The 72,089-nt window shown below is 45.3% G+C and overlaps 1 protein-coding gene across 1 annotated transcript; it reads left to right on the forward strand.

Annotated features, from left to right (window-relative positions):
• The first annotated feature begins 37,033 nt into the window (after positions 1 to 37,033).
• On the forward strand, positions 37,034 to 45,014 carry LOC128773797 (uncharacterized). Its single transcript, XM_053891389.1, has 5 exons — positions 37,034 to 37,604; positions 38,457 to 38,554; positions 43,300 to 43,542; positions 44,616 to 44,719; positions 44,960 to 45,014. The coding sequence occupies exons 1-5, from the start codon at positions 37,034 to 37,036 to the stop codon at positions 45,012 to 45,014; spliced, it is 1,071 nt and encodes a 356-aa protein (XP_053747364.1).
• Positions 45,015 to 72,089: the final 27,075 nt, after the last annotated feature.

A 72,089-nucleotide genomic window follows, 5' to 3' on the forward strand; every position in this document is an offset into this window, starting at 1 on the left:
AGGCTCTTAGGAAATTACTGGACATAGACAGAGCATTTGACTAGAAAGCAAAGTCTAGGTTCTGGACTCATGCAGAGATTTGAGTTTCAAGAGGCAGACAATGGATGGTGCCTTTCAAGCCGATGAAGTCACATCCTTGAAAATATAACTCTAAGCCTTGCGTAAACAACAATGAAATTCATGGGCGAGTAACTACCATCCCTACCAGTACTTTAGCCTCATGCCAATTCTTCCCTGAGTGCCCGTCACATCCCTCATGACACTCAGTGGTTAAGAAATGGTGAAGAAATGAAATAAGACTCTTCAAAACATGTCCCCAAAATGTTCAGGTGGAGTTTTTCAAAGAATGGTCTGCAAAAGACCTGCATCAGAATCACGTGGGGAGCTTATCACAAATGCAGATTCTTCAGGTCTCATTAAACAACAACAACAACAACAACAACAACAACAACAACAACAACATTATTCTGACACTTGTTAGAGATTGTGAGGAAGACTTTATGCGGTGTATGGGAGGGAGAGTGGCTACTACGATAGGGAATTTGCAATGAGGGGCAGAGATCAGGTTCAACTCTGAAATTCAATAAGAATTTCAACAATAAGAAAAAATGAGAGTTTACATCTAAGGAGCAAAACAGGGGGAGGGGGAACCTGGAAATGGAAAATTACAAAAGGTAGGGTAATTCTTTGCTATAGTGTCCTAACAGGATTCTTGTTTAAGGCAGGCCACCACGATAAGATATAAGGGGTAGGGGGTGAGGAATTTTATTAGATATCAAGGATGATCAGACCAAGGGTGGTTTTTTTTGTTTGTTTTGTTTTGTTGTTGTTGTTGTTGTTGCTGAACCGACTCAGTGGGATGTTTGCTATTGGAATAAAAGGGCCAGGACAGAACCCGAAGTCAGGGACTAATCATAAATCAGCCTCAGAGGAGCTTGACTCAAGTTTGGTCAATGAGGAAAGTCTTTGTCACTCTTCAGTAATCAGCAGGCTATAAAAGCTCCTATGGGGATCTGATGTGCTAAAGGTGGAGGATCACTGTGGGCTCTGTAGTCCTGGGTTAGTGAGTCCTAGCCTTGCCTCTTACCAGCCATGTCACCTGGATTGGTTAGAGTTGCCCAAGTGGAAGGCCTGGTAGCTGTCCTTGGTGCTGCTCTGGGCTTTGGAATTTCATTCTAAAAGTTGATTTTTCCCATCATCACTCATGACCTCTCTTCGTGTAGTAAACCATGTTCTGTCCCTTTACTGGTGTCTTGTCTCCTGTGCATTGCCTCATGCTAGGAAAACATTCTCTGAAACTCCTGTATACATTTATACCCTTCTCTTCAGGCTTATGGAGCTCTCTCCTACTTATCCCACCAGTCTGGCTAAACTTGTCCTCACACCTTTTGGTTCAGTATTTAGAAGGTGTATTTATTTCAACAGCACTTCAATGCCTCCATCAAGAGAAGAGAGAAGAGACCTGGATAGGAGTCTAATCATAAGATAGACATATAAATTGATGGAAGTGACCTTTTTGGCTACACTTTTTTTTTCTTTTATCATATTCACAGAGATAAATCAGGTCTTGACTAGGATAGTAAACCTTCAATAAATGTTCAAAAAATGGAGGAAAGATGGACAGATTTAATAAATGACAGATAAGATAAGCATGGTGACAATGACAAATATGATGATGATGGGGATAGTGAGGATGATGATGACTCCATTTTGCCACAAGTCCAAAAAAAATATTTATTCACTTATGTCACTGGCTCCTGAAGACATTTGTGTTTGAGACCTTGGTTTATTAGCTGGGTGAAGAAATGGATGGATGGAAGGAAGGAAGGAAGGAAGGAAGGAAGGAAGGAAGGAAGGAAGGAAGGAAGGAAGGAAGGAAGGAAGGAAGGATGGATGGTTGGTTGGAAGGATGAATGGATGGTTGGTTGGAAGGATGGATGGTTTCTTGGAAGGATGGATGGATGAATTGTTGGAAGGATGGAGGGATGGATGGAAGGATGGAAAGATGGATGGTTGGTTGTTTGGAAGGATGGATGGATGGATGGATGGATGGATGGATGGATGGATGGATGGAAAGAAGGAGAAAAGGAGAGATGGAGGATAAGAAAAAAGAAAATGAGATACACAAAAAAAGAAAAGAAATATAGTGAGGACTAGAGAAAGAAAAGGAAAGAAAATTGAGGAGAGGAGGGAGACTATAAATTCTATTGTGCTGTAAACACTCATCAAGCAAGGCTAAGAGAAAATGAAGTAAATTCTTCCAATACATCATGGAATATTACTGCACTTCATTTACTTTCCCTCCAATTAGGCAAAAAGCCTATTCTATTAACAGCTACCCTTGCAGATCCAGACAAAATTAACTCCTGGTGCCTCATCCTGGCAGCAGGGCAATTGATTCTCCCCCTAAGCCATTTATTTCATTAGTGATACATTTATCTGGTACATGTATTTTGCCATGCTGCAGCCATGGAATGGCCCTGAAAGGTGTGGGGCATGGGGGAGCGCCTGCAATATTAACCAAATCGCTATTACTGCCATGGCAGTGCTTGGAGATCATATGTAAATCAAATGTCAGGGGAGAAAATTGTAGCATGGGCTGTCAGGAAACAATTTAGCAGTGGTTAAAGGGACAGCAGCTCATGGCTGTGTGAATTGTGAACTTTGCAAATGGAAAACCAAGCCAGCTTCCACTGGGGGAGCTGAGAAGACCCACAGGAAAAAGAGTGGAAAGGCTGAGGAAGTGTTGGATATTGGTACCCCACAAAAAGGAAGACAAACAAAAACACATTCACTTTTAAATGTTCACAGCCGGTGCTATGGTGAGTTCCCAATGAATGTGAATTTGGTCTGTTAAAGAATTTTGCCACTATTTCTGCCATGTTCATCTAGAAAGAGGGTTCAATTACACAGGAAAAGCAATTGTTTAACAAAAGGCAGAGTGGACTCTCTATTCCCGGCCTTCTAGATATTGGGTTCCATATTGCAAAACAGAGGATGGTGCTGGTGATGATGATTTATTCTCACATGCCTCAAGAATATGTGACCTGAAATGCTTTTCTTGGGAATTTATCCCTGTGAGTTGGACATCTATGTACATGTACATGTGTGTGCACGTGTGTGCACACAATGAATGACAGGGTATTTTGTCAAGGTTCGGTCACTGCTCAAGGCATTTCAAGCAGGAAGGGATTTAATACAGGAAGTTAGCAGCTTCTGTAATTGATGGAAAAGACGGAGGGAACAAAGCTGAGAAAATCTTCCCAAGACCCCAGAAGCACAGGAATCATGGGCAATGTTAGCTGCACACATCCTGGGAGTGGGAAATTCCCAAAGTGAACATACAAGTCACCCAGAGAACCCATGCCTTCTCACTGCCAACTCGCTGCACCCACTTGCAGCTACCCTCTGGGTACCCTGGCTTCTCCTACTTTTTGCCCTTTAAGAGTTCATGAAAGGTCTTCCTTCTCTCTCTTCCAGGCACCCTCCCCCCACCTGCCACCTCTATAAGTTGCATTTCATGGAAAGCAGTTGAGTTTGGAACACACATCCATACTCCAGCATCTGAAATGAGACCTTGGGAAGGATTGGTTCACTATTCCGAGCCTCAGATTGCCAGTTCTAAAATAAGCTAAATAATGCCTGGTCATAACTGACATGTTGCCAAGGTGAAGCATACAATATCTACGTATGTGGCATGTAGTAGGTGCCCAATCATTGTTGATGGCTTTTTGTTATCCTCCTTTTACCCTCATGTCTCCCTGGGGGGTTCATTTGAAGCCAATTTCCTCCATAGAGATATTTCCAGGGCACAGGGAGAAAATTTCCAGGGTTCCTGGATCCCCAGGGAAAAGTCCTGCTTTCAAGTAAGCCATTAAGGATTAACTTCTTATCATCTTCCATTCCAACTAGCCAGAGTGTTATGAATAATATCCTATTAGCTGGAAACATTCAAACAATCACCCGTTAACATGTTCTTATGGCGAAATGATGAATCATCCTCTGAAATCACAGTGCTTATCTGCGGCCCACTCAACAGGCACTCCATCACGCCCACCAACGACACTTCTTGTATTGCTGCCTTGGATTCCAACTAATCACTACTGGGTAGTGGGCGGCCAGAGAGCTGGGAGCCTCCCTTGTCGGCAGGCTCTTGGGGCAAGGCCAAGCGTTCATCCTGGCCTTCCCCCCTGATGCAGGGCAAAGTGCCTAATCCAGACGTGGGTTGGAGCCGCTTCTTGAGACATGACCATTCAATAAATCCCAAACACGTAGGGATTTTGCAATAGGGAGGCCACATCGGTAGAGCCCCAATCACAAAATGCATCAAGCCAAGAATGGGCAAGAAGAGAGAGGATTACGGACAGAGTTATTTAAAGGAAAAAATAAAATTGAGACATCAACTTTCATGATGGGGTAAAGCCCCCTAGAGATTGGTTACTGTGGTTTTTATCCCCCTGACTTCCTGCTGAAATATGTGTCCCATAGAGGCTTAAGCCCAGCAAAGCATTCTCTGGCTGTGAAGTTGAGGAAGCACTGAGTACTGAGCAACTGGAGTTCAGTTTGCTGCTTCAAAGTGCAAGTCACATGTTCAGGGCCCCGACTCACCCTGCAGGAAAGACGCCCATTTAACTTGAGCGGTATAAGTCTTGCCAAACCTATTTAACCACACAACCCTTCTTTTTTCCCTGCATCTGCCAAAAATATTCCTTGGCAGTGATGAGGCTTTCCACGAGACAGTAAGCATAACTTTTCTCGGCCCACACTCCTATTTTTATCCTGGTTTGAGAGCATGTACAAGTGTGATGCGTATTTCACAAGCTGGCTCCCTCTGAGAACTTTGGATGTGATAAAGACCCCACTGAGCTCTACTGTAGGGAAAAAGAGAACAGACACTAAGTCTGTGTTCCTACTGTGTGTTAAGTCCTTCAGAAGTGCAATTTCACTAACCCTCACGATAATCCTATGAAGTGTATACCATTGTTTCCCCCCTTTACAGATGAGAAAACTGAGGCAAGCATGCCTGGCTGAAGAACCCAATCTCCCTGAGCCAGTGTTAGCCCATGTCCAGAATCTGGGCCCAGAGTACCTATACCTGTGACACCATGCTCCTTATTCTTTTGTTATATCGGGACCCTCTTGAACAATGATGAGTCTGGGTGTTCAATTGCAGAGGATTTGTGGACCCACTAAGGTCCAGGATTAAGGCTACCTATGATTCTGCACTGCTGAGACCAGGGGCAGGTGAAGGAGTCTACCATCTACCTGATGTGCTGTGAGAAGACAAAAAAACCCCCATCAAAACAGGTGAGACCCAATCTTCCAGACTTTGGTGTAGCAGTTCAAAATATTCCATTAATCCCCACAGGCAAGGTACAAATCCTTACTAATATTGTATCCACTTTGCCAATGAGCAAAATGAGGCTTGGGAGTGTTACTTAACTTGCCAAGAAGTGAAGTCATTGAGAGTTGAGGAGAGAGGAAAAGAAATATCTTGGGAAGAAGGGAAACTCTAAGAAGGACAAATGGTCATTTCTGAGCACCTTCTGTGTGGCCTTCCAGGCCAGAGCTCCTTGGTCAGTCCCCGCAGACAATAGAACCCAGCAGGCAAACAGCCTCCCATTTTACACATGTTAATACTGAGGGCAGAGATTTCAAGTTCATCCCCTCGCACATCACAGCAAGGGGCAGATCTGGATGCCCTGCTGTCCCCAGGCCTGGGCTGTCCTCTTTCCTCTTCCCTTCTCTCCTCTCTCTCAGGAATTCTTGTGACTTGTCCTTGGTGCTATGGATACAGAGGCAACAAGGGATCCGGGGCCTGGCAGTTGGCAGGTCGGAGAGAGGGTTGCTCATGGAAGGATGCTATTTAGGGGAACTTCCATGCTTAAGTGCTTGCCTTCCGGTTCTCTCTGACCTTGGGTGGCTGCCACTGCCTTAAGCGCAAGGTAATACACTGTCTGTCACTGTTCCATCCCCAGGGGAATGGTTAAGGCCCTCCACTGGAGTGAATATTTTTATGCAGGCTACAATTTCTTTTAAGACCTTCACAACATTACCGCAGCCTCCACGGTGTCCCTCCTCTGGAGAGCACGCGGCAGAAAGAAAAGCCCCTTTCTAAGGAGGAAAGCAGTGAGCTTCAGGCAGAGGCGCCCAGGCTGAGCCACCCCGGGGCTGAGGATGAGGGTTGCTTTCTTACTGTCTTCTGTTTTGCCCCCTAAAATCAACCTCAGTAATAGTAATTATGGCCAACATTTATAGAGCGCTTACTATGTGTCGGGCCTCCTGGAGAGACCAACACTTATTATCTCATGTAATTTTCTTCACAACCTGGATAGGCTGGAACCCCATTTTACAGATGAGTGCCTGAAGCACAGAGAGGGCAAGGGCTGTGTGACCTGCTATGAAAGGGGAAGTCGGACTAGAAGCCTAGGGAGTCTGGCTTCTATATAGAATACTTTTCAGCAACCAGGAAGACCATTGCAAAGAACAAATCCACTTATGTCACTCTCCAGCTCAAAACCCTCTAGGGGCTCACTGCTGTCTTTGTGCAGGAGATAAAAACCTTCCCTGTTGTGTCTCCTGGCCCTGCCTATTTCTCCGTTCTCTTTTTGCCTCCCACTCTCTTGCCTATCAGCACATTGCCACACTGACCTCTTGTGTTCCTAGAGCCCCCCAACCCTCTGGAACTTGCCACAAGGCCTTTGCACCCAGTATTTCTTCTGCCTACAACACCTGTAACCACCCACCTTAATCCACTGCCACCTGCTTAACTGCATCTCATCCAAACACCACCTCCTCTGGGAAGCCTGCTCTGGTTGCCATTCGGTCAACATTCTCATTATTTCCTTTGGCTGGAAAGGCCACATCACTACTTGTATGTTTGTTATGTGATGATTTGACTCCAATTAGATGCTCTGTGCCAGGAAGTCATAACCATGATTATCTTACTCACTGCTATTTTGTTGGCTCATGGAATCATGGTCATCTAAAGTATTTGCAGAATGACTGAATGAACAAATAAATGAATGAACGTGGGAATGAATGACTAGACATAAAGAAAGAACAAATAGTCCAAGTTGGCAGAGTGAGTCCGTAGGGCTGAGACTGGGATATATGTGTGAGGCACTCACCCACTGCACAAAATTTAGGGGGCACTAAAAAACTCAGTAATCAAGATGAACGTTCCAATGTAGGATCTTAAAAATTCTAATTGAAAGCAAACAAAAATCCGCAGTGAACAAAGTCCAACATTTTTTAAATGCCACGCAGAATCCCATTGGAGCCTGAGGCAAAAGAGAAAAATCCATGATACTGATGGTGTCTTTGTTTAAAATTTTGTTTGTTCATCAGAGATTTGCTTGCATCGACTTTCATTTAAAAAAAAAAAATCTTTCATGGAAGTGTTTTTTTCACCTCAACCACTGGGTTTGCTTTGGTTTGGTTTCATTTGGTTTGTTTTTTCTCCCTCCCTTAAATTTTGTGTCCAAAGCCCACCTCATTCTAGTCCTGGCTTTTTTCACCCTTTGCCATCAGACAGCTCTGCAACCTCAAGCCAGTCATGTGGTCACTCTGGTCCTCGGCTCCCTCGTAAGTTAAGATGGAGTGATCGACGTGAGGTGGTCCATGATTGGTGGTGCCTTCATCTTTGGGATGGTGGCCATGAGCACCAAGCATGGCACCACAGGGCCTTTGCACTTGCAGTTTCCTTCATCTGAAATACCCAATGAACCCATAGATGGTGGCTGCGCAATTAGTAGCATCATTTATATTTCATGGGTGAGGAAAGTGAAGTTTGGGGGAATGAGTTGCTTCCAGTCACAGATTCTGTAAGCCATGGCTCTGGGTTTTGGATCCTAAATCTTGTGTTCTCTACCATCTCAGCAAGCCTGACTGCTCTCACTGAGCAGAAGTGGAGCCTGAGAACAGAGCAGGGAGGAGCTGACAGCAAGTAAGGGGCAGGAGACAGGACTGACAACCAGGTCTCACAGTTTCCAGCTCAGACACTGTCCTCAACCCCATTGTGCATTTGGGGTTTGTTAAGACCTTTGAAGGCTTTCCATAGTGCCAAACCCAGGTGACCATGTAGCTCAGTAATGGGGGCACTTGAGACACTGTCCAATGGCCAGCCACTGAAGGGCTCCTACCTTCATGGTGGTAGCCCAGCTCAGGCAGCCCAGAATTCTCTCTTATCTGACCTCATCTAGCTACCCATGCCCTTCTAGAAGCATGGAACAGTGAAAAGGGGCCACTCAGGGGAACAGAGTTTCTCCCCAGAAGATGCTCTTTGGGGAAATCCTCGAAAGACAATCTCCTCCCCAGCTACTCAATTCACTGTGTTATCAGCAGAAGGAAAGTATTGTGCAAACAGCACAAGTGGTGCAGTTGGGCAGAGGTGGACCTGAACCCAGTTGGAAAGGTCACTCCGCCTCTGTGACACCATTTCATTGTCAAACGTAAAAGAGGATGTCATAAGAGTGACAAAGGGCCATGGATTCATTTATGCACCTACACATGTGTTTTCATTTTTTGTATAAAGAGAATCATTTTCTGTGCACTCTTCTGCAAAGAGATGATAGATGATAGATAGATAGATAGATAGATAGATAGATAGATAGATAGATAGATAGATGATAGATAGATGATAGATAGATGATAGATAGATAGATGATAGATAGATAGATAGATAGATAGATAGATAGATAGATAGATAGATAGATAGATAGATAGATAGATAGATAGATGATAGATAGATATCACTTATTGGGTCTTGGGAATCTTAGTATTGGGGCTTAAGAATACAGGCTTTAGGCGCAGCTGGGTGGCTCAGTTGGGTAAGCGTCTGACTCTTGATTTTGGCTCAGGTCATGATCTCACAGTTTGTGGATTCAAGCCCCATGATGGGCTCTGAGCTGACAGCATGGAGCCTGCTTTGGATTCTCTCCCTCTCTCTTCCCTTCCCCTGCTCGTTCTCTCTCTCTCTCTCTCTCTCTCTCTCTCTCTCTCTCTCTCCCTCTCTCTCTCTTTCTCTCTCAAAATAAATAAACTGGAAAAAAAAAGAATGCAGGCTTTAAGGATACATCACCTGGTCTGAATGTCAAATCTGCAACATGCTGGCTGGATAAACATTCAAATGTCACTTTTCCTCAATGGCCATGTCTGTAAAGTGGGAGTGTTGTTAATGCACATGGTATAGCTGAGAAGATTAACAGATGAGTTTCAGGGAGCATGCCCAACTCCTGGTTAAGGGCTCAGGAGACACTGGCTAATATTATTCCAAAAACCAATGTTGCTTCTTTTTGGCTTTTGCATAGTATTCCAGAATGTGCTTAACCTTTATCCTGTTGATGGGCAACTGGGCTCTTTTCTGTATCTGCTCTCAAGCTGCATGTCAAAATGGGAGGATGCGAGTTCCACCTGCCATGGTTTCACAGACATTACTGCTAAGAAATTGAGTGGTTACAAGGCAGAAAACATTAAGCGGAAGGTTTGTTTTCTCAGTATCATGTTGATGTTCTACAATGAGAATGTGGCCACATACTGCTTGTAAAAAAGAAAGACAACAAAAAGTAGAGAAAGAAAGAAAAAAGGAAGAAAGGAGGAAGAAGGAAGAGGCAGAGAGGCTGGTAAATGCTGTGTCAATACCAGTCGTGAGATCTGGAATATACCAGGTGCTCCCAAAATGGTAGCAGTTACACTCTATCATCCATGCCACCGGGATCTTCATGATCCCAGAATTGTTTGGGGTCTGATCAGTCCAACACAGTGAAAAGAACCTTTGAGATTCAACCATTTGTGGAGTCAAAAGACTGGCAATGTGTGTGCAGGTGTGTCCCTGAGTGTAAATGTGTGTGAATGCATTCGTATGTGTATATAGATGTGTCTGTGTGTGTGCACATCTGAATATGTGTGTGTACGTGTCTGTGTGTACATCTGGTTGTGTAAGAGTGTGTGTCCTTACGTATGGGTGCACACCCAAGTGTGTGTGTTGGGGGTATGTATATGTGTGTGTGTTTCCTCTTTGGTAGCCAAGATGCCCAATAAAGGAGGTGATGAATAATGAATGTGAGATAGTTCTGAGCACTGCCCGTCCTTGTACATGCACAGTAAGAGAGTGTTAACATTCATGCTTAGAATGAAAAGCCATCCTGATTGATCACCCCCACACCTTCCCTTCTCCCTTTGCTTTGCTTAAATTCTCTAGTTGTCAGCTCTGTCCACACAAAGAGCAGTGGATCCCAGCAGCGTGTAACCCTCCCTGACCGAGTCAGCTGAGAGAGCCAAGCTTTCTGGTTGATGGAAGATCACCTCTCTTTAATTACCGTTTTTGAAAATTACATTTTGGATAAGAATCTCTGCAAAATGTACTCTGTTCCTTGAGAGTTTGGACAGGGGCCCTTGAACTAAATCTCAAATCTTTCTTTATGAGCATCACTTATTTTCCAGGGAGATATGAAAGGCTCTCCACAGGTTGGGGCACCCGCCCCTTCACAAGGTGGCCCTGGACTGCTTACACTGTGACGTTTTTGAGTCTTCCCTCAACAGTTCTTTCCCTTGCTAGCCCACTTAAACATCACAGCCACCTTTATCTGCTTCTTCTACCTACCGGTGTCTGCTCCCTTATTCCCTTATCTTGTTGAGTCCAGCCTACAGACAAGGTCTAACTAGCTGCTTTTGTTAGCACTGCGTGCAAAATCAGGGTAACAAGGCTCCAAGTGAAAGTCAAGAGTTGCTGGTTAAGATGAAGGATGTAGAACTTTAAGAACCTTGCTCTTATTGGCTGCTGGATGGACTGCGAGAGTCTTCATGTCCAATTAGAAGAGCTGGATGAGGGGGCGCCTGGGTGGCTCAGTCGGTTAAGCGTCCGACTTTGGCTCAGGTCATGATCTCACAGTTTGTGAGTTTGGGCCCCATGTTGGGCTCTGTGCTGCCAGCTCAGAGCCTGGAGCCTGTTTCAGATTCTGTCTCTCTCTCTCTCTCTCTCTCTCTCTCTCTCTCTCTCTCTCTCTCTGCCCCTCCCCCTCTCGCACTCCGTCTCTCTCTCAAAAATAAATAAACATTAGCAAAAAAATTTTTTTTTAAAAAGAAGAGCTGGACCAGGCTGAACAAAAGCTCCAATCTGCTTGCTTCATTCATTCATTCATTCATTCATTCATTCATTCATTCATTCATTCATGCATCCATGCATCCGTGCATCCATCCATCCCTCATGGGTTTATAGAGCTCCAGCCAGGCATTGTTCTCAGCACATGGGCTCAGGGATGCCAGAAGATTTCTGTGTATCTGAACCTTCCAGAGAGGTGAGCCGTGAATAGCTGAGGTGTTGCTGAAACAATATGGGACCTTCCCTTAAGATATACCCAGTGGACACACAAGAGTATATGCCAATACTCAGACAGAAACACGCATATACACATAGGTGTATGTTTGCAAACATGCACACTCACACATAAGGCAGGGAATTTGGAGGATCCTGAGGTGTGGCCACCAAGCATTTGGGGAATCCAGGTGGGTTGGAGCAGAACAGGGAGATCCCTCCTTACCTCATTATCACCTCCTCTATTTTAACTGAGCCTTTCAGGGCCAAGATACCAGGGTGGGTGTCAGGTAAACCTTGGACTTTGACCCCACATCGCAGATGACTTTCTAGGCAGCTGGAATCTTTCTTTTTTTTACATGATTTTATTGAGATATAATTGACCTAATACAACATACAGGTTGAGGGTCTAATAATATCTGATATATTGCAAAATGAATGTCATCACCACACACAGTGATAATTTTTTCCTTGTGGTGAGAAAGTTTTAAAATTTTTTTTAGTGTTTATTTCTTTTTGAGAGAGAGAGAGAGAGAGAGAGAGAGGGAGAGAGAGAGAGAGACACTCAGAGTGCAAGCAGGGGAGCGGCAGAGAGAGAGGGAGACACAAAATCCGAAGCAGGCTCCAGGATCTGAGCTGTCAGCACAGAGCCCTAGGTGGGGCTCAAGCTCATGAACAATGATATTATGACCTGAGATGACGCTTGACCCACTGAGCCACTCAGGAGCCCCATGATAAGAACTTTTGATGTATAGTCTCAGCAATTTTTAGATACAAAATACAGTCTTCTTCACTATAGTCACCACGCTGTACATAACATCCCCTGAACTTCTTTATTTTGTAACTGCAAGTTTGTACCTTTTGAACTCTTCACCTATTTCACTCACCCTCTAACCCCCCACCTCTGTTCTCTATGTGTTCAGCTCCTTTTTTAAAAAAAGATTCCACATTAAGCGAGATGAGACAGTATTTGTCTTTTTAGCTCTGACTTATTGCACTCAGCATAACGCCCTCAAGGTCCAAGCATGTTGTCACAGATGGCAGGACTTCTTTATTTTTGGTGACAATATTCCATTGTACACAAACACATTTCCTGTGTCAATTCATCGACCAATGGATACTCAAGTTGTTTCCATGTTTTGCCTATCATAAATAATGCTGCAATCAGCATGGCGGTCCAGGTATCTTTTGGGGACAGTGATTCTATTTTCTTTGGATAAGTGGAGTTGCCAGAGCACAGGGTAGTTCTATTTTTAACTTTTTGAGGAACCTCCATACTGTTTTCCACAGTGGTTGCACAATCTTCCATTCCCACCAACAGTGCCCAAAGGGCCCCTTTCCTCCACATCCTCCCCAACCCCCAACCCTTGTTATTTCTCATGTTTTTGAATCCAGCCATTCTGCCAGGTGTGAGGTGACATGTCACTGTGGCTTTGATTTGCATTTCCTTCATGATTAGTGGCAACAAGTGCCTTTTCGTTGACCTTTCGGGCCTTGGTATGCCTTCTTTGGAAAAAAGGTCTATTTGGATCCTCTGCTCATTTTGGTTTCCATTTCCTGCATGTATCGCATTCATTTGCATCCATAGATGTCCTCTGAAAATGTTAATTTTCAAATCAAAATTTGATTTGAGATGTAACTGGTGTATGTAGCTGTGCGAGTTTAAACCATGAAGGCCTAATGGTTGGAACTGCCTATGTTGTGAAATAATGGCCATAGGAAGGTCAGCCATCATCTACCATCTCATGGAGAAACAATTAAAAAAGAAAAGAAATTGAAAAGAGAAAAAATATTTTTCCTTGGGATGAGAACTCTTAGGCTTTGATCCTATAACAACGGTCCTGTGTGTCCCTCAGCAGTGTTTCTGCAGGTGTCAGGTCCTGAGTTCCATCCCTAGGATTTGTTCCTCCTGGAACTGCACGTTGGTACCGTTTGACCTCCTCCCAAGTCCCCCTCCCCCACCCTGTCTGCTTTTCTTTCGCTTTATCAGATTGTTTGTGACCTGGGGGGGAAAAACAACTCTTCCCCCAATCTGGGCCTTTGGTTCCCCAACTTGAGAGCCAAAAGTGCCTTTAACCTAAAACACTCTAACCTTCTGGTTCTAATAATATAACTGATCATAATAATCTTACAAGAGAGCTCGCCATGTTCTAAGGGTTGTATGTGCACCTCGTTTGATCCTGACTTTAATCCAATGTAGCAGATGCTTTCCCATTTTACAGGTGAGCAAACAGAGGCTACGCACGGGCAGTTAACTGGCCCTCCCATGGTCATGCAGCTAATTAGAGTCAGACCTGGGACTCGGACCCAGGCTGGGTGCCCCAGAGTCCATGTCCCTAAGCACCTGAGTGCTGTGCCCCTAACATCCTGTGATCTTCTGGAGTACCATGTTCTCAACCATTCATGCACTTCCCAGGGCCGTCCCTTGGGGAGCTCATGAGCAACATCTCAGAGCTCCTGGGGGAGTGTGGGACGGAGGGAAGGAAGGGGAGAGCCAGGGCTCCAAAGCCTTGGAACTCCCGGCAGGCTGGCACCCAAGATCCCCAGGCCCAGTTCCCCTGTGCATTCATCTGGCACTGGCTGGCAGATGGGGATGCTGGCCAGTCCTGCCAACTTGCCAGCTGGCCTGGAGCACCCAGTGGCTGACACCTTGGCCATTTGGATGGGCTGCCGGCCCGCCTCCCACCGGCATGCAGCTGGCAGCCAGGAGCAGATGGCCCAGCCAGCTGGGCTGTTGGCTCTCCATTAAGCTGCCAGCTGGCTTTGCTGCACCTGGTGCCTTGGCACTTCTGGGCTGGCATCAGGGGGCAGGAGGGCTGACATGCAGGCTTCCTATGGATGGGCAGCTGGCACAGGCAGCAGAGACAAGGGTTCCTCGGCCCCCTCCTGGCTGCCCCCTTAAATGTCCAGGGACCTTGGCCAATGGTGAACTGAAGCCAGAACCCACGTGCCATCATCCCAAAGAGTCTGCAAGCTTCCTCTCCCACATTTTCTATTATATGTTGATTTTCAAAAGCTCTGGCCACCCTGGGATGTGCCACATTCCTGCTCTCTGACTGCCAACATGGTCACCTCCTTCTGCTAGGGAGGAGGTGTGCCTCAGTCCCCACCAGCTCCTCTCTGCCTCCCTTGGAGTCTAGACACCTGTCCTGTTTCAGTTTGGCTACTTCAGAGGCTCAGATTCTGCAGCCGCTAGAGCACTGGACCCTGATGAGGCCAGGATCCCCATGAGGTGCTGTGTGAAAACCCAGAAGACGTGGGTTCTGGCCTTGGCACGTCCCCCCATGTGTTGTGAGGACCTGGACATGCATCTCTCCCTCTCTCGGACTTGGTGTCCCCATTATTTCTTTCTTGCCTCCCACTCCAAGGACAAGAGGCCAGAAGAGAGTAGAGTCTCCTTTTGGGGTCCCTAGATAAAACTTACTGGGTTCACGATCCCTGATCTGATTCTATGCACAATCTTGTATGTTTGGATGGCATTACGGATCATGTTCCCCCAAAGGTGTTGAAATCCTAACCCCCAGGACCTGAGAGTGGGATCATATTTGGAAATAGGATCTTTGCAAAAGACCAAGTTGGCTGAGGTCATCCAACATGACTTTATCCTTACCAAAGGGAAAATTTGGACACAGAGATGGATACACATAATGGGCAGATGATGTCAAGACCCAGGGAGACCCTATGAGCTGAGGAACATTGAGCCACCAAAAGCCAGGAGAGGGCACAGGAACCAATTTTCCCTCATGGCCCTCAGAAGGAGCCATCCCTGCTGATGCCTTGATTTCAGACTTCCAGCCTCTGGAACTGCAAGACAATACATTTCTGTTGTTCAAATGCACCCAGTTTGTGGTCCTTTGTCATAGCACCCCTAGGACACTACTATGAGTGGGGATAGAATTTCCTAGGACGCTGGCCATACATTTCTTCAGGTTACCAATGGGGCTTCTGACCCACCCCACTCTGTTCAGACCATTAAAGTCCTTTCCAATCCGGACATGCTAAAATTGTACATAATGAAGGGTACAACACAGAGAAACATGACAGCCACGTTCGGCTCTCCAGGGGATGCTTTATTCAGGCAAACTGAATTCATTACCCATGATTTCAGATTTGAAGGAACTTAATCTAGACTAAAGGCCAACTTCCTTTTAATATCTAGCTTTGGATGTGATAGCAGAAGACCTTGACTCAAACCCCCATCCCCCCCCCTCACCCGTTTTCTGGTCGAGAGACTGATTAAGCCTGTGGAGTTGCCAACAGGAAGGCAAATGAAAATATGAATGAAGAAACTTTAAAATCAAATACCTTCTTGTCCTGTCATTCCACTTCTGGGAATCTACTGGAAGCTCTGTGTCAAATTATAGAAAAGGTTTTACTTACAAAAACGTTTGTGAAAGCAGTTGGTTTATACATTTGAAAAAGAAAGAAGGAAAGAGCTGTCCCTAAATGAAGTTCAGTGGTTTAGGATACTGTCAGCCACAGGGAATAGGCACCTGACTTGGATACCTGAAAGGCTCAGGATGTCCATTATCTCACCTCATGGCAAGCCCACGGGGTGGGTGCACTGATGAGAAGCCTCTGGGGGTCTGCATCTGCTCCGATGTATCTGCTTGGCTCCTGGCATCACTCCCAGATCCAGCCAACTCCAGAGTTATAACAAGAGCATTGTCCTTGTAAGTCTCAGGCAATCTTTCCCAGACATCCTCCCCACCACCAAACTTTCCTTCATTTCCCTTCGCTTGTGACTGAGTGGTCTGGGGTGCCCAGGTCTTACCCAACACTGAAAAGAGAAATGAGGAGACCAAGATTGGCATGATCACTCAGCACCGGTCCGTGAGCTTTAAGACGGACTGGCTCCAGACAAGGATGATGAACTTGGACTCTACCAGGAAGGGAAAGATAGGGGTCAGAGAGGAATGTCTGGTAGGCAATCAACAGGGAGATGATTAACCACAGGATGGTGTATCAGGCACTAGTTAGTAGATTAGTAGCAGTTAAAAAGTTAGAATTAACGTTAAAAAGGCAAAACCATAAACAAACAGGGATTCCAAGACATGCATGACAAGAGTTGATATCATCAGTGGAGCGTGCATTCTTGCAAATCAGTAAGACCAACACTCCCATATGATTGGCAAACATTAACATGCAAATGAGATATAAATATGCACTGGTTCAGGGAGAGAAAAAAATTGATATCATTGATAATCAATACACTCTGCCTGTAAAGCTGGCCAGGTTTATAGAAAATCACTGCTGAATTTGCAAGGAAACAGTCACTCAAATGCATGGTTGGTGGGTTCACAAATTGGTGCTATCGGTTGGCCTTGAGATTGTACCCATGTTATTGTTTATAATTGAAGCAAAATTCACATAATGTAAAATTAGGCCTTTTAAAGTGGGCAATGGGGTGGCATTTAGCACATGCACAGTGCTGTACAACCATAACACCTATCTAGCTCCTAAGCACTTGCATCACCCCCAGAAGAAAACCCCACGCCCATTGAACATTCACTCCCCAACCCCCTTTCCCCCTAAGCCTTGGCATCCACCAACCTCCTTTCTGTCTCTATGAATTTACCTATTCTGGATTTTCGTATACATGGGAATCATGCAGTGTGTGACCTTTTGTGTCTGGCTTCTTTCACTTAGCTTCAAGTCTTTTGGACTTCTCCATGTCACCGCATGTACCAATACCTCATTCCTTTTTATGGATGAATGGTAGTCCATTATGAGCCTGCTTTTTGAGCCCTCAATTTCACTTCCAGAAATTTACACCAAGAAAATTATCATGAAGTCGTACAAAAGAACAGCTACCAGGATCTTCCTGAAGATGTTATTTTAATTTTTTTAATGTTTTGCTTATTTTTGAGAGGGAGAGGCAGAGAGAGAGAGAGAGAGAGAGAGAGAGAGAGAGAGAGAGAGAGAGAGAAACAGAGGGAAAGGCAGAGAGAGAGAGAGAAAGAGAGGGAGAGAGTGTGTGTCAGAGTTTGAACAGGAGAGGGGCAGAGAGAGAGGGAGACATAGAATCCAAAGCAGCTGTCAGCACAGAGCCCAACACGGGGCTTGAACCCACGAACCACAAGATCATCACCTGCGCAGAAGTCAGATACTCAACTGACTGAGCCACCCAGGCACCCCCTGAAGATGTTATTTGAGATAGTCACAAGATGAGCCTGGGGAAATTATTTCTGATATATCTATACGATGGAATACTGTGAAATCATCATCCAACATATTTTGGCAGATTTTATAATACTAGAAAGAACTTATGGCATTTTGATAATTTTTTGAAAAGCAGATTATACAGCTGCATCCTTCACATGACCTCACTGTTACTCATTCTTTACGTGACATTTACGTTCTTTACATTATTCACCCGTTCTACTACACTATTATCATATTATCCGCTCATATCCTTCCAGTCTTTACGTGACATTTACGTTATACACATTCACTACTTACGGAGTGCCTTCTGTATGCCAGGTGCTGTTCTGGGTGCTAATTATAAATCCATGAGTTAAATGGACAACAGTTACTGACCTCGGGTAGGTTTCCACATTCTGGTGTATGTAAGTCTGGTGGGGGGAATGGATATGAGGTGGGGGGGTAGTCCCAGGGAGGAGGGGAGGAGCAGGTTCTAGGCACATGTGCTGAGGGTCTGGATGTGTACATAGAAAAAAAAGCCTGGTTTGTGAATAAGAAGTAATCTGTCTTTCTTTTTATGTGCCTGTAGTGTCCACGTTTCCTTGCATAAACATATGTGTTACTTTAAAATCAGGAAAAAGAAAGCAATCTTGGAAGTAGTAGGCTTATTAAGAACCAGCTACATCACATCAAAATGAATATAACAGACATTTAAATAAAACTGCAGAATTTAAATGTTATCGCATCTACACTTACAATTATATGTATATGTGTGTGTGTATATATTAAATATACATATTTATTTAATATTATATTATTTATATAATATATAATTTATATATTTAAAAATATATATTTTATATAAATATATAATTTATATATATTTATTATTATTATATATTATTATATATAATTTATTTATTATATCAAATAAATATATATATATATTTAAAAGCTGAGTAGAAACCCACTTCCTTTTATATAGTGATTGGTACATAGTGGGTGTTCAATAAATACCTGTTGGATGAATAGTCTATTATTCCTTTTACTTCTTATTTTTTTTGTATTTCCCTGTTTTCCTTTGGAGCGTGAAGCTCCTTTCTTTGTGAAACAAAACATCATTTTCTTGAAAAAGAATTAGGCGTGTAATACATTTACAAGGTAAATAAACGGTAACGTAAAGCGCTAAATGCAACACTGTCTGCACAGAGGGACTTCTACTTCGTAGTAGGCCTTCTAGAAAGGTTTGCTCCTTCTTTTCTCTCTGGAGTGCCTTAGAAAGGATCCTATTTACAAGAGAAAATTGATTCCCACACAACTGTTTTTCTCCCGCACATCTGTGATATAAATCAGAGCCCTCCTGAAAAGCATCTTCTGAGCTGATAAACTCTGACAACTGGGAAGGACCTTGAAGACTCCCCTCCCTGCCCTTCTTCCCCACAGCCCCAGTTTACAGATGAGGAAGCTGAGGGCCAGAGAGGGGAATGACCCTGCCCGAAGGCCATCAAGGGGGCCAGTGACAAGGCAGGAATGGGTACGATGCCATAACCTAATGCCACAGTCTTGGTGACCTACATGACAGAAATTTATTTTCCTGCAGTTCTTGAGTCTGGAAGCCCAAGATCAAGGTGTTGGTGAGGCTAACTTCTGGTGAGAGCTCTCTTCCTGGCTTGCTCACTGTGTCCTCAGGTGGCCTTTCCTCTGCCTGTGTGGAGAGACAGCCAACCCTCAGGTGACTCCTGTTGTTCTTATAAGACACCAGTCCTCCAGGATCAGGGCTTCACCCTCATGACCCCATTGAACCTTAATGGCCTTTTTAAAGGCCCCTTCTCCAAATATACAGTCACTTTGGGGCTTGGGGCTTCAGCATAGGGATTTTGTGAGGGTACATAATTCAGCCAATAACAGGGACCCATGCTTCACCCCCCTGAGTTCAGTTCTTTCTACCATGTCAGGCTACCCCCACCACTTTGAGCAAGAAGGATTCTCAAGATCTCATGAAACTTTATGCTCCACGGGAAGGAGGGGCTTGTCTGTTGGGAGGGTTTGCCTTGCCTACTCAAATCCACACCTCCACTGGAGGCTGCCTTCATCCTTGCAAACAGCCAGACTCCAGCTTCTAGAAGAAAAACTCTAGCAGTTTTTCTAGAGAAAACCCTCTCTACCTTTGCTGTTACTGTGACACTGTGACAGTTGGGTTTCCCAATAGACCCAAGCACACTAGTGCATTCTAGATTTCCTGAGCTCCCCCAACCCCCGGGGCCAGCTCCTGCACTGGGCTTCAGGGCACAGAAGCAAGTGCCGCTCCTCCTTCCTGGGTCCAGATGCCAGTGGAAGAGAAACACACAAACAGATGACACAACTCTAGACATGATGCAACAAAGACCCGAGTCCTGGGGAGGCTAGTCTCAGGAGAGGCACTGATGTTGTTCCAGGAAACCCTGGACAGATGCTTCTGTGAAGGCCCTGACTTTGGGTCTGTGTTCTTGAAGCTCAGACACCTACACCAGCATCCAGGGATGGGACTCACTGAGGCCCAGAAACCAGTGAGATTGTGTGCCAAATGGTGGAAATGTGTGCTTTCTCCTTGGGAGATGAGGTGTAATTTGTCATCTGATTGTCCAAAGGGATTTGAAATCCCTCTTCCCCTGAGAGTTGAAGAGCCCTTGTGTGGATGAGAAGGCATTTCTAGCTGCAGAAGTTGGAGAAAGGCAAGTGAAAGCATAGAAACAGCAATTGCAAATACAAGGGGGTATAAATGTGTGGCGCACGTTGGAAGAAGAGAGTTCCTGAGAGAGGGGGATGGGGGGTGGCAAGAAGCAGGACAGCAGACAATGCCCACCTCTTAAACACCTAGCTCCCTTTGGTCTGGTAGATGCATCAGGAAAAATTACTGATGCTCAAGGTTGCACTTCTCTTGAGTCCAGTTAGCTCTTTTGCAATTTACCTTCTATTCCAAACCCCAGGCAACCCAAGCGTTCCTAGAGCTCTGTGGCCCCAGCGTCCAAAGGCATTCCCTGGACAGCAGGCTGGAAACACAGCATCTGAGATCTCACCCCAGACCTGCTAAATCCCAATCTGCATGCTACCAAGATCCCCAGGGACAGGGCCATGTTTGACAAGTGCTGTCCTGGCAAATCCCTGTCATTTGGAAAGGCCATCCTGATGGCTCCCCTGGCCTGGGGTCAGATTGGACAGGCACCACCAGTGAGGAAGCTGGCATGGGGTGTGGGGACATGGACTGGCCAGAGTCCCAGGGCTGATGGATCCTGGCCACACCAGCTTGTTCCCCACCCTGGGTTGCCTTCCACGTAACCTCGAGACTAGAGCAAGTGTCAGCTCTGACCGCCTGCCCCCTGCCCCTCCCCAGAGCCCTGCCAGGATGCCCAAGTGGGGAGCGGCCCATGACCTCCATCTCTCCCACCCACCCCCTGCATCCTCCCAACTCCCCGGTCATGTATAAAACATTCCCAGAAACCACTTACTCCTCATGCATTTTCCATGAAGCTGGGCCCAAGTTAAAACATATAAATAAAAAATATCAAGAAGCATTTTTTTAAAAAAGGACATATTTTGGGGCGCCTGGGTGGCGCAGTCGGTTAAGCGTCCGACTTCAGCCAGGTCACGATCTCGCGGTCCCTGAGTTCGAGCCCCGCGTCAGGCTCTGGGCTGATGGCTCGGAGCCTGGAGCCTGTTTCCGATTCTGTGTCTCCCTCTCTCTCTGACCCTCCCCCGTTCATGCTCTGTCTCTCTCTGTCCCAAAATAAATAAAAAAAAAAAAAAAAAAAAACGTTGAAAAAAAAAGGACATGTTTCATAAATTACCAAAAGACCCATTTCCATGCTTGCCACCCTCTGCGGGCTGCCTCCCAGGGTCGCTTTCTACTCCCTCCTCCTCTTGCCAGCCCTTCTCTCCTCTGGAAGCATCACCACTTCGTGCCCAGCTCCTGCCTCCTCCCCCCTCACCTCTGTTCTTCCTTCCGTTTCTCTTCCCTGTCTTCTTCCACCCTCTCTTCTCCCCTCTCTGCACCTGCACCTTTTCCCTCATCCCCCTTTGCATCTCCCTCCAGGTATCTCTCTGGCTGGCTTTCCAACCCCATTTAGCAGCTTCTTCCTGCCTCTGTTTCCCTCTTTCCCTCCCTCTTGATCTCCCGGGTTCTCTTTCTCTGCATTGCTGATCTAGCATCTTCTGCTTTTCCCCTGCTTAGTGTCGGCCAGGGTGTCCACTTGTCCCACACCCATGAAAACAGGTCAGATTAAAAGGAAAAACAACATGGGGTGCCTGGGCGGCTCAGTCGGTTGATCATCTGACTTCGGCTCAGGTCAGGATCTCACAGCTCGTGAGTTCGAGCCCCGCTTTGGGCTCTGCACATGGACAGCTCAGAGCCTGGAACCTGCTTCAGATTCTGCCAGTCTGTCTGTCTGTCTGTCTCTCTCTCCCTCTCTGCCTCTCCCCTGCTCATGCTCTGCCTCTCTGTCTCTCTCTCTCTCTCTTTCTCTCCCTCTCCCTGTCTCAAAAATAAGCATTTTAAAAAATTTTAAATAAATAAATAAGAGGAATCACAACAATATCAAGGGTTGGTGAAAACATTCAGAGCCACAGGCACCTGGACCACTGTGGTAGGCGGGTACCATGATGCAAACACCATGAAAATGGTCTCGCAGCTTCTAGTAAACCTAAAGTTTCATTTACCCTGTGACCGGATAGTCCATGTGCCTGGGTCTGTTCTGAGGAGAAATGAGGGCTTATATCCCCCCAAAGGCATGTAGAAAAAGGCACCCCAGCTTTATTCATAATAGCTAAAATTGGAAACCAACCAACTGAGTGACCATGGCAGGAGGAATGGATAATCAGATTTGGTTAATTTATATACTGGAATATCGCAGGGCAATAAAAGAATAAGCTACCTACCACTGCTCATAATGATATGGACCAATCTCCAAAATGCTTATGTTTTGAGGGGGGAAAAGAGCCTAGGCATTCACACAAAAACATGTTTACTGTATGCTTCCATTTGTGAGAAGTTCAGGAACCAGCAAAACTAATCCAATAGTCCCAAAAGTCAGAAGTGTGGCTATCCTCAGGGAGGAATGTGTGGATTGGCAGGAGAGCTTGCTGGGGGTGTCAGGAATGTTCTATGTCCTGATCCAGGTGCGGTGTGAACTTGGGTAAAATACTCATCAACATTACACTTCACACACTTATTCTACATGCAGCTTATTGTGCATGAGGTTTGCCACCGTTAAAAAATATAAAGAAAAGATAATGATACATGACACGACTTCTTAGAATAATTTTTATTACGACTGCAATGAGCAAGTGGCTCACACTCAGGGCCTATGAACTCACACACATTTCCAATCCCATTGATTAAGATGGGCACAGGCATCTATCCCAACCATGGCCCCCGTGGTGGAGAGCCCACCTTCCTAGTGGGCTGGGATCCCACAAACATCACTGTCCCTGGGGGATCCAGCTTTCCCAAGGCCCTTGGAAAGACCAGCCTCAGAGAGACAAGCCAGTTCCCACCCAGTTTCCACAATCCAGGCATCTTTCTGATACCTTGGGTCTTCTTCCCCTGCTTCCTCTGCAACTATTATGATTACAGTTTAACTCAATGCTTACTCTGATAACCAAGTAGTTCCTGAACAGCACGAAAACCTGCACCCAAGTTCACAGCAAGTGGACGGCCTCGTTGCAAACCTTGGGGAAGTCTTTCTGCCCGCAGAGCCATCAGAATGCTATTCCAGCCAACAGGGGAGACTGGAGGGAGTCAAAACTCCAGCTTGAGGACTCTGAAAGGACCTTTATTTATGTTTTCTGTCTTTATTCAAGTCTTCCCAGGAGGGGAGGAAAACACAGAACCCATTTTTGCCCCCTGTTTCACCAGCATGGGTGTGAGTCCAACACACACAGCCTTTGGAGGCAACTAAAACCCACTTACTTTCTTCGAAGGGGAGGAACCAGGACCAGAGGGACCCAAGCACTATTAGTTAAATAATGGTGCTTAACAATGCATTGAATTTATCCACTTCCCTCCCCCCAAAAATATGTGGAATTTTCCGATTGAGTATACTTTTTTTCCCCTTGCTTATGAATATTAATGCTCCTCTCAGAGATATTTATTTACTTGAAAAAAAACAAGAATAAATTAAATACCTACGGATTTTTCTGATTCCTCTTTTTGGCGACATGCCGTCATTACATCAAATTACTGAGATGGGCCTGCTCCCCCCCCCCTTTTTTTCTTTTTGGGTTAAGATTATGAAATATAAAGTATATGTAAATGGAGCAAAGGAGGAAAAAAAAACCTGAGAAGGAAGAATAGGGAAGGAGAAGCATTAGGTATTCGGCCTGTGTAGTAGTCAGCCAATTAATCAAGCAGTGGCAAGAAAAAGATGCAGAGGGATGCCTTCGTCCTTCATGTTGATGGTGCCAGTACAGGGCAAACGCTCCGGCACCTGAGCTCACGGTTAGGCATGCAGAAAGGGATCATGGGAATATCTTCCCGTCTTTGTCTTTCTCCTCAAGAATGGAAAATGTCAAGCTGTTGTTTGGCTGGATTGAGGGGGGAGGAGGAGTGGGGGAGAGTTGAGGAGAATTCACAGTCTGGCAAGGCAAGGTTTTAACTCTTTGACAATGTCTCTGCCTCCCCTCCCTCCCCAACCCCCAGCTCCACCTTCTTCTCCAGCTCCCAGCCCCTGAGCACATCTGTAGGGAACTCTGCCTGCAAACAGCAAGCAGAAGGGAGCTGATTGATGGTGATATGCAGGCTGGGGCAGGCAGTGTGTGTGTGTGCACGTGTATATGTGTGTGGGTGTGTGTACGTGTGTGTGTGTGTTCCTGTGCACATGTGTCACGGTGTGGGGGTGGGAGTAAGAGGCATTTTTCCTTTCCCCCATAAGTGTTCTTTGTTCACTCTGGAAATTGGCGTGCATGACCCTTTCTCTCTCCAGCACTGTTACATCCCCTTGGAAGTGAGCAGTGCCTTGAAATCTGAGAGTGGTCACAAAGAGAATAATGGTAGTGATGAGGCTTTGAGGCTTTGGGGATCCTTCCACATGGCCCTCAGTATGCAGAGGCCACCCAGGAGAGTAACCTGCCAGTCATCCCCTGCAGCGGTCAGAATTCTGGTGTGACTCTGCAGAGCTGACCATCCCCACGGCTGGTGCTAGAGGGACAGCCTCAGCACAAGGCTTATCGCCTGCACCAATAACACTGATAATAATAATTATTATCATTAACACTGATAACGTTACTATCGTAATAACCTGCCAAGTTCCATTAGCCATGCTTTGTCTTGACCCTTTAAATGCCCATTAAATTCCCATGGCAGGTCACGTTTTAAAAATTCTGGCAAGTCCATGATTCCAAGGAAAGGTGTATCATCAGATGACTCATTAAGAAAATAAATATTTCATCCACTTTGCTGTCCCTGGGAATGGGCATTGAGTGGTCTACATGATAAATGAGATACTGACGGCAGAGACGGGAAGGAACTTGGTCTAGACCAGTATATGGGCACGGACCCAAATCTCCACTTCCCATTCCAAAGACTGCTGTAATTTTGGTCAGAGACCATTGGCCAGTATGCCCCATACCCTGCTGTATCACTTGCACCCAGCACCAGCCCATGACCATCGCCAGCCAGCTCACTATGTGAACCTAGCATAAGCCCCAGATACTGGATTCAAACCATATTAAAAGTGTGGTCAATGCACCAGCAGCATTCTCCAACCTGAGAGGTCACCAGAAATGAAGAATCTCTGGCCCTAGCCCTAGAGTATCTGCATTCCAAAGCCCAGGTGTTTTGTGTGCATGTTGAAGTTTGACAAACTTCTTTTAAAACAAATTTTCTCTCCACATTTACTGTCTGAAATCTGGAGGAGTCTGATGACCTAAGGAGGCTTCTACTACATGAAATATGGTAACAGGTAGCATCTGCTTCGAGTAAATATAGGCACCACATCTCAGCCCATCCTCACAACCCATGAGATGGGTACTGTTGTTATCTTCTATTACAGATAAGGTCCTGGAGGCACAGAAAGGTAAGGGGACTTGCCAGAGGACACACAGCCAGTAAGTGGCATCACCAGCATTTGGGCTGAAGAACCAGAATCCATAGCCTTGACCTCCAGGCCAATGATTCTCAAACTTGGGCTTGCATCAGAATCACCCCGAGGCCTTGTTCTAACAACAATTTCTGAGCTCTGCCCCAAACTTTCAGATTCAGAGGCCTGGAGTGGAGCCCAAGATTTTGCATTTCTAACAATTTCCTGGGACCACTGAGAACACCAGCTCGCTGCAGGGCCATCACTTCTGCTAAGAAACCAACTGGTTTAATTATGAACTTAAGCCAAATATGATCAAGATGTAAATCAGTGCCCCTGCCCTAAACAACAACAACAACCACAACCACAACAACAACAACAACAACAAAACATTGGGAGCTGGGAGAGTGGGGTGGGGGTAGGGGTAAATGGGAAATCTCAAAGGACTAAATCCAAACAAACCAACAAACTGAAAGGCACTCCAGAGAAGGTCCAATTGCCTTTTGATGATCCCTTCTTTGGTGGCATTAGCTGTCCGGACACTCCTCGTGGCCATGGCTAATTGAGGGTAGAGTGCAGCATCATTGCTATAATAATCCTTTCTGATATTTAACTGGGACGATACATAGTGTCATAATGAGTTTCCTTCCTCTGTTCATTAAACAGACATTTACAAGGCCCATCCTGTCCTGGCCAGGCTCTGTGCGGGTCACTGGAGATGGAGACAGATTGAGCTGACCGCCCACTCCTAAAACTCCACTCTAACATCATTCAAGTGGCCGGCCATACCCTTCCGTCTCAGGAGGAAGGAGTGCGTAATTCTGGGAAAAGAGGGTCTGGAAAGGCATTCACAGCTGAAAGTTACTTTCTTATAGTTGTATGTATTTTGTAAAAGTTATGTCTGTTAACGGACTAAAACAATGATGATGATAATGATTTTAAAATATAAAATTGTGGGGCGCCTGAGTGGCTCAGCTGGTTATGCATCTGACCCGACCCTGGGTTTCAGCTCAGGTCATGATCTCACACTCCATGAGTCCAAGCCCCACAACAGGCTCTGCGCTGACAGCACAGACCCTGCTTGGGATTCTCTCTCTCTCTCTCTCTCTCTCTCTCTCTCTCTCTCTCTCTCTCTCTCTCCTCCACTCCCACTGTCACTCTCTCTCTCAAAATAAATATTTTTAAATAAATAAACAAACAGATAAATAAATATATAAAATGGAATATTGAAAGTAAAACCCCCCAAGGTCCCTCTTCCCCAAAATAATCGCTTACAAATGCTTTGACAAATGTCATCTTAGATCCCTCCCCTCCCCACCTCTCACTCCCCATCACACACACATACATAACTAGGCACGGTCTCCACATTTGAGGGGAGTGGTAGAAAAAAATACTACAACTACACAGTTAAGACCCAAAAAGGTGTCAGGAAAGCATCTGCTGAGACCCCGAAGTATAAAATAGGAGGTGACAGCATAGACCCCTATGTGGGGTCACAGGTAGGACTGGGGTAGCAGCCGGTAAGGCTGGGTGTGCAGGAGGATCTGGATTTTGAGGACTCACCAGGCCCTGGTATGCAGTTTGGATTATTCCCTAAAAGGAAAAGGGAGCCATGGGAGGTTCCAGGCAGGGAAAGGACTGGGTCACTTTTGCCTCTTGGGGAAAGCTTTCCTGTGGCTGGTGTGAGAGGTGGACTGAACAAAGAGGGGCCAGAAGCAAGGTGGCTGGCTGATTCAGATTCACAGGAGCTAAGGAATTTAAAGAGACTTAGGGCAGGATGTGGAAGAGTGGGGGCGTGTCTGGGCAGTGGGCATTTCCTGATCCAGGGACAAGGAGTCTTGGCCTCTGATGCCTCCTTTCTGCACCCTGCAAAGATCAGCGGCAAAGACTTCCCCTGGGTGAGTCTCTTCACCTCTCTCTGAGCCTCAGTCTCCAGATCTGCAAAATAGGATTCAAATTCCCACTCGGTGAGGTGTTCAAACCAAAAAGGGGTACGGCTGGATTTTGCAAATCATAAAGTTCTTTACCAACAAGTGACTGTGGTAGCTGCTCTCATCCTTGTGTTGGATGGTGTTTGCTGTTCTTATTTCATAGAACTTTTCACACTTAACCTTCTGTTTGCATTCCCCCGCATCTTTCTTCTCCTGCCTCCAGAGTGGTGCTGTCCAATAGAACTTGCTGTCATGAGAGAAATGTTGTAGATCTGCACTGTGCAGCCAGTTAGAGTTAAGATTTTGGAGTCAGGCGGGTCTGGGTTCAAATGCCAGCTCATCTCTTTCTACCCCTGTGCCTTTGGACAAGTTTCTTCACCTCTTGGGGCCTCACTTTTTCCCTCTGTGGTCACAGAGTCAGGGAGGATTCCCAACTTCAACAGCTTTACAAAGATTACGTGAAATACAGCATGTGCAATCCCCCAGCTCAGCACCCGCCACATAGTAGGTGCTCAATGAATGTAGTTCCCTTAATGAGCCCCCCCTGACCAGACATGGGCTAAGTAAACAGCTAGAAGGCGGGGAGTCTTTCTTGCTCTCAAAGGGTAGTAATAGGGGCACGTGGGTGGCTCTGTTGGCTGAACGTCCGACTCTTGATTTCTGCTCCGGTCACGATCTCAGGGTTCATGTCAGGCTCTGCACTGACAGTGAGGAGTCTGCTTGGGATTCTCTCTCCCTCTCCCTCTCTCTCTCTCTGTGTCCCTCTGCCCTTCCCCCACTCACATGCACTTGTACTCTCTTGCTCTCAAAAATAAATGAATAAAACATTTTTAAAAAAAAAAACTGGCAGTTGTAATTACAACACCACCATCAATATAACAACAGCTAGCACTGAGTAACACCTACATGCCCACATATAGTGCTTAGCTACACTCCTTAGGTGTCATAATTATCTTAATTATTCCACGTGGGCAGTCACTCCAGGTAGATTCTATCATTCCCATTTTGCAGGTCAGAAAATAAAAGTCCAGAGAGGTAGGCTAATTTGTCCAAGGTCACACAGGAACTGAGCATAGAACTCGGGTCACCTTTTCCCAGTGCTGTGTTCTTATAAGACATAAAGATATACGGGCTCCTAGTAGTTGACTACATCATACCTAATTTTAACTGAGCCCTTCCCACACATGAGGCGTTTATTAGACTTTATTGGCACCCCTCACACTACCCTGTTGGAGAGACATTATCAACCCCATTGTATGGAGGCTGAAACTGAGGCTCAGAGAGGTGAAGCCACTTGCCTGGGGTCACGCAGCCACGAAGTATCAGATAACAGATCCGGAGCGAGTTGCAGATCCCAGGGTGGTGGCTCAACTTCACTGCCTCTGTGTGGAGGGTACAGAAAGGACAGTCTGCAGCTGCCCTTCCTGGAGGGACACCCTTCCTCTTGTGAGCCTTCCCAACCCCGGAGGAAGACAGCCCCTGAGCCAGAGGGCTTTAAAAGAAACGAAATTGTTCTCTCTCTGTTCAGTCTCCGTCAATGGCTTATGCCTTCCAGCAATTTATTCTCCCTGGAATGTGCCTGTCTTGGGCTTTTCTGTATGCTGTGAGTTTCCAAAATGCTGATGTAAAGATGGCACATTCCTATTTTCGGAAGAGAAACGCCTCCAGCCAATCACGCTGAGAAAGAGTGCTAAGCTGGGGGCTGGAGACCTGGTTCAGGCACCTTTTGAGTCTCCCTGGGTCTCAGTGGCCCCACCCACAAAATGGGCAGCTTGGTCGAGGTGCTAAACCCAACTCTGACACTCCCGGCTTTGCTTCTTAGCTCTGGGACTCAAACACTAGACCCCTGGAGACCCAGCTAGTAACCCAGGCAGCTGCCTCCTTGGGGTATTTGTATTCTCTGCCGCAAAGCCCTCCGTTGCATCGGAAATGCCCCCACAGAGGATACCGATTCCCACGTCAAAGGAGCGGATCCGGGATGTGTCCCTGAAGAGGAGGGGCCATATCTTGGGGGCGCTTTCCCTCTGTCCCCACCCACAACCACACCTGCCCACGTGCATCGTTCTTTTCCAGAGCAGCAATAGCAGGTTCTCGAATAGCTGAACCCTGGGAAAATTTCTCCCCGTTCCTCTCGGCATTTTGTGGGTGACAACAGTAAAAATGTGTGGACGTGACACAGCGTTCACAAAAAATTCTAATGGTCACTTTCTCTGGCAAGCAGAGAAAAGAATTTTTAAAAACTTTCTTCCCCCAGTTCCATAACCTATAAGTCACTGAGGCAGGGACAGCCCCCTATAGGACAGCATCTGGCTTAGCACTGACACTTAGTAGGTGCACAATGATTATTTGATGAAAGAATGGAATGGAATTTTTCTACGTGCTTTCTTTTTTTTTTTTATAATTTTTTAAGTTTATCTATTTATTTTCAGGGAGAGACACAGCGAGCGAGCAGGGGAGGGGCAAAGAGACAGGAGAGAGAGAAAATGCCAAGCACGCTCTGTGCTACCAGTACAGAGCCTGATGCGGGACTTCAGACCACGGACTGTGAGATCATGACCTGAGCGGAAACCAGGAGCTGGACTCTGAGCCACCCAGGTGCCCCTCTGCACACTTTCTATAATGCACATGACTTGTTCTTAAAAAGAGAAAAAGCTAGGGGCGCCTGGGTGGCTCAGTTGGTTGAGCGTCTGACTTCCGCTCAGGTCATGATCTCCCAGTATGTGGGTCTGAGTGTCATGTCAGGCTCTGTGCTGACAGCTCAGAGCCTGGGGAGCTCAGAGCCTGTCTCCCTCTCTCTCTGCCCCTCCCTGGCTCATGCTCTGTCTCTCTCTCTCTCTTCCTCTCTGTCTCTCTCCCTCTCTCTCTCTCTCAAAAATAAATAAACATTAGAAGAAAGAGACAGAGAGAAAGTTAGTAAGTGCTTCATTAAGTAAATACTTTTTTAAAGTTATTTTAATGTTTATTAAAATTTAATGTTTTTAAATTTTTTCAATGTTTATTTGAGAGAGAGAGAATCTGAAGCAGACTCCAGGCTCTGAGCTGTCAGCACAGAGACTGACGCAGGGCTCAAACTCACCAGGAGTGAGATCCTGACCTGAGCCTAAGTCAGATGCTTAATCGACTAAGCCACTCAGGTGCCCCAGATTAAGTAAATACTTTTAAAAGGGGCGGGTAACTTGTCTGCATGAAGTGCCATTGTGGGGGCCAGGACAGAAGAAGGAGGCAGCAGCTTGGGGTGACAGGAAGTGGGAGGGTAGAGTGATGCTGTGCAGGGGGATGGGCAGAGCCAGGCACATGTCCCCATGCTCCAGGGAGGACACCGGGGCTCAGCCTCCAGCACAAAGGGAACTTCAGACAGCACACCAGGAAGGCCACATTCACAACATTATTGGTGCCAAAACTGTCTTGCCTGGGCAGGGGCAAAGCCCCCATACTCCCAGAATATGAGGATGGCGGGAACATGGACTGTCGATCCAACTGGGGTCACCAGTGCGAAGAAGTCAGTCATAGCAGAAACCCTCCCCTGGCCTGCAGTTCAGACCAGACCTCCAACCCAACCCATGCTCTGGCCAGAAACCCATGATGTCCAGGTGGGAAGCCACATCGGGACCCCCTTGTCTTGCCCCTAGCTCTTCCCAGTCAGGTGCTCCGGCCAATGACAGGCAAATGCTTGGCTTTGAGGCAGCCAGGTCTACGGTCACGTTGGCTGCATATCCCCACCACTATGAGCCTCAATTTTCTCATTTGTAAAATGGGGACTGTAGACCAGGAAGTCAGGCCCTCCCTCTATCACCTTGCAGGCTTCTTCTCCTGCATAAAATATCCAAGGTCAGTCTCAGTGGCTCCCTGGTCCGTGGGAAGAGGAGGTTGGACAAGGGATCCCAGGCCACTCCCTGCAGGGTAAGTGCCTCTGGTCCCCAACTGTAATGAACTCTGAAGATGCTCTCCAGGAGGCCTTGTGTGCCTGGCTAGGGGTTGGGGGCTTAGGATTGCCAGAAGGTGCTGGCCTGTGTGCAGAACACAAGAAAGGTCATGTTTTCTCTCCCTGTCACAGAACATCAGGTGGCTTCTCTTCAAATTCAGAGCCATGATCTGGCTTTAGGCCCACAGTTGTTGGTAAAATCTCAGCACAGGGGGATGCTTCCTCCCTAGTAAGAGAGTTTCCCTGCATTGGTTTGATTTGGTTTGATTTTATTTTACACTGATTTGTTTTCAGCCCCAGGCACCAAGAGTTGCTGAGATACGTCCTGGGGTCCAGAAAAAAACCCTAATTCGCTATATCGTGAGCCAGAAGGAAAACAAGAATTTATCAAATTATCAACCAAAACAATGAGTTATAAAATAGCATAAAGTGGACATCATATAGGTGCACTGGCTTGAAGTCCAAGATCAGGGCGCCAGCATGGGGATGGGAGAAGTTTGGGGAGAGCCCTCTTCTGGGTTGTAGACTTCTCGAATTCTCCATGACAGAGAGCAGAAAGAGGAAGCGATCTGTCTCCTGAGTCTTATAAAGGTGTTAATCCCATTCAGGAAGGGATTAACCTCCCATCCAAAGGCCCCACCTGGTAATACCATCACATTAGGGATTGGGTTTTGACATATGAGTTTTGGGGAGACACAGACACTCAGTCTATAGGAATGGAGCTCCAAAAGTGACCGGTGAGAGTAAAAGACACAGTGTGCAGAAAGGATCGGCATCACACAAGGCTCGGAGCTGGAACCCAAACCCAGGCCAGCCCCACCTCAGTGTCCCTAGTCACAGGGCATCTCCCGATGCCTGGAAACAGAAGCTGGAGAGACATGCGGGTGGGAGCAGGACCCACCATCTCCAACCCCCAGTTCCTAGGCCGACTGGAGGAGGACTGCTTACCTGTGTAAACAGGCACCTACTTCACTCCAGGTGCCATCCAGCTGGCCTCAGGCATTTACCACTGAAGCAAAGCCATCCCCTCCCATGTCCCCTTCTAGTCTGTGTGCTGGACATTTTCCCATTGCTGCATCAGGCCCCCTCCCTGCCCTTCTCTGCCCAGTTTGCTCTCTGCACTGGGGATCCACCCGTGTGGACCATATGCAAGGGCCCCCTGGGTCTAGCCAATGGACGGCCCAGCAGAAGATGGGGAGATACGAGGTTGGGGCGCTCCCTTTGTAAGGGTTAAATTGTAGTGTAGGGCTAATACTTAGCTTGAAAGATAACAACTTTGTTCTGACACTGAAGGTCAAAAGATAACAACCTTGCTTTTACTCTTGTAAATCATACTTCATACTCTTGTGAATCAGGCTTTACCAATGAAGGAAACAAAACCTCAAAAAAGAGCATCAGAGACCAGGTCAAGGAGAACCACTCGTTGCAACTTAGCGGCAGAAAGTCTAAAATAATCACCTCATTCAATAACTGTTTCTGACTCACCTGACAACTGTTTCTAACTTATCTGGGAACGGTTTCTCTGTTCTGTTCCCAGATAACAATAAAACAATGTGATAGGCTTTAAGAACTCTGTACCCCGGCTGTTCGAGGCCACACTCTTATCAAGAGTGTTGGTCCCAATCGGTCGGCCTTGCCTCTCATTGTAATAAACCTTGTTGTGACTGTCACTGGTGCCCGTAGCATTCTGTTTCAGGAGTCATGTGGATGCAACATTTGGTGCATTGGCCGGGAAAGTTAAAGGTCTGAAACAGGGCCCTTTCCTTGGATTGTTCCGCGGGAAAGTTAAAGGTCTGAAACAGGGCCCTTTCCTTGGATTGTTCCGCGGGAAAGTTAAAGGTCTGAAACAGGGCCCTTTCCTTGGATTGTTCCGCGGGAAAGTTAAAGGTCTGAAACAGGGCCCTTTCTGAAGATTGCTCTGCTGACCCCTGGGAAGAAGCTCGGGATTGGGAGAGGTAAGGAATTTTGGGGGCGTGCCATTTGGATGACTCAGGAGGGTCTGCTGGACGCGGCTATAGACCCAGAGTCAGGGATCCTACCGGGATGCTGGTGGACCCCATTTGCTTTGGTGTTTGTTAAGAAGGATCCTATTTTCAGGTGGCTGCCATGGCCTACTGGCCTAGAGATCTCAAACTTGTGTTTTCTTCGTGTCTTAATTGTCTTCTTCCTGTTGACTGTCTGTGCATCCTTGTCAATTCTGCCTATCTTTGTCATGGGTCAAAATCAGAATACCCCCACCCCTCTGAGTCTCATACTAACCCATTTCCAGGACTATAGGAGAGCTGCCTCAGTTTTCGGCCTCCATGTTAAGAAGCCAGTCCTTCGAACTCTCTGCGAGGTGGAATGGACCAGCTTTCAGGTGGAATGGCCTCCACAGGGGACCTTTGACCTTACATTGATATATAAGGTTCATGATATTGTCTTTTCTAGGCACGAAGACCAAATCCCATATATTGGGGCATGGAGGACCCTCTTTGAAAACCCTCCAGATTGGTTAAAACTTCTCCTTCCCCTTTCCCCTTGTCTCCCTAAAGTACAGGCTTTACCACTCAAAGGCAGCCCATCTGGAGCTCAAAATAAGAATCTTGATGGGACTAAGCGGCTGGCCCCTCTATCATCTGCATCAGAGGAAGAAGAAGAAACTTACCGCCTGCCGCCCTATAGTTCTTGCTCAAAAAATACAAGTCAGGATGCTTCAGATCAGGAGGCAAGCCCGAGTCAGGACACTCCCCTGAGCCCATCTCATACCCGGTCAGGGACTCCCTTTCATCCCCCTCCCTCTGCCTTACCCCTTCGTCCAGAGCCACCCCTGCAGGGTGAAGTCCGACCCTTTATGACTTATGTACCCTTCTCCACTAGGGACCTTTATAATTGGAAGCTTCAAAACCCCTCATTCTCAGAGAAACCCCAAACCTTAATTTCTCTTCTTGAAACCATATTTGTGACCCATCAGCCAACATGGGATGACTGCCAGCAGCTCTTGCAGGTTCTCTCCACCACTGAGGAGCGGGATAAGATCCGTCGTGAGGCCCAGAAATTAGTGATGGGGCCAAACGGGCAACCCACCAAGGATTCTGCTGTGCTGGAGGAAGTTTTTCCTTCCTCGCATCCTGAGAATTGGGACCCAAACACTCCTCACGGTAGGCGATCATTAACCCTGTTTCGCCAGACTCTACTGGGAGGTCTCTGAGTAGCCACCCGCCAGACCACAAACATGTCTAAGGTAACAGAAGTAATTCAGGGAGCTGAGGAAAGCCCCTCAGCCTTCTTAGAAAGGCTCATGGAGTGTACCGCACCTTTACCCCTATTGACCCTGAGGCACCTGAAAATAGAAGGGCATTAAATCTGGCTTTTGTCTCACAGGCAGCCCCAGACATTTGGAAAAACTTACAAAAATTAGATGGGTTTGAAGGAAAAAATTTATCTGAGTTAGTTGAAATAGCCCAAAAGGTTTTCAACAATAGGGATTCTCAGGAAGAAAGACAAACAAAAAAATTAAGCAGGGTGGTGGCAACCGTCCTGGATGCCCATGAGGGAAGAGGACCCAGAACACCCAAAGAATTCTGGTCTGAACAAAAGAAAAAAGATAAACAAAGGGTTAAAATGTCACTAGGAAAAAAATCAGTGTGCATATTGCAAACAAGAGGGACACTGGAAAAAGGATTGACCCAACTTAGCCCAACGCAAAACTCGGCCACCCCAGGTATCTGTGATGGGAGACGATTTCGACTGATGGGGCCACAGCTCAATGGCCCCTCCTGAGCCGTTGGTTACTGTTAATATAGGGGGCCAACCTAAGACCTTCTTGGTGGACACTGGGGCAATATTTTCAGTTTTACAACAAGATCCTGGCCCCACCAGGCAAGGGACAACCCTGGTGCAAGGAGCAACTGGGTCCCAAACTTGTAAATGGACCACTGAATGACAAGTAGATTTAGGCCGTAAAACTGTTACACATTTTTCCTAATCATGCCTGAATGCCCCTACCCTGGATTACTAGGTAGAAACCTACTGCATAAACTAACAGCTTCTTTGAAATTCACTGAAGGGGGTATGCATATTAAAGTTGGCCAGGATGGCCCAACAACAGTAATGGTGACTGTGCCACTTGGGGAAGAGGACCTGCTCACTCCAGTGCCTAATGAAAATGTCCATGCAGTCGATCCCCTCCTTAAAAGCCTCCAGGCAGATTTTCCCCAGGTATGGGCTGAAACCTATCCACCTGGGCTGGCAATTCATCAGGCTCCCAATAATAGTGGAACTTAAGGCATCCGCACTTCCGGTAAGACTGAAACAATATCCCATGTCCCGGGAGGCTAGGCAGGGAATCGTTATTCACATCAAGTGTTTGCGCAACTCTGGCATTTTGATCCCATGCAAGTTGCCATGGAATACTCCGCTTCTTCCTGTCTGGAAGCCTAGTTCATCTGATTTCTGGCCAGTTCAAGACCTATGAGCAGTAAACGCCAGAGTAATGGACATTCATCCCACTGTACCCAACCCTTATACTCTCCTTAGTCTGCTTCCCCCTTCTCAAGTGTATTATACAGTTCTGGACTTAAAAGATGCCTTCTTTGCCATCCCGCTGGCCCCACAAAGCCAGCCACTATTTGCATTTGAATGTACTGATCCTGAAGAGGGAAAAGCCAGACAGCTCACCTGGACGCGACTCCCCCAAGGATTTAAAAATTCTCCTACTCTTTTTAATGAAGCCCTGCACCAAGATTTGGAGCCATTTCGGATCTCCAACCCACAGGTAACTCTATTGCAATATGTTGATGATATCTTGTTGGCGGCCCCTTCTCATTTAGAATGCCTGAATGCCACCAAAGGACTCTTGAGTCTTCTACAAAAACTGGGGTACCGAGTGTCAGCCAGAAAAGCACAGGTCTGTCGTACTGCAGTGACCTATCTAGGTTACAACCTTAAAAAAGGTAAGCGCTACCTTGGTGAACAAAGAATTCGGGCTATACTCGATATTCCTCAGCCTAAAACTCGCAAACAAGTCCGCGAGTTCCTTGGGGTGGCAGGCTACTGCAGACTATGGATACCTGGCTTTGCTGAACTGGCAGCCCCTTTGTATGCCACCCTCAAAGGGTCTCCAGAATCCTTCATGTGGGGAGAGACTCAAACTAAAGCCTTCTAAGCCTTACGAGATGCTCTCATGACCCCACCAGCCTTGGCCCTGCCAGATCTCACCAAGCCATTCCATTTGTTTGTAGCTGAAAAAGGGGGGGATAGCCAAGGGAGTTCTGACACAGCGCCTAGGACCTTGGCGCCAACCAGTGGCTTATTTATCAAAATGGCTGGATCCAGTTGCTTCTGGGTGGCCCCCATACATTCGACAAATTGCCGCCACTGCGCTTCTAGTTAAAGACGCAGACAAACTAACCTTAGGGCAAGCATTGTCTGTCACGGGGCCCCATGAAGTGGAAACTTTACTGCAGGCTCCCCCAGAGTGATGGCTGTCAAATGCTCGGATTACCCAATATCAACCATTGCTACTCGACCAGTCCCGAATACGTTTTTGTGCTCCCACAACCTTAAACCCAGCCAATTTGCTGCCTGAAGGAAAGAATCACCTCTACACTCTTGCCCAGAAACCTTGGCAATGATCTCGTCCCTCCACTCTGATCTTACAAACATTTCTTTACATGACCCTGATATCAGCATGTTTTCAGACGGCAGTAGTTTTGTGTTTCAAGGGCAAAGGTATGCCGGTGCTGCGGTGACAACAGACCGTGAAGTTTTATGGCAACAGACCCTTCCCCCAGGAACTTCAGCCCAATGTGCAGAGCTCATCGCACTAACAAAAGCCCTAAAACTTGGAAGAAACAAGTCAGTTAACATTTATACAGACAGCCGCTATGCTTTTGCAACCGCGCATGTACACAGATCCATTTATCAAGAGCGTGGTCTCCTCACAGCAGAAGGCAAGGCCATCAAAAATAAAGCTGAAATTCTAGATCTTCTAGCAGCCATCTGGGAACCTGCAAGGCTGGCAATCATTCACTGCCCAGGACATCAAAAAGGCATCTCCCTAGAGGCAGTTGGAAACCGCCTGGCTGATGCAGCAGCCCGAGAAGCTGCCCTAACTAAAAGTGAAAGTGCCTTGGAGCTACCGATCTTGACAGAGCCCCTGCTTCCACTGGAGCCCAGTTACACTCCTAAAGATTTGGAGTGGATTTCCAGAAAAGGGGGAAGTAAGATGCCGGGACAAAAGTGGTTTCAGGATCCTGAAGGTAAGATCCTCTTACCCACGGCACTCGGGCGGCGCATGCTGGGTCAGCTCCACCAAGGGACTCATCTGAGAAAAACGAAGATGGCGGAATTAGTGCGGAAGAAGTTCAGGGCGCAAGGGCTGGGAAAAGAGATTGAAGAGGTGGTTGAAAGATGTGTAAGCTGCGCCCAAGTAAATCAGGGTGCAAATAGGAAGGTTTCAGAAGCTAAAAGAGATAGAAGAATTGAGCCAGGCCGCTTTTGGGAAGTAGATTTTACTGAGATTAAACCAGGGAAATACAGATATAAATACTTGCTTGTTTTTGTAGACACCATCTCTGGGTGGGTCGAGGCGTTCCCCACTGAATCAGAAATGGTTCAGGCGACAGTTAAGAAATCAGTAAAAGAAATAATCCCTAGATTCAGGCTGCCTCTGAGCATAGGATCAGACAATGGCCCAGCCTTCACGGCGCAGGTGTCCCAGGGTCTAGCCCGGGCATTGGGAATAGATTGGAAATTACATTGTGCATATAGACCCCGGAGGTTGGGTCAAGTAGAAAGGATGAATCGGACCCTAAAAGAGACCTTAACCAAATTGTCCCTTGAGACAGGCGAAAATTGGGTTGATGTCCTGCCTTTTGCCCTTTTGCGTGCGCGTTGTACTCCATTTGTCAAGGGATTTTCCCCTTATGAAATTTTATTTGGCAGACCTCCACCTATCCTGCCAAGGCTAGGAGACGATGTAATGGAACAGTTGGAACAGCACCATTTGTTAGCTTCGCTCATGGCCCTGCAACATGTACAGAAGGAAATAACCAGGGCCTTGAGAGAAGCCTTCGCTCATCCTCCTGTTCTTCCCTACCCCTTTCAACCAGGAGACTTAGTCTGGGTCAAAAGGCATGAGCCTAAAACCCTGGAGCCGCGCTGGAAAGAACCACACACCGTGATTCTGACTACACCCACGGCTGCGAAGGTAGATGGTGTCCGAACCTGGATTCATCACTCTCAGGTTAAGAAAAACTGCGTGAAGGCAGGAACAACCCAGACTGATACAGAACCAGATAACAAACAGCAATGGAAGGTTCAAAGGCATCCAGAAGATCCTTTAAAGCTAAGACTGATGCAGGAATAATAATTTTCTGGGTTTGTATGGTGATAAGTGTGGGGGACTGTATGGAATTGCATCCCCTATCTTTTTGGCCATACCAATGGGAACTCAGGGACACTGTCACGGGAAAGGTGATAGCATCTAATACCTCTTCCACTGTGCCTTGTTTTTTGTTTGATTTATGCGACTTGGTGGGGGACTCATGGGGGACTTTAGTTACTAATTATAAACACTCAACGGGCTTCGCTCCTCCAGTCCCCAAAAACCCGTATATGGTTACCTATGGATGTGGACACAGGGATCAAGAACAAAAATTGGCTAACATACCAGGGTTACACAGTTGCCCTGCAAATAGAAAGGTCGAATGTGAAGGAAAAGGCCAATACCATTGTGCAAAATGGGGTTGTGAAACACTGGCTCCCTGGCTGGCAGGACAGGGCCATGATCCCTTAATTACCCTCCTTAGAACTCCAGATCCCAAATGTAAGACTCAAGGAAAATGTAAGCCAACAAAAATGTTTAAAAAAGGTTTCTAGTTCCAGTACCTTTTCCTCTTCCTGGGACACTGGACACACTTGGGGTCTCAGGATGCATGCTTCAGGAGTTGACAAGGGCATTTCCTTTACTATATAACGGGTTAAAAGAAAAACTCCACTCAATCCGGTAGGGCCAAACAAGGATATGATTTTACACCCCCCACTCTTTCCGACTGTCCCTTCCCAACCTACCCCGCAATCGGGTGCCCCCACAAAGTTGGAATTACCAACTACAGGTCATATCCAGAACCTGTTCTCCCCTGAGATGCATTGGCTAGATGTAGTAGATTCTATGTATGCTTGGCTAAATTCATCTCACACCGAGATTGTACAAGATTGTTGGCTGTGTTTAAACCCTAAACCCCCATATTATGTGGGAGTGGATACAAATGCTAGCATTGGACAAGACATAGAAAAGCATGTTGTGAAATTGCTAAATCCAAGCACGACATTGTGCCCTTGGGGTTCACGACCAATTTTAACCCTAGGAGACCTCCAAGGGCAGGGTTGGTGTATAGTGTCCCAAGAATATAATTGGCAGAACTCCCCTTACAAAAACTCTTGTGCAGAAGTGTATATTCCAAGTAGTTCAGATACTGATAGCGCCCAAAATATAGCATGCCGAGCCCTTCCTGGAGCCTGGTTTGCTTGCTCATCAGGAATTACCCCCTGCATTGCAGCCGCATACTTTGGGGTCGGCACCCAAGAGATTTGTATCCTAGTTCATATTCTCCCACAAATATACCTATATAGCGGAGAAGCAGGGAGATAACACTTACGTCTATTTGAGGGACATTCCAGGGTAAAAAGGGAAGCACCAGTCCTCATTCCCTCCTAGTGGGACTGGGAATTGCGGGATCCACAGCTATTGGAACTGCTGGACTCATTGTGGGGGACCAAACTTTCAAAACTGTAAGCAAGCAAGTGGACCGAGACCTAGGCTACTCGGAAACTTCAATTTCTCAGCTAGAACACCAAGTAGACTCTTTAGCTGAGGTTGTATTACAAAACAGAAGAGGGCTTGATTTACTCTTCATGAAGGAAGGGGGCCTCTGCGTGGCTCTCAGAGAAACGTGCTGTTTTTATGCGAAAAATTCTGGAGTAATCCGAGACACTCTCAGTTTGGTCAGGGATAATCTTAGGGCCAGGGAACGTGCCAGGGAGGCCAGCAATAATTGGTATCAGAGTTTATTCTCTTGGTCCCCCTGGCTCACATCACTGCTTACGGCCATAGCTGGGCCACTGCTATTTTTACTTCTCAGGTTAACTATTGGCCCATGCATTATCAATTGGTTAGTACAATATGTCAAGAAGCGAGTTAGTGAAATAAAAATTATGATGATTAGGTCCAATTATATCCCCTTAGTTCCTAATGATGAATCAAGGGATTGATTCACTGACAAGAAAAGGGGGAAATGTAAGGGTTAAATTGCAGTGTAGGGCTAATACTTAGCTTGAAAGATAACAACTTTGTTCTGACACTGAAGGTCAAAAGATAACAACCTTGCTTTTACTCTTGTAAATCATACTTCATACTCTTGTGAATCAGGCTTTACCAATGAAGGAAACAAAACCTCAAAAAAGAGCATCAGAGACAAGGTCACGGAGATCCACTCGTTGCAACTTAGCGGCAGAAAGTCTAAAATAATCACCTCATTCGATAACTGTTTCTGACTCATCTGGCAACTGTTTCTAACTCATCTGGGAACTGTTTCTCTGTTCTGTTCCCAGATAATGATAAAACGATGTGATAGGCTTTAAAAACTCTGTACCCCGGCTGTTCAAGGCCACACTCTTATCAAGAGTGTTGGTCCCGATCAGTCGGCCTTGCCTCTCATTGTAATAAACTTTGTTGTGACTGTCACTGGTGCCCGTAGCATTCTGTTTCAGGAGTCGTGTGGATGCAACACCTTCCAGGAAAGTCACGTTGAGCTAACTGGCCCAGCTTCTCCCAGCTGGTCCTCACCCAGCCTCTCTACCTTGTGGTTCTAGAAACCTCTCACTTCAGTCCTGGAGGTGGTAAAAGCCCCCCATTCTTACTAGCCCCTGGGTGCTGGTCCCTCCTCTTGTAAGTAAACAGTCCATTTACTCGTCCTCCTCAAATCAGCCAGTGGAAAGATCCCTGCCAGAGCCTTGCCTGCTACAGCTCCCTTCACTCCCTGACTCTAACTGTCTTCCCAGGATGCCCCATTCCACGCCCCCTGCCCCCACTCCTATGCACACTCTCCGTGCATGGCCTCAAAGCCCACCCCATCTGTGGTTCTCTCTGCCAGCCCCTCCTCCGCTGCACTGGCTCTGCACACCAACACAGTCATCATCTCCTCAACCCTTGCTGGGCACCTTTATATACCACATAACGTGCACCGAGTACTCTGTTAGCTCTTCCCAGAAACTCTATAAGGCAACTGTAAGTATTGGCCCCATTTTGCGGATGAGGAAAAACCCTTGCTTTTCCAACTTCCGTGCTCACACACCAAGGTTCCCCAAGGACAGCATCTTCCCGACTCCTCTTGGTTTATCCAGTTCTTACCCATTCTTGGCAATTCCACTGCCCTCCCTCCAGAAGCCTTTCCATTCTAGCCTGACCACGGTGAACTTGCCTTCACGCACCCATTCCACATTCAGCTACTTTGCTCAGCTCTGAGGCATCCCTTTGGGGTTTTGCCATCACAGAGGCTGGGGGAGGATCAAAGAGACACAAAAGCCAGGCGGGGCCAGGTGTAGTCAGGGAATGCCTCTCTGGCCAAGCTGAGAGCTGACAGGCCAGCAAGAGGGAGCCACAGAAGGACTTAGGAAAAGAGTGTTCTGCAGAAGGAGCAGGACGTGCAAGGGCCCTGAGGCACTTACAAGATTACCTATAGCCCGCTGCTTCTCAATGGAGGTGGTGGGGGGGTGGGCAGCTTAGCCATGTCTGAAGACATTTCCAGTTATCACAAGTGTATGGGAGGAATTCTACTGGCATCTAATGGGTAGAAGCCAAGGATGCTGTCAAACTTCCCACAATGCACAAGACAAACCCCACTACAAAGAATTAGCCAGCCCAAATACCAATAGTCCCAAGTCTGAGAAACTGGTAAATGGTTTGCTGTAACAGCATCACCTGGGACCTTACTAGAGAAAAGATATTCCCTGGCTCTCCTCAGACCTGCTGAACAGACTTGGGGGGTGGGAAGAGGTGGTATAACGAGCCCCCGGGACTCCAAGCCTCTCAGTGTGACAACCACTGGTACAGCATTGGTTCTCAGCCCCCACTATGCATTGCAGTCACTCAGAAGCCTCTGCAACTCACGACAGCCAGCGTCTATCTCCAGGGCCCCGGAATAATGAGTCTAGGAGCCCAGACATGGTTATGCTTTGGAAGTCTCCAGTTGTCAGGGGTGAGAACCACTGAGCTAAGACAGAGAGATCAAACGGGGAGAAGAGGGACATCTATAAGGACCAGAGCAGCGAGGTCTTAAGTTACATGGTAAGGAGGGAGGACCATATGGGGAGGGCACGGGGGAGCCATGGATGGCTGTCAAGCAAGGTAATGGCTTTCCCAGATGGTTTAGACAGACCTCTGGTCTTGGGGAAAAGGCTGGACGGGACAGGCAGAGGCTGAGGTGGGGAGACCAGCGAGGGGAACTCAGAGCTGATGGTGGCCTGAATTGGACTGTGTCCCCCTAAAAGATATGTACAAGTTATAACCCCTGGTACCTGTGAATGTGACCTTATTTGGCAATAGGGCCTTGGCAGATGCCATCAAGTTAGGAAGTCATACAATGTTAAGGTGGACCCTAAATCCAAGGACCTTATAAAAAGAGAGAGGTTTGGAGGCATTCAGAGGTGCACACACGGGCACACACACAATACAGACAGCCATGTGAAGACAGAGGCAGTAACTGGGGCCATGTGTCTACAAGCCAGAGAACACCACGGATTTCCAGCGACCACCAGAAGCTCAGAAGAGGCAAGGAAGGATCCTTCCTTAGAGCCTGCGGGGGGAGTGTGGCCCTCCCAGCAGAAGTGGTCCAAATCCCACAACAAACCCCCCAAAGAGGGATCAGTCCCCAGACACACTCTCCTCCAGGCCAGCTGCTGGCCCCTGAGGGCAGCTGTGGGCCAAGCGCTGGTGCAAGGAAGCCCAGGTGCCAACACAGGCTGAGAGTGGAGGAGCATGTGGAGGGCTGGGAGGAGAGCCAGTGTGACACAGGCAGACCTGGAACCTGGTGGAAGAGATCACCTGTGTCCCAGAAGTGTGCAGACCTTCAGGAGACCGTGTCACCCATCCTCAAACTGGACAAGGATTCGCCAGCCTATCTGAGCTCTACCTATTGGGTGCCTCAGCCAGAGCAAAGCGTCCTCCCTCCTTTCCCCCTGAAGAGGCGGGGTTGAACTGATGAAGCCTGGGACAGACATGCCGAGGCATCACCCAGCCTCCATGTCCCCCCACCAGGGTCACTGCAGTGACCTTCTAACTGGTCTCCTGCTTCTGCCCTTGATCCCCCTCGAGTGAATTCTTCACACAACAGTCAGAGTGACCTTTTCAAAATAGAAGCCTGATCTTGTCACTCCTCTACTCAGGATACCCCCCACACACACACACACATGAACACAAAGCTGCCATCCCTTCAAAAGCAAAGTCTTTACGACATCCCACAGTGTTGTGCACGATCCAGATTCATGTTAACTTGTTGACCTCACTTTCCCCTCCCACTCACTGCTCCAGACACGCTGACTTTCTTGCTGTTTCTTAAACAGACATGTGCCTGCCTCAGGGCCTTTGCATGTGCTGTTCACACTGCCTGAAAGGCCTTTCCTAAAGATACTGGGGAATATCACCCCCTCAACTTCTTCAAGTCTTTGTTTGAATGGCATCTCTCCTGAGGTTCACTTGACCTCCCTTGCTGAAAAGTGTAACTCACTTCCTTTATCACCTTGCTGCTTTGTTTTGTTTTGTTAGAGAGTAATTGCACATGTGAAAAGGGGAGGGGCAGAGGGAGAGAAAGAGAGAGAATCCCAAGCTGGCTCCACACCCAGCGTGGAGCCGAATGGAAGGATCAGTTTCCTGAGATCATGACCTGAGACAAAATCAAGACGCTTAATGGAACGAGCCACCCAGGCTGCCACTCTTTTTTAAGTAGGTGGCTTTACCTCCTGACCTTCTGTATTATTGGTTTTCTATGTTTCATGTTTCTCACCGCTCACTGGAAAAAGCCTGCCCTGCGGGCAGGGCTTTGGTCACTGACCTGTCCTCAGTTTGTAGTACAGTGCCTGGCACATAGCAATACCCAGTGGAGTCCACTGATTGAATGAATGATCAAACCCTCCACTTACTGAGCAATCACAGCATGCCAGGCCCTGAGCTAAGAGCTCCACATCACTGTCCCACTTGACTCTTCAAATGCCAGATGGACAGTGCAGGAAAGCCACCACATCCTTCATACGCTAGAGATGAGGAGACCAAAGCTCAGGCAGGGGAGGTGACTTACCTAAGGTCCCTCACCTGGCTACGGTGAGGCCACCACCTGCACCAACTGGAAACAGGGCATAAGAACAGGTGAGTCTAGCCTTTTTATTCACCTAGCTAAGTGCTGGAGCAAATTCTGAGCTCAGATCTGTTTCATCTCATGTAATTAACAAGGGTTAGTTGAGCACCTACTATGTGCTAGGACATGTACTGGGGATTCAGTGTGAGATGGAGTCCATTCTGTTTGGAACTAACAGCCTTATGGGGTGGGATGCTGTTCCCTAGATGTCCCGTGTGGGATGATGATGATGATGTTGATGGCGGTGACGGCAATAGCTAACCGTCATTGAGCACTTACTATCTGTCCAGCCCCCCATGAGTGATTTATCTACACTTCCTTAATCATCCCAGCCCCCCTTTGAAGTGAGAACTATATTATCCCTACTGAACAGAGGAAACTGAGGCCAGAGAGGGTTAGGGTCTTGTCCAAGGCCACACAGCTAGTAAGTGGGAGTGGAAGCCAGGAATCCCATCCAGGCAGTCTGACTGCAGGATCCACCCCCCACCAAGTCCCTGCCTTTCCCTGAGGTGTGTGGGTGAGTGAACAAAGCGCAAGGTCCAACCCACTGCAAAGTTATTTGCAGTGATAAATAACACGTGTAACAGAAGTTTAAACAAATCGTTAGTGGAGGATTTACGTGGCAAAGGCTGGGGGCAATGCCCTGTGACGAGTACTTGTAGCTGTTAGCACTCTGCAAAATGACAGCATCGCTGCCCGCTGCAGCCTGCAGCTCTCTCCCATGAGCATCTGCAGCCCCTGCGCACCTGGATGCCAACAGACACTGGCTCTGGGGCCCCGGACACCATGTCCCCAGAAGGACTATCATGGGCCCAGCCAAGGGGTAGGAGGAGGCTGTGAGTCCCCTCAGGACAGTGCCAACCAAATGTTTAGGTGGTGGGTGGGGACGAGAGTGCACAGGACTCTGAAAGACCACAGGATTCCTTCACTCGCTGATCCAGCATTTATTGAGCACCTACTGTGTGCTAGGCTATGGAATCTAGTATGAGCAAAGCAAGCGGAGTTGTTGCCCTTATGGAGCTGATAGCCTAGTAGAGGTGATGAGATTAAAAGCTAACCGTGGATGAGTGTCTGACTTCAGCTCAGGTCATGATCTCACGTTCGTGGGTTTGAGCCCCGCATCAGGCTCTGTGCTGGCAGCTCAGATCCTGGAGGCTGCTTCAGATTCTGTGTCTCCCTCTCTCTGCCCCTCCCTTGCTCTCACTCTGTCTCTCCCTGTCTCTCAAATAATAAAGTAAAATGTTAAAAATGTGAAATAAAGTAAACTCTAACCATGGAAAAAGGAGAGGCACACTACTGCATGAGCACATGTAATGAATGGACCTGACTCTGACCAAGGGAGACATGTGGGGGAGGGGAGAAATTTGCGTGAAGAAGCAATGCTTGATCTGAGGTTGAAGACAGCAGAAGACAAAAACCCTCTGAAGTAGGCAAAGGGAATAGCATATGCAAAGTCCCTGTGGCAGGATAAAGTTGGCAAGAGATGGCTTGGAGGCCTGAGTCTCAATGATGGAGGGACGAGAAGGTAGAGAGATGGGTTTGGAGAGGTAGGTAGGGGTAAATCTCATGACGTTTTGTGGATCCTGCTACACATTAGCCCTAAATACGGTGGAAAGGGCAAGATATGCACTAACATGGTCAGATCTGCACTTTCTACAATACCTCTGCTATGGAGTGGGGTGTGGCCAGAACGGACTTGAGAAAACCATTAAGGAGACTCTTGTGGTCATCATGTTATGCCCAGAATTCCTGATCCCCAAAGACCACCAGGGAGCCGAGTCTGATGCAAAAGCAACGAGCCTTTATTAGAGCTAGCTCGAGCTCAATCCCCTACCTGCACTGACGCAGCGGTGAGATGCCGAGAGAGTCAGCGAGTTTCAAAAGCACGAAGATTTTATAGGGGTCTAGGGGCAGTTAGTGAAGTAATGGCTGTGGCCTCAGCCCATTGGCTGGGGAAGGGTCGTGACCTCAGCCAATTGGCTGGGGAAGGGTTGGAGTCCCGTTACCCAGGTTGCTGGGAGTGTTTTGATTGTGAAGTTTGAATGGGTGAGTGGGAGGTTACTCAAGGGGGAGGAGGCATGGTCTGAGGTTTCTGCGGTTTTCCAGAAAAGGCGGCCACGTCGTTGACATAGTCACTCAAGATGGAGGACACAGAACAAGATGGAGTGGCCAGTGCAGGTCCACTCTTTCATTCCCCCCTTGTCATAAAGCTTGCAGACCCAGTCATGGGACTGGCTGGATTTCTATTTTGTCCTCTTCTGTTATTAGGGGCTTCCACTAAGCATGAAGGACCATTAGTTGCACGGCCCCCACTCGGTCCCTGACAAACCGGACCAGTCTGTTGATGATACAGGGTCCGAGGATTACTAGTAGGAGCAGGATGGGGAGGGGTCCGGCAAGGGCCGAGATGAGGGTAGTTAACCAGGGAGACCAGTTGAACAAAGACTCGTACCAGGACTGAGATTGTTCTCTCTCTAACTTTTGTTTCTGCAGCCCTTCCCTTATGAGGGCCATAGATTCTTTTACGACCCCCGAGTGATCAACATAGAAGCAACATTCTTCCCCTAGGGCTGCACATAGTACTCCTTGCTACAGGAATAATAAGTTTACTCCTCTTCTGTTTTGGAGTGCTACTTCTGATAAGGAAGTAAGGGATTCCTGTAAATGAGAAATTGATTTTTCAATCTTTCTATGTCTAAGTCAATGGCTGCCCTTAGGGTTCCGTAGTTTTTGTCCCAGATGACGAGTGAGGATATTCCGGTCCCCGCTCCCGCTAATCCCAATCCCAAGAACACAGCCAGAGTTAGGGTTGTAATAGTCTCTCTTTACTTTGGGGGTTAGCAGAGCCTAACCTGTTAAGCATTTCTCCCCCTGAATGGTACACTAACTTGGGGATCAACTGCACGACTATGCAGAAGCTTTCCTTCAAGGAGTTAAGGACCTGGGAGTGGACGCAGGGAGTGAGGCCGCTGGAACATGCCCACCATGCATTTTTAGGGGGAAGTAGATACACTGTCTCCCTGGGGACTGTTAGGGTTTCACTACAGAGATGTGACTGCCTGGGGGGCACGTGGCCTGTACAAGTGCCTTGCCCTGTTACCGCCTGGAGGGTTAATCTTGCAGTAGCCTGCTGCCATCTGCAGGAGCTAGAGTTGGAGGCTGTTGTATAATTGCCCCATAATATGGGGGCCGGACATCTAGATAGAGCCAACAGGACTTGGTCAGGTCAACACTAAACAGTGTTTAGTACCTGGTATGCTCCCACAACCATGCTCCACAGGAGGTCTGCATCAGATAGTAAGTTGTGACCCGGGGCAGGGGATGCGGGTGACACTCTGGTAGGGACAGGGGATGTGGAGGGCCGTGTGGCTGGGGCCTGGGTGCTTCTGGGCGTGGCCGTCTGGGCGGAAGCAGGTCGGGGAACTAGCACTTGGTTGGGTCCTACCCTTGTGGGGGACTGCTGGGTAAGGGGAGTTGCTTGCATTCAGAGGGTAAATAACACTCCCTTGTCCTTGGCTCCCAGCCTAACCCGGTCGTATATCCTGAGTCCCCAGGTCTTTCCACTCTCCCATCCTGTTGTTTCTTTACCTTGGCTTGTAAAGGATATAACTATGGGATTACCGCGCCCCCAGACATATGGTGGTCAGGGGCCACTAGGCCGCTTTACCACCATGAGATCTCCGGTGCGTGGTGGGGTGCACCAGATGTACCCCATCGAGACACATGACCAGGAGGTGCAAAAGTAGTTAGCCACGTTCCCGCATGTGCTCGAGCGAGAGTGGCCAGGGCAGACATAGAAATAAAGGTTCTGCGCATGGAATCTGGGGGCATATGGTGACAAGGGGGACAGAGTTTGGAGGTCTACGCAAAGTTCTGGGAACCAAGTGTCCCTGGGGTGGCTCTGGGATGTCTGATTAAGTATTGTCCCCGAGCTGGTGTCTATGATCTGCCAGGTGATGTTTTGGGGGGCGTGGGGACTCCTGGCAGCATGAGCAATGACAAGCAGAGTTAACAGAGTTACCAATATTAGGTGGGTCAAATGCGCTGTAGCTTGAGCTTGAGCAGGTTGTGTTGGTCCCGACTGATGGCCCATCGCGTGACGAAGTCCTTCCGGATCGAGGAGGGATCCACTGGCCAAACGTGGGTGTGATGGGCCCAGGTCACGATGCTGTCTACTTTGAGAGTGGTGGGGGTTGTCAGCACCACGATGTAGGGTCCCTTCCAGCGCGGCTCAAGGGTCTCTCGGTGGTGCCTCTTGACGTAGACCCAGTCTCCCGGCCTGTACTGATGAGGTGTTGGGGCCGGGCCAGCCTCGTAGATGGCACGGAGGCATGGCCAAATGTCCTTGTGTGCCCTCTGGAGCCCTCTCAAGGAAATAAAAGGTTCTTGATCTTCAAACTCAGCAAGAAGTTCAGCTCGAAGGTTGGGAATAATAGCGGTGGCCTGCCAAACATCATCTCGTAGGGAGAAAAAACCCAAGGTGTAAGGAGTGTTCCTAACCCGGTAAAGGGCTTACGGTAGGAGAGTCATCCAGTCCCCGCCAGTCTCCATGGTTAATTTGGTAAGGGTCTCTTTTAGGGTTCTATTCACTCTTTCTACCTGTCCTGAGCTCTGGGGCCTATAAGCACAATGCAATTTCCACTTTGCCCCCACAGCCTTGGCTACTGCCTGCGTTACCTGCGAGGTAAAAGCTGGTCCATTGTCTGATCCTATCACGGCAGGAAAACCATACCTGGGTAAGATGTCTTCTAGTAGCTTCTTAGCCACCATCTGAGCCGTTTCATGCTTGGTTGGGTATGCCTCCACCCAGCCAGAGAAGCTCTCTGTAAATACTAAAAGATGTTTATAACCATACTTTCCTGGTTTGACTTCAGTGAAGTCGACTTCCCATTGGGCTCCCGGTCTGGTGCCTCTGAGCCTGGTTCCTTTTTTATTTGATGTGGCTCTCGCATTGGTGAGTTGGCAGGTCTTGCAGGCAGATACAACTTGCTCTATTTTGGTGTCCTGTTGGTGAATCTTGATTCTGGCATGTCGGATTAAGTCTTTTAATTTTTGGACCCCCCTATGAGTAGACCGATGCGTGTGCTCTAATACTGAGACTCCGAGCCAGTCTGGCAGCACGAGCTCCTTGTTAGGTGTATACCACCATCCCTTTATCTCCTGGGCCATGGGGAGTTTCTTGATCTGCTGTAACTCCTCCTGGGAGTATTTGGGCTGGTCTGGTAAAACTGGGTCTCCTGGGTCCGGTAGTTGTATGGTCATGGTGGGGACTGAAGTAAGGGCTACTGCCTTGCCTGCCTGGTCAGCCTTTTGATAACCTCTAGCTAGCGGGTTATCAGCTTTCTGGTGCCCTTGGCAGTGGATAATGGCTAGCTTGGCAGGAAGCCATAAGGCCGTAAGCAGGTTAAGTATCTCCTGCTTATTTTTTATAGTCCGTCCTTCTGCCGTCAGTAACCCCCTCTCCTGATAAGTTGCCCCATGAATATGAGCTGTGGCAAATGCATAACGGCTGTCTGTGTAGATGTTAAGCCATTTTCCAGCTCCCAGCATCAGCGCCTTGGTGAGGGCTATGAGCTCTGCTCGCTGGGCTGACGTTCCGGAGGGTAGAGCCTCCGCCCATACGGTGTCCATTTCGGTTACCACCGCTGCACCCGCATACCTGTGTCCGTCCCGCATAAAGCTGCTGCCATCAGTGAACCAAGTAGCCTCGGCATCGGGGAGGGGCCGGTCGGTCAGGTCCGTCCGGAATCCATGTACTTGTTCCAGGGTTCCCGCACAGTCATGTAGTGGAGCACCTAGGTCAGGGTCGGGCAGCAGGGTTGCAGGATTGAGGGCTGCACTGGGGTGGAACCGCACTCGTGGAGGGCTGAGTAGGAGGCTCTGATAATGAGTCATAGGTGTATTGCTCATCCATCTATCCGGAGGCTGTTTCAGGACCCCTTCAATGGCGTGTGGGGTCGTGATCCAGATCTCCTGTCCTAGGGTCAGTTTGTCTGCGTCCTTGACTAGGAGTGCTGTCGCCGCAATAATTCTTAGGCATGGCGGCCAGGCGGCAGCCACTGGGTCTAGCTTCTTGGACAGGTAAGCCACCGGGCGGTTCCAGGGGCCTAAGGCTTGAGTTAGAACCCCTTTTGCTATTCCCTTGTGTTCATCTACAAAGACATGGAAGGGCCTCGTAATGTCTGGTAGGCCCAGGGCTGGGGCACTTAGGAGGGCCTTTTTTAACTGATTAAAGGCAGTTTCTTCTTTTTCAGCCCACTTAAGTGTTTTCCCCTCTTTGGTAGCTTCATATAGGGGCCTGGCGATCTCAGCAAAACCCAGAACCCAGAGGCGACAGTAGCCGGCCGATCCTAGGAATTCCCTTATTTCTCTTCAGGAGGTGGGAGTAGGGATCTTCAGGACAGTTTCTTTTCTGGCATCTGATAACCGCCACTGTCCGCCTTCCAGGATGTATCCCAGGTAACTTACCCTCTCCCTGCATATCTGAGCCTTCTTCACAGATGCCCGGTACCCCAAGGCCCCCAGGGTAGCCAGCAGGTCCTGGGTCCCTCACTCACAGTCCTTGGCTGTGTCGGCAGCAATCAGGATGTCATCTACATACTGTAGAAGGGCGAGGCCAGGGCGCTCCCTTCTGTACTCACCCAGGTCCTTGTGTAGTGCCTCATCGAAGATGGTGGGTGAATTTTTGAATCCCAGAGGTAGCCGTGTCCAGGTGAGTTGCCCGCTGTCGCCCTCCTCCGGATCACGCCACTCAAAGGCGAACAAGGGTTGGCTCTGCGGTGCCAGCGGCAGACTGAAGAAGGCGTCCTTTAAATCTAGTACAGTATACCAGACCCTGGAGGGCGCCTAGGAGCTCAAGAGAGTATATGGGTTGGGAACAGTTGGGTCTATGTCCGTGACCCTCTTATTTACTTCCCAGAGGTCTTTAACCGGTCGGTAGTCATTTGTGTGAGGCTTTTTGACTGGCAGTAGGGGGGTGTTCTAGGCAGACTGGCAAGGAACTAGTACCCCTAAGCTTCGTAGTCTCCGGATGTGTGGTTGGATCCCCTTCCAGGCCTCCTGACACATGGGGTATTGTTTGATCCTTACCTGACCTTCTCCTGGCTTGAGCTCTACCAGGACCGCGGTCCTGTGAGCGGCTAGTCCTATCAACCACCCCCCCCCTCCCCCCGTCTCAGCCCAAACCGAGGAGAATCCTTGTAGCCATCTGTCTATATTATCCTCTCTCGGGAGCGCCTCCTGGTGGAGGTGGTATCCATCCTCCAGTTTCATGGTCAGGACCTGGATGGGGTGGCCCTTGCCATTGAGGACCTGAGCTCCCCCCCTCCTCTTGTCTGAAAGTTATCTGAGCTCCAATCTTGGTCAGTAAGTCCCGTCCTAACAGCGGGTAGGGGCATTCCGGTATTACCATAAAGGAGTGGGATACCCGGCCCATCCCCAAATCTACCATTCTTCAGGTACTCCATGAATACTGGCTCATACCAGTTGCCCCTTGTACCCAGGACTTCTTGCTGGCTAGCTTTCCTTGTGGGGTACGGAGGTCCGAATGTTGTGCTCCAGTGTCAACGAGGAAGTCAACAGGGGTCCCCTCCACTTTAAGAGTTACCCTGGGTAGAAGAACAGAGTCTCTGGAGCCAAGCGCAGACTAGAGGCCCACTGAAGAGGGGCCCCTCCCGAAGTGGATCTCTGAAGGAAAAGCGAGCTGAGCCTGCCCCTCCCGCCCCTGTGCACCTTTGCCGATCCACCCCAGCTAATACGTCAGATCCTCAGCACCACAAGCCTGGCAGTGTGCAAGTAGCCCAGATGGGCCACACCACCCCACAGTGCATCCCGCCCCTAGGAGAGGGGAAGAGAAGGTACACACCAGTCTGACTGTGGCCCCAATGGTGGGCTGGGAGTAGACATCAGGTCTCACTGCGGCCCCATCCACCAACGCGAGTTATTCAAGACAGCACAGGGGAAGTGCCCTGCAGTTCCGCACCACTCCAGGGACGATCCAAAATGACGAAACGGAAGAATTCCCCTCAGAAAAACATCCAGGAAATAACAACAGCTAACAAACTGACCAAAAATGACTTAAACAATATAACAGAAAGTGAATTTAGAGTAATACTCATAAAATTAATCGCTGGGCTTGAAAACAGTATGAAGGACAGCAGAGAATCTCTTGCTACAGAGATCAAGGGACTAAGGAACAGCCAGGAGGAGCTAAAAAATGCTATCAATGAGTTGCAAAATAAAATGGAAACAACTATAGCTCGGATTGAAGAGGCAGAGGAGAGAATAGGTGAACTAGAAGATAAAATTATGGAAAAAGAAGAATCTGAGAAAAAGAGATAAAAAAATCCAGGAGTACGAGGGGAAAATTAGAGAACTAAGTGATGCACTAAAGAGAAATAATATACGCATAATTGGTATTCCAGAGGAGGAAGAGAGAGGGAAAGGTGCTGAAGGGGTACTTGAAGAAATAATAGCTGAGAAGTTCCCAGATCTGGGGAAGGAAAAAGGCATTGAAATCCAAGAGGCACAGAGAACTCCCTTCAGACGTAATTTGAATCGATCTTCTGCACGACATATCATAGTGAAACTGGCAAAATACAAGGATAAAGAGAAAATTCTGAAAGAAGCTAGAGATAAACGTGCTCAAACATATAAAGGGAGACCTGTAAGACTCATGACCGATCTCTCTACTGAAACTTGACAGGCCAGAAAGGAATGGCCAAAATGGCATCACATTTTCTTCAATGTGATGAACAGAAAAAAAATACGCAGCCGAGAATCCTTTATCCCGCAAGTCTGTCATTTAGAATAGAAGGAGAGAGAAAGGCTTTCCCAAACAAACAAAAACTGAAGGAATTTGTCACCACTAAACCAAGCCTACAAGAGATCCTAAGGGGGATCCTGTGAGACAAAGTACCGGAGACATCGCTACAAGCATGAAACCTACGGACATCACAATGACTCTAAACCCATATCTTTCAATAACAACACTGAATGTAAATGGACTAAATGCACAAACCAAAAGACATAGGGTATCAGAATGGATAAAAAAAACAAGACCCATCTATTTGCTGTCTACAAGAGACTCATTTTAGACCTGAGGACACCTTCAGATTGAGTCTGAGGGGATGGAGAACTATTTATCATGCCACTGGAAGTCAAAAGATAGCTGGAGTAGCCATACTTCTATCAGACAAACTAGACTTTAAATTAAAGGCTGTAACAAGAGATGAAGAAGGGCATTATATAATAATCACAGGGTCTGTCCATCAGGAAGAGCTAACAATTATAAATGTCTATGCGCCGAATACAGGAGCCCCCAAATATATAAAACAATTACTCACAAACATAAGCAACCTTATTGATAAGAATGTGGTAATTGCAGGGGACTTTAACACTCCACTTACAGAAATGGATAGATCATCTAGACACACGGTCAATAAAGAAACAAGGTCCCTGAATGATACATTGGATCAGATGGACTTGACAGATATATTTAGAACTCTGCATCCCAAACCAACAGAATATACTTTTTTCTCGAGTGCACATGGAACATTCTCCAAGATAGATCACATACTGTGTCACAAACAGCCCTTCATAAGTATACAAGAATTGAATTTATACCATGCATACTTTCAGACCACAATGCTATGAAGCTTGAAATCAAACACAGGAAAAAGTCTGGAAAGCCTCCAAAAGCGTGGAGGTTAAAGAACACCCTACTAAAGAATGAATGGATCAACCAGGCAATTAGAGAAGAAATTTAAAAAAAATATGGAAACAAATGAAAATGAAAATGAAAATACAACAATCCAAACGCTTTGGGATGCAGCGAAGGCAGTCCTGAGAGGAAATACATTGCAATCCAGGACTATCTGGAATAAACAAACAAGAAAAATCCCAAATACAAAACCTAACAGCACACCTAAAGGAAATAGAAGCAGAACAGCAAAGACAGCCTAAATCCAGCATAAGAAGAGAAATAATAAAGATCAGAGCAGAAATAAACAATATAGAATCTAAAAAAACTGTAGAGCAGATCAACAAAACCAAGAGTTGGTTTTTAGAAAAAATAAACAAAATTGATAAACCTCTAGCCAGGCTTCTCAAAAAGAAAAGGGAGATGACCCAAATAGATAAGATCATGAATGAAAATGGAATTATTACAATCAATCCCTCAGAGATACAAGCAATTATCAGGGAATACTATGAAAATTTATATGCCAACAAACTGGACAACCTGGAAGAAATGGACAAATTCCTAAACACACACATCCTTCCAAAACTCAATCAGGAGGAAATAGAAAGCTTGAACAGATCCATGACCAGTGAAGAAATTGAATCAGTCATCAAAAGTCTCCCAACAAATAAGAGTCCAGGACCAGGTGGCTTCCCTGGGGAGTTCTACCAGACGTTTAAAGCAGAGATAATACCTATCCTTCTCAAGCTATTCCAAGAAATAGAAAGGGAAGGAAAACTTCCAGACTCATTCTATGAAGCCAGTATTACTTTGATTCCTAAACCAGACAGAGACCCAGTAAAAAAAGAGAACTACAGGCCAATATCCCTGATGAATATGGATGCAAAAATTCTCAGTAAGATACTAGCAAATCGAATTCAACAGCATATAAAAAGAATTATTCACCATGACCAAGTGGGATTCATTCCTGGGCTGCAGGGCTGGTTCAATATTTGCAAATCAATCAATGTGATACATCACATTAATAAAAGAAAATATAAGATCCATATGATCCTGTCAATCGGTGCAGAAAAGTCCTTTGACACTATTCAGCACCTTTCTTAATAAAAACCCTCGAGAAAGTCGGGATAGAAGGAACATACTTAAAGATCATAAAAGCCATTTATGTAAAGCCCACAGCTAACATCATCCTCAATGGGGAAAAACGGAGAGCTTTTTCCCTGATATCAGGCACACGACAGGGATGCCCACTCTCACCGCTGTTGTTTAACATAGTGTTGGAAGTTCTAGCATCAGCAATCAGACAACAAAAGGAAATCAAAGGCATCAAAATTGCAAAGATGAAGTTAAGCTTTCACTTTTTGCAGATGACATGATATTATACATGGAAAATCCGATAGACTCCACCAGAAGTCTGCTAGAACTGACACATGAATTTAGCAAAGTTGCAGGATACAAAATCAATGTACAGAAATCAGTTGCATTCTTATACACTAATAATGAAGCAAGAGAAAGACAGAGGAAGAAATTGATCCCATTCACAATTTCACCAAGAAGCATAAAATACTTAGTAATAAATCTAACCAAAGATGTAAAAGATCTGTATGCTGAAAACTATAGAAAGCTTATGAAGGAAATCGAAGAAGATACAAAGAAATGGAAAAACATTCTGTGCTCATGGGTTGGAAGAATAAATATTGTCAAAATGTCAATACTACCCAAAGCTATCTACACATTCAATGCAATCCCAATCAAAATTGCACCAGCATTCTTCTCGAAACTAGAACAAGCATTCCTAAAATTCATATGGAACCACAAAAGGCCCTGAATAGCCAAAGTAATTTTGAAGAAGAAGACCAAAGCAGGAGGCATCACAACCCCAGACTTTAGCCTCTACTACAAAGTTGTAATCATCAAGACAGCATGGTATTGGCACAAAAACAGACACATAGACCAATGGAATAGAATAGAAACCCCAGAACTAGACCCACAAACGTATGGCCAACTAATCTTTGACAAAGCAGGAAAGAACATCCAATGGAAAAAAGACAGTCTCTTTAACAAATGGTGCTGGGAAAACTGGAAAGCAACATGCAGAAGATTGAAAGTAGACCACTTTCTCACACCATTCACAAAAATAAACGCAAAATGGATAAAGGACCTGAATGTGAGACAGGAAACCATCAAAACCCTAGAGGAGAAAGCAGGAAACGACCTCTCTGACCCCAGCCGTAGCAATTTCTTACTTGACACATCCCCAAAGGCAAGGGAATTAAAAGCAAAAATGAACTACTGGGACATTATGAAGATAAAAAGCTTCTGCACAGCAAAGGAAACAACCAACAAAACTAAAAGGCAACCAACTTTAATGGGAAAAGATATTTGCAAATGACATATCGGACAAAGGGCTAGTATCCAAACTCTATAAAGAGTTCACCAAACTCCACACCTGAAAAACAAATAACCCAGTGAAGAAATGGGCAGAAAACATGAATAGACACTTCTCTAAAGAAGACATCCGGATGGCCAACAGGCACATGAAAAGATGCTCAATGTCGCTCCTCATCAGGGAAATACAAGTCAAAACCACACTCAGATATCACCTCAAGCCAGTGAGAGTGGCCAACATGAACAAATCAGGAGACTATAGATGCTGGAGAGGATGAGGAGAAACGGGAATCCTCTTGCACTGTTGGTGGGAATGCAAACTCGTACAGCCACTCTGGAAAACAGTGTGGAGATTCCTCAAAAATTAAAAATAGACCTACCCTATGACCCACCAATAGCACTGCTAGAAATTTACCCAAGGTATACAGGGGTACTGATGCATAGGGGTACTTTTACCCCAATGTTTATAGCAGCACTCTCAACAATAGCTAAATTATGGAAAGAGTCTAAATGTCCATCAACGGATGAATGGATAAAGAAACTGTGGTTTATATACACAATGAAGTACTACGTGGCAATGAGAAAGAACGAAATATGGCCCTTCGTAGCAACATGGATGGAACTGGAGAGTGTTATGCTAAGTGAAATAAGCCATACAGAGAAAGACAGATACCATATGGTTTCACTCTTATGTGAATCCTGAGAAACTTAACAGAAACCCATGCGGGAGGGGAAGGAAAAAAAAGAGGTTAGAGTGGAAGAGAGCCAAAGCATAAGAGACTCCAAAAAACTGAGAACAAACTGAGGGTTGATGGGGGGTGGGAGGGAGGGGAGGGTGGGTGATGGGTATTGAGGAGGGCACCTTTTGGGATGAGCACTGGGTGTTGTATGGAAACCAATGTGACAATAAACTTCATATATTGAAAAAAATAAAATAAAATAAAATGAAAAAAAAGAGTTACCCTGGGCTCAGGGAGAGGGTCCGAACGCCAACTCCCTAATCACTCAGTTCCTCTTGCTGTACGACTTTTACTTGATCAGTCTTGCTTCCCTTCCCGATGGCCTTTTTCGGACAATCTCGGGCCCAATGCCCTATCTCCTTGCAGTATGCGTACTGATCTTTCTGCAGCCTCTGCTTCCCGCCCCACCCCCCTCCTTGGTGGTTCCTTTACCTTTTCTTGCGTCGTCCACCAGCTGCCAGAGACGGTGGTCTTGTTCCTTGGGGGAGTTAGCAGTGGTAGCTAGTAGTATTCTGGCCAGGTCTCGAGTCTGCCTACTGCTGGCAGCCACCATGGCACGAGCTTGCTTATCTTCAGGAGGCTCTCAGTTATTATATACCTTTTCAGTTACCACCAGTAAGTCCTGCAGACTTTTTTCTCCTAGTCTATCTGTTTTCTGTAATTTTTTCCTGATGTCTATAGCCAATTGGTTTACAAAGACCATGATAACAACTTGCTTGCTTTCCGGAGCCTCTGGATCCATGGGGGTATAGGTACGGAATGCCTCCATGATCCGTTCTTAAAAGGCAGCCAGAGATTCATCTTTTTCCTGTTGTACATGTCCTACCTTGGCCAAATTGGTTGGCTTTCTAGCAGCCATTCGGAGACCCCCCATTAGAGTCTGGCGGTAGACCCGGAGCCTCTCCTTACCTTCTGCCATGTTGAAATCCCACTGGGGCCAAGTTAAGGGGAAGGAGGCATCTATCTGAGCCTGGCTGATGGTGGGATTCCCGTCTGCGCCCGGAATTAGTTTTCGGGCCTCATTGAGGATTCTTTCTCTTTCCTCAGTCGTGAACAAGACCTGCAAAATCTGCTGGCAATCGTCCCACGTGGGCTGATGAGTAAAAAGAACAGAGTCTAATAAATCAATAAGCCCTGCCGGTTTCTCGGAAAACTTAGGATTCTGAACTTTCCAATTGTAGAGGTCACTAGCGGTGAAAGGCCAATAGTGATGGGGCTGATTCCCCTCCGCGTCTGGGGGTCCGGTGGCTCGCAGGGGCAGAATAGTGGAGTCGGCGGCGGAGGCGGATTGCTCCCTCTGAGCCCTTTGTCTGGTAAAGGGCGGGCTTCCCACTGGAGCGGTTCTGCCTCCCGCTCTTGGAACAGCATCTGCCCCCCCCAGAGGGAGAGGATGTTGTTCTTCCGGCATCCTAAGGGGGTTATATGGGGGAGGAAAATTAATTCTTCTGAATTAATTAAACTTAATTCTTCTGAAGGGTGGGTAAGACTTTTCTTGTTTTCCTTCTTCTCTGTCCCCTGCAAACAAGAATGGGTTTTGGATCCAGAGGGCGTGGGGCTAGGAAGGGCTTAAGCCAAGAGGGTGGGTCTTCTATAAGGTCCTGCCAAGTGATAATGTAAGGGAGCTAATCAGGATGGCCCGTCTTAGGCCGAAAGATGATACCCCTGACTCGGTGGATGGTAGGGAGGTCGAAGGTCCCCTCTGGCGGCCATCCAACATTGAAAGCTGGCCACTCGCTAGAACAAAAAACCTGCCACTGACCCTTTTCCCTTTTGGACTTCCACACTGAGGTTGTTAGCTCTTCCCCTCACATCCTTAAAGTGATCAATCATAATACTTAGAGGAGTAGTCTGAGTCTGTCCCATAACGTCTGTCCAGTAAGTCCACAGAACAAATCTTGATTTTAAAATAGGCAGTGGACCTAAATAGACATTTTTCATGGAAACAAAAAAGATATATAAATGCCTACAGGTACATAAAAAGGAAATCAACATCACTGATCATCTCGGAAATAAAAATAAAACCCCAGTAAGAGATCACCTCACACATCTTTGAGTGGCTATTATCAAAAGGACAAGAAATAACAACTGTTGGTGAGGGTGTGGAGAAAAGGGAATGTTTGTGCACCTTTATTGGGAATGCAAATTCCTGCAGCCACTATGGAAAACAGTGTTGAGTTTCCTGAAAATGAAAATACTCACTTGAAAAGATATCTGCATGCTCATGTTCATGCAGCACTATTTATGATAGCCAAGGCATGGAAACAACTTAAATGTTCAATGATGTGTGATGGATAAAGAATATGTGATGAAAGTTTCCAGGGAACATGGCAGAGTAGGAAGACCATAAACTCACCTTGTTCCACAGACACAACTAGATAACATTTGCACCAGAGTAAACAACCCAGAAAAAGACCTAGACTGGCCAACAAACTCCACAACTAAATGTAGAGAAGAAGCCACATCAGAGAAAGTGAGAAGGGCAAGTACTCCATGGGGATCTGAACTACATGGGTCTGACTGACAGAGGGAGGAAGTCAAGGATGTGCGTAGAGGTAAAAAACAGACTACTATACTGGGGAGCCTAGAAAAGGAAGAGAAATCCCCCATAGTATTTAGCTTTGAAACTCAGAGCAGTCAAATTTCATGAGAGCTTAAAGGCAGTGGGACTTAAAGCCTGGAACTTTATTTTCTTATATTTTTAAAAGTTTATTTATTTAATGTGAAAGAGAGGGAGAGCAGGGTGGGGAGACAGAAAGATGAGAGAGAATCCCAAACAGGCTCTACATTATCAGTGTGGAACTTGATGGGGGGCTTAAACTCACACACTGAAATAACAACCTGAGATGAAGTCAAGATCAAATGCTTACCTGAGTGAGCTACCCAGGGACCCCAAAAGTGTATAACTTTTAAAAAATCAGTAGGTTCAGCTTGGTGAAAGGCTGGAGGGCTGTAGAAACTAAGTCTGTGTCCCAGAAAGAGTCAGGATACAGACAGCTCATGGAGATACATCTTAAAGCAGCAGTTTGAAAGCTACTTGGGCATTAGGGAGGGAGCATTATTTACTAATCTCAGAGTTCCCTGAAGAACTTCACAAAAGAGCTAGCATGTGCCATTTCCCTTCCTTACCCCTTGTCTTGAACACTCAGACACCTGTGGGAACTGTAATTGCAGAGGCACACACTACGTAATGTGTTTATACCATGCCCCCCCATCCCAACCCCTCCTCAGCCAGACCTGTCTCAGTTCCAGTGCTGTGACTTCCCTCCCTGAGAAGATCTGCACAAACCTTGCTAACACTGCATCTCCCGACTTCCCAAAGCAGATGTCCCACCTCGTTAAAACTGCACCCCTGCCTACACATTTGGGTAAAGTGGCCCTGGCCACATCCATGTGGAGGATGACCAAGACACAGTTTGTGGCAGCATGTCCCCTGCCTTCCTTGTGCTTGTGGAAGAGTCTCTCCAGGTCTCCATGGAGAGGTAGAGGAGGACCAGCACCACCTAGTTAATGGTTCACATTCTACCTACTACTTCCAAGAGCAAGAGACAAGCTGACTTTCATAATACAGAGAACAGTACGCAGAGAGTTAGACAAAATGTTGAGATGAAAGACTAGGACAAAACCACGAGACATAAGTGAAACAAACATATGTAACTTTACTGACAGATAATTTAAAATAATGATCATAAAAATACTCACTAGATCTGAGAAAGGAGTGGAGGACCTCAGTGAGACCCTTAATACATAGATAAATCAGTTTGAGGTGAAGAACACAGTAAATGAAATTAAGAATACACTTGAAGGAATAAATTGCAAGCTGGAAGAACAGGAACAAATTAATGAACTAGAAGACAGAGTAATGGAAAATAATTGAGCTGAACAAATGAAAGAAAAAAAATTATACAAAACTAAAATAGACTTGGGAACTCATGAGTCCATTAAATGTAATAACATTTGTATTATAGGGACCCCAAAAGGAGAAGAGGGGGAAAGGGGATCACAACGTTTATCTGAAGAATTAATAGCTGAAAACTTCCTAATCTCGGGAAGGAAAAGGTATCCAAAGCCAGGAGTCAATTTTTTCTCCCCATAAAATCAACTCCCGGTTGACACCAACACACATAGTAATCAAAGTGGCCAAAGTTGTGATAAATAATTTCTTTATCAGTAAGAGGAAAGAAGATGGTTACATACAAAGGAAACCTCATAAGACTATGAGCAAAATTTTCAGCAGACACTTTGAAGTCAGAAGGGAGTGGTATGATACATTCAAAGTGCTGAAACAGAGAAGTCTATAGCCATGAATACTCTATCCAGCATGGCAATCACTCAGAATCAAAGGAGAACTAAAGAGTTTCCCAGACACACAAAAGTTAAAGGACTCCATCATGCTAAAACATGTCTTATAGGATGTTAAGGAGGACTCTTTGAGTGGAAAGAAAAGTCCACATTGAGAATATGAAAAGGGGGGGGGGGGTGAAGCAGTAAAAATCAGTATATCTATAAAAACTCTGTCAAGAGATCTACAAAATAACAGGATACAGGACAACATACATCAATAATGTGGGGGATAAATGATAAAGAATGTATATGAACTTAAGTGACAATCAACTTTAAATAGACTGATAAATGCAGAAAATGTTATCTTTAAACTTAATGGTAACCACCAATCAAAAACCACTAAGAGATACGCAAATAAAAAAGGAGAAAGGAATCCAAGTATATCACTAAATAAAAACAGCATACCTGGAAAGAGTGAAAGAGAAGAAAGAATCAGAGACAACAAAAAGTGAACAAACCAAAAACACAGAAAAACAAGTAAGAAAATGACCGTAACTACATAACTATCAATAATTACATTGAATATAAGTGGACTAAATGATCCTATCAAAAGACGTAGGGTGACAGAATGGATAAAAAAATAATAAGACCCGTTTATATGCTACCTACAAGAGATTCATTTCAAACCTAAAGGTACCTACAGATCGCAATTGAGGGGATGGAGAAATATTTATCATGAAAATGGATATCAAAAGAAAGCCAGAATAACAATATGTATATTGAAAAATTGACTTTAAGACAAACAAACAAACAAACAAACAAACAATCAAACATCTGCTAAAAGAGACAAAGCAGGACACTTTATAGTAATAAAAGGAACAGTTCAATAAGAATATATGCCAGAGTCCAGCTCCAGCAGGTCCAGGGGTTCCCCAAGGAAGAACGGCATCGGTGAAAGTAAAACAAAACTAAAATAAAAAAACTAGAAAATAAAAAACTAAAGTAAAAAACTAAAACTAAAATAAAAAACTAGAAAATAAAAAAAAAAACTAAAATAAAAATGGACACAGACAACAGCAGTGTGTTGAACTGGCCGATTTATTGTAGCAAACGTGGCATTATATATGCGAGTGATTTCCTTGTAACATACGTCATCTATGTTTTTCTAACATTACCTAATTTTGAAAAAGTTCCTATGTGTCATCAACCTGTAAGAAAGAACATGGCAATTTTCCCCTAACTTTCCCGCATACCTTTGATTATAGCTTAATTTCTTACATCATTCCATTATGCATCTGCATTTATCTATAATCTACAAAGCATTTGCTTTGCTGTTCTCGTGAAAGGCCCTCCATTTCTCAACACCTCAAGTGGAACAGCTACAGGGACACGACCTCCTAACCACATGAGGCCAGAAGAACAATGGGTTTGCCTCGGTCCGAGGTGCCAGAAAGGGGCCGAAAAAGGCTTGGAAACCCATGCCTCATACATTCTCAGAGAGACAATGCACCTAGGAACCAATGAACCATTCTGTAGCTTAACCGACTAGGTTCAGTCATCATCTGGAATGTCTCCAGGGGGGGCCAGGTGGGCCTAGGGGTTGAAGTCACCTGTGCCCAGAGATACACTCCTTAGTTGCTGGAGTGAGGCTTTCAGATCCATATGTGCCTCCTTTACAGGCCCTCTTTGCTGGCAAAGGTATGAGGCTATCCTTCCTGTAAGTAGAGGAGTCTCCATAGGGGATGGCAAGGGCTAAACATAAGGCCGCCCTATTTCTTGCTGAACCTTATTTTCTTCCCTACTGGTCCTTTTCCCAGGGGGCCTGCCGAGGGAAATTCCCCAACAGACAATAACCCAGGTAGTTTTAGGGCCGAATTACCTAAAAGCGGGAGGACCAGAAGCTTCCCTGTCCGTGGGCCGCCCCGCAGTCACCAATCCATCCACGGCCCCAGGCTTTGCCACTCAGGCTGGGATAGCTCGGCTTCCAGCAAATATATAACACTACTCCAAAGAAGACATCCAGATGGCCAACCGACACATGAAAAAATGCTCAACATCACTCATCATCAAGGAAATACAAATCAAAACCACAATGAGATACCACCTCACACCTGTCAGAATGGCTAACATTAACAACTCAGGCAACAACAGATATTGGCAAGAATGCGGAGAAAGAAGATCTCTTTTGCATTGTTGGTGGCAATGCAAGCTGGTGCAGCCACTCTGGAAAACACTATGGAGGTTCCTCAAAAAACTAAAAATAGAACTACCCTATGACCCTGCAATTGCACTACTAGACATTTATCCATGGGATGCAGGTGTGCTGTTTCGAAGGGACACATGCACCCCCATGTTTATAGCAGCACTATCAACAATAGCCAAAGTATGGAAAGAGCCCAAATGTCCATCAATGGATGAATGGATAAGGAAGATGTGGTATATATATATACAATGGAGTATGACTTGGCAATCAAAAAGAATGAAATCTTGCCATTTGCAACTACATGGATGGAACTGGAGGGTATTATGCTACGTGAAATTAGTCACTCAGAGAAAGACAAAAATCATATGACTTCACTTTTATGAGGACTTTCAGAGACAAAACAGATGAACATAAGGGAAGGGGAAAAAAATAATATAAAAACAGGGAGGGGGACAAAACAAAAGAGACTCATAAATATGGAGAACAAACTGAGGGTTATGGGATGGGTTGTGGGAGGGGGGATGGGCTAAATGGGTAAGGGGCACTAAGGAATCTACTCCTGAAATCATTTTTGCACTATATGCTAACTGATTTGGAAGTAAATTTAAAAAAATAAAAATAAAACAAGTTAATAAAAAAATAATATATAACAAGTGTAAATATGTATGCATCCAATTGGGAGCACCCAAATTTATAAAACAATTAATAACAAACATAAAGGAACTAATTGATAGTAATGCAATAATTGATTGTATTACACTAATGCCTCACTTACATCAATGGACGGATAATCCAAGCAGAAAATCAACAAGAGAACAATGATTTTAAATGATGTACTGGATCAGATGGAAATACACATATACTCAACATAACGATAAAATAGCAGAATACACATTATTTTCAAGTACACATGAAATATTCTTCAGGATAGATAACATATTAGACCACAAAACAAGTCTCAACATATCTAAAAAGATCAAAGTTGTACCATGCACACTTTGTGATCATAACACTATGAAACTAGACATCAACCACAAGGAAAAAATCTGGAAAGGGTACAGATATATGGGGCTAAATAACATGTGGTTCAACCCACACACGGCAGAGTAAATCAAAAAGTACATGGAAACAAATGAACATGAGAACACAATGGTCCAAAACCTTTGGGATGCAGCAAAAGTCGTTCTAAGAGGGACGTTTGTAGCCTATCTCAAAAAGCAAGAAAAACGTCAAATAATAGCCAAAGGATCTAGGAAAAGAAAACAAACCAACCCTAAAACCATCAGAAATAAGAAAATAATAAAGATTACAGAAAAAAATAAATGATATAGAAAGTAAAAATCAATCAGTCAGAGCAATGAAACCAGTAGCTGGTTGTTGGAAAGATTAACAAAATTCATAAACCTCCAGTCAGACTAATCCAAAAAAAGGGAGGTAGAGGAAAAAAGAGGAAATGAAAGAAAGAGAGAACTCAAACAAACAAATCACAAATGAAAGAGGAGCGCCTGGGTGGCTCAGTCACTTAAGTGTCCAACTTCAGCTCAGGTCATGATCTCGTGGTCTGTGGGTTCGAGCCCCATGTCAGGCTCTGTGCTGACAGCTCAGAGTCTGACACCTGTTTTGGATTCTATGCCTCCCTGTCTTTTTCCCCCCCCCCAACTCATATTCTGTCTCTGTCTCTCAAAAATGAATAAACATTAAAAATGAAAAAAAAGAAATTAAAGAGGAGAATAACAACTGAAACCATGGAAATACAAATACTTATAAGATAACATTATGAAAAATCATATGCCAAAAAACTAAACAACCTAGAAGTGATGGATAATTTCCTAAAAACAGGTGACTTACCAAAATTGAAACAGGAAAATAGAGAATTTGATTATACCAATTTCCAGAAAGGAGATGAATTAAAAAAAAAAAAATTCACCCCCCAAAAGAGTCCAGGACCACATAAGCTTTACAGGTGAACTCGACCAAATATTTAAAGAAGAATTAATATCTATTCTTCTCAAACTATTCCAAAGAATAGAAATGAAGCGAAAACTTCCAAACTTGTTCTGTAGGCTCAGCATTACTCTGATACCAAAACCAGATAAAGACACCACTAAAAAAGTGAACTAGAGGCCAAAATCTCTGATGAACATGGATGCAAAATTTCTCAACGAGATACAAGAAATTGAAATCACACAGTTCATTAAAAGAATCTTTCACCATAATAAAGTGGGACTTATTGCTGGTTTGCCAAGGTGGTTAAATATTTACAAATCAATCAATGTGATACATCATATCAATAAAGGAAAGGATAAAAACCATATGATTACTTCAACAGAACTGAAAAAGTGTTTGACAGAGTACGACATCCATTCATGTTAAAAATCCTCAATAAAGTAGAATTAGAGGAAACATACCTAAACATAATAAAGGCCATCTATAAAAAACCAACAACAAAGATTTTATTAAATGCGGGAAGAACTGAGAGCTTTTTTCCTAAGGTCAAGAGCAAGACAAGGATGTCCACTGTCACCAATTTTATTCAACATAGTACCAAAAGTCCTATTCACAGCAATCAGACAACAAAAGAAATAAAGCATCTAAATCGGTAAAGAAGAGGTAAAACTGACTAGTTGCAGGTGACGTGGTACTATTTAGAAAACCTGAAAGACTCCACCAAAAGCTATTAGAACCAATAAACTAATTCAATAGTCACAGGGTACAAGATCAGTGTGCAGAAAGATGTTGCATTTGTATACCCTAATAATGATGCAGCAGAAATACAAATTAAGGAAACAATCCCATTTACAACTGCACCAAAAACGATAAGATATCTTGGAATAAACCTAACCAGACAGGTGAAAGACCTGTACTCTAAAACTGTAAATCACCGATGAAAGATATGAGACACAAAGAAACTGAACGACATTCCATGCTCACGGATTAGAAGGAAAAATATATTGTTAAAATATCTATACTACGCAATTTACAGATTTAATGTAATTCCTATCAAAACACCAACAGCATTTTTCGCAGGTCCTAACGATCGTAACGTTTATATGAAACTACAAAAGACCCTGAACAAAGAAATTTTGATAAAGAAAAGCAAAACTTTAGGCATAACAATGCGAGACTTCAAATTATAGTACAACCATATTTGTATGGCATTGGCACAAACATGGATACATAGATTAATACAATGAAATAGAGAGTCCAAAAAACAAACAAACAAACAAACAAACAAACCCACAATTATATCGTCAATTAATCTTTAAGAAAGCAGGGTATAAGGAATATCCAATGCGAAAAAGACAGTGTCGTTAACAACTAGTGTTGCAAAAACTGGGCAGCAACATGCAAAAGAATGAAACTGGACCACTTTCTTACAACATACACAAAAATAAATTCAAAATGAATGAAAAACCTAAATGTGAGATGTGAAACCATAAAAATCATAGAAGAGACCACGGGCAGTAATTTCTGTGACATCGACTGCAATAACATTTTTCTAGATATGTCTCCTGAGCCAAGGGAAATAAAAGCAAAAAATAAACTATTGGGTCCACATTAAAATAAAATTTTCCACGCAGTGAAGGAAACATTCAGTAAAACTAAAAGGCACCCTACAGAATGGGAGAAGATACCCTCAAATGACATACCTGACAAAGGATTAGTATCCAATATTTATAAAGAACTGATACAAATCAGCACTTCAAAAAAATAACCTAAGTAAAAATGGACAGAAGACACGAACAAACATTTCTCCGAGAAGACATGTGGATGGCCAACAGACCATGAGAAGATACTCAACAGAGAAATCCAAATCAAAGGCACAATGAGATATCACCTCATACCATTCAGAATGGCTAAAATCAACAACACGAGACACAATAGGATGTGGAGAAAGGAAAGTCCTCTTGCACTGTTGCAAGAATGGAATGCAAACTGGGGCAGCCACTCTGGAAAACAGAATGGAGATTCCTCAAAGTTAAAACTGGCTCTCTCTGTCCCTCTCACTCACACTCTGTTTCTCTCTCAAAAATAAATTTAAGAAAAAAAAAACATTTTAAAAGGTTAAAAACAGAATTACCTTCTGATCCAGTAAATGCCATTACTGGGTAGCTACCCAACAGATACAAAAATGTTAATTCAAAATGATACATGCACACCACCCTCCACAATATTTACAGCATCATTATTTACAATAGCTGTAAGTTATCAAGACATTATGATACTGACACAAAAACAGACACATAGATCAATGGAACGGAAGAGGAAACCAAGAAATAGACCCACAACTAAATGGTCAATTCATCTTTGACAAAACAGGAAAGAATAGTCAGTGGAAACAAGGCAGTCTCTTCAACAAATCGTGTTGGAAAAACTGGGCAACAACACATAGAAGAATGAAACTGGATCACTTTCTGACACCACACAGAAAATAATCTCAAAATGAATAAAAGATCTAAAGACAAGACAGGAAACCATCAGAATCCTAGAGGAGAAGATAGGCAGCAACTTCTTTGCCCTTGGCCACAGCAACTTCTCGACAGACATGTCACCAGAAGAAAAGGGAAGAAACCAAAAATGAACTATTGGGACTTCATCAAGATAAAATCTTCTGCAACACTGAAGGAAAACAATAAACAAAATTAAAAGGCAGCCTATGGAATGGGATAAGATATTTTCACATGACATTTAACCCTGATATTTCACAAGATATTTAACGCTGATAAAGGGTTAGTATCCAAAATCTATAAAGACTCAACACCCTCAAAGCAAATAATACAATTAAGATATGGAGAACATGAATATACACTTTTCTAAAGGAGACATCCAGATGGCTAACAGACACATGAAAAGATGCTCAACATCACTCATCATTAGGGAAACCATGATGAAATAATCACCTCACACCTGTCAGAATGGCTAAAATTAATAACAAAATAGCTGTTGGTGAGTATGTGGAGAAAGGGGAGCCCTTTTGCACTGCTGGGGGAAATGCAAACTGGGTGAAGCCATTCTGGAGAACAGTGTGGAATTTCCTCAAAAAATTAAAAATAGAACTACCCTACAACCCAGCCAGTGCACTACTAGGTATTTATCCAAATGATACAGGAGTGCTGATTTGAAGGGGCACATGCACCCCAATGTTTATAAGGAGTGCTTTCATAATAGACAAATTACGGAAAGAGACCAAATGTCCATCAGCTCATGAATGGATAAAGAGGAATGGGGTATATGTATGCAATGCAATATTACTCAGCTCTAAAAAGAATGAAATGTTGCCATTTGCAATAAGTTGATGGGTTTAGAATGTATTATGTTAGGCAAAATAAGTCAGAGAAAGACAAATACCATATGATTTCATTCATCATGGAATTTAAGAAACAGGACAGGTTAACATTTGAGAGGGGTGAAAAGAGAGAGAGAGAGAGAGAGAGAGAGAGAGAGAGAAGCAAACGACAAGAGACTCTTAAAGTTAGAAAAGAAACTGAGGGTTGATGGTGGGATGTGGTTAAAAGATGGGCTATATGGATGTTGGGTGTTAAGGAGGCATTTTTATGCTGAGCACTGGGTGTTGTATGTCAGTGGTGACTCACTGAACTCTATGCCTGAAACTAATATTGCACTGTATGTTAACTAACTAGAATTTAAATGAAAATCTGAAAATTAAAAAAAAAAGAAAATTAATTGCATTCAATACACAGTGTACAAACTGAAAAGGAAATTACAAAAAGCATTATATTTATAATAGTTTCGAAAAAATGATGTACTTAGGAGATAACAAGGAAGTCAAAACTTTACAGCAAAAGTTGTAAAATGTTGCTGAAGAAATTTTAAAAGATATAAAAAATAGGACAAAATCTATGTTCGTGGATTGAGGGATTTAATATTGTTAAAATATTTGTACAGCCCAAGTAATCTGTACAATGCAATCTTTACCAAAAATCCCAAAATTCTTTTGCAGAAGTAGAAAAACCTATCCTAAAATTCATATGGAATCTCAAGGAACCCCAAATGTACAATCTAGAAAAGGAAGAACAAAGTGGAAGAACACACACATTCTGATTTCAAACCTTACTGCCCAGCCACATTAACCATTACTGGAATAAAGACAGACATATAAATCAAAGGAATAGAATAGAGAGTCTCAAATAAGCCCTTACATGTATGTTCAAATGATTTTTGAGAGGATGTGAAGAATATTTAATGCAGGATAGGACAACTGGATATCCACATGCAAAAGAATGAATCTGGACCCCTCCCTAACACTATTTTCAATAATTAACCCAAAATAGACCAAAGAGTTGAATGCAAGTCCTCAAATTATAAAATTCTCAGAAGACAGGATAAATGGTGCACACCATAGGATTTGGCAGTTATCTCTTGGAGATGATACCAAAGACATGAGCAAGATAATATAAAGATAGATAAATCCAACCTCATGGTAGTTAAAAATTTTGTGTGTTAAATAAAAATCAAAGGCATTATTAAGGGAGTAAAAAGGCAGCCAGAGAATGGGAGGAAACATTTGCAAATCACAAATGTGATAAGGGATTAATATTTAGAATATATAGGGGACTCCCAAAACTGAACATCAAAAAGCAAAAACCTTACTAAATAATCATTTCTTCAGGAATATACAACTGGTCTCTAAGCAATGAATTACACTTACTGTTACTAATCATCAGTGAAATATATACTGAAACTATAATGATGTAACACCTCACTCATGAAAATGCCTAGAACAGAAAAAGCAACAAATGTTGTAAGATATATAGAGAAGTTGAAACTTTTGTCCTCTTTTAGTGGAAACGTAAAATGGTACATCTCCTGTGTAAAAAAAAAAAAAAAAAAATAGAATAACTATATGACCTAGCAATTACTGTGGGTATATATCTCCCAAGATGGAAAGCATATGTCTCAAAGAGATATATGTACATCCATGTCCAAACCAGCACTATTCACAATAGCTAAAATGTGGAAGCAATGGAACTATCATTGATGGATGAATGGATAAACAATTGTACATATACAATGTATACACACACACACACACACACACACACACACACACACACCACACAATGGAATATTACTCAAGGAAGAAAATCCATTCCCTCTCCTGCCACTTAGCATAAACAAACAAACAAAACACACACACACACACACACACACACACACACACACACACACACACACTAAAGGAAGGAAATTCTGCAATATGCCATAGCATGGGTGAGCCCTGAAGATTATGTTAAATAAAATAAGGCAATTACAAAATGATAAGTGTATTATGAATCATCTTATTGATCAGGCCTACATTAGTGAAAATTGTAGACATAAAGTATAATGGTGACTGCCATTATTGTCAAATAAGTATAGAGTTTCATATTTATAAGATGAAAAGAGTTATGGTTATGAGTGAGGCTAATGGCTGCACAACATTATGAATGTATTTAGTATTAGGTGAACTGTACAGTTAAAAATAGTTAAGATATAAATGGTATGTTTTTTGTATTTTACCAAACTAAAAAAGTTAAGGAAAAAGGAATTGTTTTCCTTCCAGCTAACCAATGAAAATGTGTGGGGTTAAGAAATCCAAAGAAATACTTTCTCCCCAGAACAAGTACATCCTTTAGCTCTGTTTAGAAAGTTTTTGCACCTACCAATACTAAATTATTGCTTCATATTTGGCAAGTTTCTAAACCACCTTGGTTTTTCATACACCTGAATAATAATTTTCCCTGTTTTAAGTTGATGATGATTATTCTGCTTTTACAGAGACATGGTAGAAATTTACATGAGAATGTAGTACACATCACTTCCGAATCTGCTGACTTTTTAAATATTGTAGAAACATATATTTAGTTGCTAAAAGAATGATAGCTAGAATTTCTAAAGGCTTACCATCTCCTAATCACAGTTCTAAATACTTTCCATTAGTAATTTCACTTAATACAGAAAACTATTCTACAGTAGAAGTACTATTACTATCCACATTTTGTAATTGAGGAAACTAACGTAAT

This window comes from Panthera pardus, unplaced genomic scaffold (assembly GCF_024362965.1).
Source record: "Panthera pardus isolate Hobbes unplaced genomic scaffold, ASM2436296v1 HiC_scaffold_27, whole genome shotgun sequence".
Classification (NCBI taxonomy): Eukaryota; Metazoa; Chordata; class Mammalia; order Carnivora; family Felidae; genus Panthera; species Panthera pardus.

Coding starts and splice junctions, on each gene's coding strand:
- LOC128773797 (XM_053891389.1), top strand. CDS start 37,034: ATGTTTTCAGACGGCAGTAGTTTTGTGTTTCAAGGGCAAAGGTATGCC. Junction 43,543..44,615: donor ATCTGAGCTCTACCTATTGG/GTGCCTCAGCCA, acceptor TTCAAATGCCAG/ATGGACAGTGCAGGAAAGCC. Junction 44,720..44,959: donor AGGTCCCTCACCTGGCTACG/GTGAGGCCACCA, acceptor GCTGTTCCCTAG/ATGTCCCGTGTGGGATGATG.